The 72,089-nt window shown below is 39.6% G+C and overlaps 2 protein-coding genes across 2 annotated transcripts; both read left to right on the forward strand.

Moving 5' to 3' along the window:
• Nucleotides 1–19,464: 19,464 nt before the first annotated feature.
• On the forward strand, nt 19,465–27,612 carry kcna2b (potassium voltage-gated channel, shaker-related subfamily, member 2b). The gene has a single exon (XM_077204709.1). The coding sequence runs from the start codon at nt 19,560–19,562 to the stop codon at nt 21,045–21,047; it is 1,488 nt and encodes a 495-aa protein (XP_077060824.1). The 5' UTR covers nt 19,465–19,559; the 3' UTR covers nt 21,048–27,612.
• A 9,348-nt stretch (nt 27,613–36,960) lies between these two features.
• On the forward strand, nt 36,961–58,345 carry kcna10a (potassium voltage-gated channel, shaker-related subfamily, member 10a). Its single transcript, XM_077204608.1, has 3 exons — nt 36,961–37,235; nt 39,040–39,139; nt 56,411–58,345. Exon 3 carries the CDS (start codon nt 56,549–56,551, stop codon nt 58,238–58,240), a length of 1,692 nt encoding a protein of 563 aa, XP_077060723.1. The 5' UTR covers nt 36,961–37,235; nt 39,040–39,139; nt 56,411–56,548; the 3' UTR covers nt 58,241–58,345.
• The last annotated feature ends 13,744 nt before the right edge of the window (nt 58,346–72,089 follow it).

A 72,089-nucleotide genomic window follows, 5' to 3' on the forward strand; every position in this document is an offset into this window, starting at 1 on the left:
ATTCTGGGATTTGATGCTCAAGAAAATGTATTATTATTAATGTTGAAAACAGTTGTGATGCTTTCATATTTTTGTGGAAAACATGATGCATTTTTTGAGGATTCTTATTTGAGGTAAAAAAAACCCTATTTGTTACATGATAAATGTGCCCTTGCATATATATTTTATACTATTTTTAATAAAAAAAAGGCTTTTTAACTTTATTTGATCAAATATAAGGTTTTATATAATATGTGACAACTTTATACCCATATGTGACCCTGGACCACAAAATCAGTCACATGGGTCAATTTTTTGAAATTGAGATTTATACATCATCTGAAAGCTGAATAAATAAGCTTTCCATTGATGTATGGTTTGTTAGGATAGGATGCAAATATTTGGGAGAGATACAACTATTTTAAAATCTGGAATCTAACAGGGCAAAAAAAATTCTAAACATCTTCATGGAACATGATCTTTACTTAATATCCTAATGTTCCCTTTCGTAGTCACTCCGAGTTACGTCGGATGACGACGAATGGGGGTTTCGCTTAGAACACCTATAGACTTCGAGTATTACAAAACGAGCCAATGGCGATGAAATGCCATGGGTCTGCGGAATTTGCATAGCGTAACTCCGCCCCACCGCGTGGGAATAAAGGAGGACGCCGGCAACATGCAGGTATGTTTTCGCTTCGGAGCCAAGAATATTTCTTCACTCCACAATCATCTCTGACTTCACTCTACGAGACGAGACTGTCTGGTGTGTTTGGGCTTTGATCATGCATCTCTCTGGGAACGTGATCATCGCGTCATATATAGGTCGAGACTCGGTGAACTCGCAAGAGTGAGAGTCCCCTCATCCACTACCCGATCTTCGGCTGGTGGACAGGGTGACCTGAGGGTGTTGGTCTGGAACAAGGCGCCGACTCTGTGTCCACGCCCCAGCCCCCCCTCTTTAATGACGGTGCCCGCTAGCGAACTGATGATTCCACGAGTCTACCCTCGGGTGGCCCGTGTGTTTTCATTTGAAGCTACAGAGGATGATGCTGTGTCTGTAGCAGCATCACTAGGTGGGCTTGATTCTTCTGGAAATGACAACTCTTCACAGCTGCCACCCTCTGGTGTGCATACGGCTGTGTCTGAGTCTGATCCAGAGATGATGGCCATGCTTTCCCGGGACGATTGGTTTTTGGGTGAGGCCGCCACGCGTCCACGGAAAACCCCAATATCTTTCCTCCCGGACGTGCATGATGAGTTCACGGGTCCTCTCGTTGGTCTCATCCGCCTTTCCTACCCTCAGGGGCCGCTGCCCATGGGTACACTGGGGTTCCCCCGGTTGAACGCTCTGTTGCCATGCTACTGTGTCCTCAGAGTGCTTCCCGGCGCAATCCTAAGCACCCGTCCAAAGCCTGTAGTTCTTTTCGTCACAGTAATCTGTGGCGAAATCCTATAGTGCCACAGGACAGGCAGCTGCCTCACTGCATCCCATGACCGTTCTGCTGGTCTACCTGACCCAGACGCTCATGGACATGCAGGAGGGCGGGACTGACCCGAGGCTCTTCAGTGAGCTGCGCGCCGCCACTGACCTTGCTCTCCGAGCGACGAAAGTGGCCGTACGCTCTCTGAGTCAGGTGATGTTCACCAGTTTGGGGCTGACCAGTCTGATGACAGTCTGATGACAGTTCTCAACCGCCCGTGAGCAGATTGAGGTTATTCTGCCCGACGGCCCCGCCGTCCGCTCAGATCCCTCAGTCTGCCCACCGCCGAAGGCTCCCTCCCACGGTTCCAACCCCGCCCGTTCACCCGGGCCTGGCTCTGGAAGACCGTAGGGGGATGCCACAGCCCTCTCCAGCCCCGCACCCCGCTAAACGCCGGGTTAAGCGGCACTTTTGAGATGGGCTGCTCAGAGATGAGACTCAGTTCTTTCCAGGAGTTGGTAGCAGGGCCACTCCTTTCCCCGGTGGAGGGCTGGGGAAGAATCCTTATTCAGAAAGAACTGACTCTCTCCTCTCTGAGCATACAGAGTTCTCGGACGACACAGAGCGCCGCCCACAAGCCACAAGGTGGTTGACACGGCGTGCCGTCCACGGACCGTTTCGCCCCTGTCCCCCTCTGTCGCCAGACCCCTGACAGAGCAGGCCCCCGTTGAACGCTGGTCCTTCCCTGGCCTCCTCTGTCAGGGTGCGGTTATGACCTTGCCCCCACACCGGGCCGCTATGCCGTCCTCGTCTGGGCTGGTCATTCCGCTTCGCTGCACCACCGGGGGGACGTCTGTGGTTCTTCACTCCGCTGGCACAGTTGGGAGCCTGCACTAGAGCTTCCCTATCTGTTCCGCTGGGTCGTGCGAACCATCGGCTCGGCTATAAGATTCAGTTCGCACGGTCTCCTCCCTGCTTCACGGGAGTCCGCTCCACTTTGGTCGGTGGCTATGCCCCTATCATGAGAGCGGAGGTTGCTCCCTACTGGCGAAGGGTGCGATTGAGACTGTCCCTCCAGCCGAGATGAGGTCCGGGTTTACAGCCCCTACCTCATTGTCCCGGAGAAGTCTGGTGGGTTATGGCCAATCCTGGACCTATGCATCTGAACCGCTCCCTTCACAGGCTGCCGTTCAAGATGCTCCTGGCCAAACGCATTTCTGGATGTGTGCGGCCATAGGATTGGTTTGCAGCGATCGACCTGAAGGACGCCTACTCTTATGTCTCCGTTCTCCTTCGACTCAGATCGTACCTACGTTCTGCTGTCAGGGCGCGCGCATATCAGTACGCTGTTCTCCCATTCAGGCTAGCCCTGTCTCCTCGCGCCTTCACAAGGTTGTTGAGGCAGCCCTTGTTCCTCCATGGGAACACGGGGTTCGCATCCTGAACTATCTCGGTGACTGGCTGTCTTAAGCTCACTCCTGAGACCAGGTTTGCGAATACAGGGACCCAGTGCTCCGGCACCTAGCTCGTCTGGGCCTTCGGGTCAACTGGGAAAGGAGTAAACTTTGCCCCGTGCAGAGGAGCTCTTTTCTCGGTATGGACTTGGTCGCCTTCTCCACTCAGCCATTAAACAAGAGTGCGGTCCCACTGAAATTGTTTCAGAGGCTCCTGGGGCATATGGCATCTGCAGCCGCGGCAACTCCGCTCGGATTGCTTCATATGAGACCGCTTCAGCTGTGGCTTCGCGATCGAGTCCCGAGGTGAGCATGGCATCATGGCACGCTCCGAGTTACAGTAACTCCGACCTGCCGTCAGACCTTCACCCCGTGGTGGAACCTCAGTTTTCTACAGGCCGGTGTTCCCCTAGAACGAGTTTCCAGGCATGTTGTTGTCTCCACAGATGCCTCTTCCACGGGCTGAGGCGCCATGTGCAACGGACATGCTGCCGCTGGCTCCTGGACAGGAGCCCAGCGCCTTCTGCATGTCAATTGCCTCGAGTTGCTGGCAGTACGCCTTGCCCTGCACCGTTTTCGCACGTTGCTCAAGGGTCAACACGTACTAGTCCGTTCAGACAATACCGCGACTGTAGCGTACATCAACCGTCAGGGTGGTCTACGCTCCCGCCTTATGTCGCAACTCGCACGCCACCTCCTCTTATGGAGTCAGAAGCACCTGAGGTCCCTTCGTGCTATCTACATTCCGGGAGATCGGAACTTTGCAGCCGACGAGCTGTCACGGTTTCGGCCCATCTCCGGCGAATGGCGACTCCATCCCCAGTCGGTTCAGCTGATTTGGGACCAGTTCGGGGACGCACAGATAGATCTGTTTGCCTCTCACGACTCGACCCATTGCGCCCTGTTCTATTCCCTGACCGAGGGCTCCCTCGGCACGGATGCACTGGCGCACAGCTGGCCGCGGTGCCTACGCAAATATGCGTTTCCCCCAGTGAGCCTTCTCGCACAGACCTTGTGCAAGATCAAGGAGAACGAGGAGCAACTCATTCTGGTTGCGTCGTATTGGCCCACCCGGACCTGGTTCTCCGAACTGGTACTCCTCGCGACAGCACCTCCTTGGCCAATTCCTTTGAGGAAGGATCTCCTTTCTCAGAGACAGGGCACCCTTTGGCACCCTCGACCCGATCTCTGGAGGCTCCACGTGTGGCTCCTGGACGGGACGAGGCAGGTTTGAGTACCCTGCCACCAGCGGTGGCGGCTACTATCACTTCCGCTAGAGCATCGTCCACGAGACATGTCTATGCGTTGAAGTGGAATCTCTTCGTCAACTGGTGCTCTTCTCGTCGAGAAGACCCCAGGAGATGCTCGATCTCTGTTGTGCTTTCCTTCCTGCAAGATGGGTTGGAGCGAAGGCTGTCTCCCTCCACCCTGAAGGTGTATGTGGCCGCTATCGCCGCATATCACGAAGCAGTTCAAGGTATGTCTCTGGGGAAGCACGACCTGATCGTCAGGTTCCTGAGAGGAGCGCGGATCCTCCTCGCCCTCCTCTCGTTCCCTCTTGGGACCTCTCAGTGGTCTTAAATGCCCTGCAGAGGGTTCCCTTTGAGCCTCTGCATTCAGTTGAGCTTAAGTTTCTGTCTATGAAGACAGCGCTCCTGGTTGCTTTGGCCTCTATTAAGAGGGTAGTTGACGAAGCGTGCCTGGAATTCGGGCCCGGTCACTCTCACGTGATCCTGAGACCCCGGCCTGGATATGTGCCCAAGGTTCCCGCCACTCCCTTCCGGGACCAGGTGGTGAACCTGCAAGCGCTGCCCCGGGAGGAGGCAGACCCAGCCTTGGCACTGCTCTGTCCAGTACGCGCTCTCCGTGCTTACGTAGACAGAACGCAGTGTTTCAGGACCTCAGACCAGCTCTTTGTCTGTTATGGTGGGAGACTGAAGGGAAAGGCTCTCTCAAAGCAGAGGTTGTCTCACTGGATAGTGGACGCCATTGCTTTGGCTTACCAACAGCAAGGCCGACCGTGCCCCCTTGGTGTGACAGCCCACTCCACCCGGAGTGTGGCTTCCTCTTGGGCTCTAGCGCATGGCGCCTCGCTGGCAGACATTTGTAGAGCTGCAGGCTGGGCGACACCCAACACATTCGCCAGATTCTATAATCTCCGAGTGGAGCCTGTGTCCTCTCGTGTACTCTCTTCAGTTAGCTAGTACTGGACCCGCTCAGGTGTCTTCGCTTGCTCGCCATTCCACTCCACGGTCTGGATACGTGCGATTATTCCTCAGGTGAGCCTTCCTCTCTGAAGCCCTGAGTTCCTCCAGCACTGTTGACGCTGGCGCCAGTGTCTATTGCCTGGGCGTCGGCTAGGAGCCTCCTTGAGCATATGTCTTTCCCTTGGCAAGCCACCTTGCCCTCCTGGAGTTGAAAGTTGCCACCCCTCGGGCTGGTCACTCCAGCGTTCCTCCATATGAAGCCCTCCGGCCATATGTGTTCTTAAGTCCTCCCTATGGGTAGGCATGCTGCGGCATATCTCCTCTGAGATATGCTTCCCAGTGTACTTTGGTATTCCTGTGTTAAGTAGGACTCCTTCGTCCGTGCCAGTATCACGACAGGGGGCTCAGACTTTCGCAGGGCACTGGAAGACAGCTGTGAAGGTGGCGTGATTTCACGGGGACCCCCATTCGTCATCATCCGACGTAACTCGGAGTGACTACGAAAGGGAACGTCTCGGTTACGTATGTAACCCTCGTTCCCTGAGTAGGGAACGGAGACGTTACGTCTCCCTGCCACTTCCGCTGTACCGTAGGGCAGACGCCTGAGTTCAGTCTCGGCTCCTCAGCGAAGACATACCTGCATGTTGCCGGCGTCCTCCTTTATACCCACGCGGTGGGGCGGAGATACGCTATGCAAATTCCGCAGACCCATGGCAATTCATCGCCATTGGCTCGTTTTGTAATACTCGAAGTCGATAGGTGTTCTAAGCGAAACCCCCATTCGTCGTCATCCGACGTAACGTCTCCGTTCCCTACTCAGGGAACAAGGGTTACATACGTAACCGAGACGATTTTTGCCATAAAAGAAAAATCGATAATTTGACCCATACAATGTATCGTTGGCTATTACCACAAATATACCCGTGCTAATTGTGACTGGTTTTGTGATCCAGGGTCACAGTCTGTCTGACAACATGTTCCACGATCAATATTTCATGTCCAAGACAAAGAAATGTACTTTTAAAAACAAATCAATAGTAAAAAAAAAAAAAAAAAAGACAACAAGCCATGTTCTTAAACTCTGATTATTGACAATTATCATATTGCCTATTGTACGTGGCATCCTGCCATAATTATAGTATCATAAAACTAGTGCTGTCAAACGATTAAAATATTTAATCGCGATTAATCGCATTAATGCCATAGTTAACTCGCGATTAATCGCACATTTTTATCTATTCTAAATGTCCCTTGATTTCTATTTGTCTCATTATTTTTTCTAATTTTAATGCTCTTATCAACATGGAAAAGTGGATCAGCAGTAAGTTTGTTCTTAGCTGTGGTATCCATGTGTTTCTGTCTGAAGTCATCCATTGTAGAGCTTAGATCGGGCCCAAAAAATCAAGCCCGACCCGAGCCCGTGCGCATTGTGTCCGAGCCCGGCCCGGCCCGACACATAAACTGTAATTATGAGCCCGAGCCCGATTTAAACCCGTCCATTTTTTTAATGCATCTTCCATAATATATACACTTTGTTTGTTATAATTTGAGGATTTGCCAGCATACAGAATTCAGCACTGAACAAAAAGTCTGCTTTGAGCAGTGAGGGGAGTCTATTTTAAATGCTTCTGATTGGCCATTGCGTTCAAGAAATCAACACATATGTCTGTGATTGGCTACATCCCTCAACGCTGCAAACATGTTATAAAAAGAAACTCTGGCCTGTAAATCGTTTCTATTTTGTTTTAGTTGTTCTTGTTGCTTTTCTGCAACATATGAATAAAAATGTATTAGTTTTTATGTTTTATTCATAGATATTTCTAGTTTGCGGGAGTCCCGCGAATCGTTTTATGCTCCCGTATCCGCACACAGAGTGAGTGCATTACCGCTCGTGCCCGCCTTCGCACTCGGCCATCAAATCTAGTCCCGCGCCGCACTCTATTGCGTTGAGAGTGCACGTCTCTAGATCGGCGTATCGCGCTCGCGCCATCCACTCAAAACGTAACGTTAGCCTACTAATCTTTGGACGGCGCGCAAGCCCAAACAAGTACGTGCGGCGTGCCTGTTGTTTTGTTTCCGGTCTAGCTATCCGGTGTGATGTTGTAGTTTTTCTAACGTTACTAGTTGTTGCAACAGCATGTGAAAAAAATACAAGTTTGCTAGGCCAAAAAGAGCGTTAATCTCGCGATAAAAAAATTGACGCCGTTAAAATGTGTTTGCGTTAACGCCGTTAATAACGCGTTTAACGCACAGCACTACATAAAACCAATGAATAACATATGAAGTTGTAAACCTTGAAAGAATTAAGACTGTCAAGTGAATGCAATGGAAACTCTTTTGTTTGCCTGATTGTTTTGGAGGAAGGGGTTACATTTCAAATGCTTTCCTTCTAATGGCATGTTTCCTGAGATAATTAGTAGACCAACAGGGAGGTCTGCAGACGGCCCTATAGAGTGTGTTAAGATGTATGTGCGGAAAAGAGAAACTGCTGGGTCCATGTCGGCTAAATCTTCTGTTACGAACTGCTTCGAGACACAAAGGTTGAGGATACAAATGCAGTTTTATTGAAAGGTTAAATCACAATCATAGTCGAAAACAGGCAAAGGTCATAACACCGGGTAATCAATCCAAACAAAAACAAACACAAGGCAGGGAACATGGGCAAAAGAGTAATCCACGGAACAGGCAAGAAATCCAAAAACCAAAAGACATGAAACCAGGGAGAATGCTCAGAGATGCAATATAACATACAAGACTTAGCAGGGAATGAGTGTGAGCACCAGGCTTATATGGGGTGAGCTAAACAAGATAATGCCATACAGGTGAATGTGATCAGTGATGAGACGGGGAAGTGAGTTATGGGAAATGTAGTTTGTGAGGAAATGACAATAGTCTAATGTGGAGAGCCCTCTGGTGGCTCTCAAGGGCACTCCAGCTGGTGAACGTTACATAGCCCCACCTCAAAGGAGTGGCTTCCATGCACTCCTAAAATTGTCCAGCAGGGATGTGGAGCGGAGGCTGACCCGGGGGTGGGATGGAGGGCCTGGAGACTGAGGCGGAGCAGGCTGAGCAAGCAGCAATCTTGTCCGAAGACACAGTCGTGACGGCTGCCATGACGAGACGAGACTCTGGAAGGGCCGCCGTGACGGCACGAGACTCTGGTAGGGTTGCCGTGACGGGACGAGACGAGAATCTGGTAGGGCTGCCATGATGGAACAAGACGAGACTCTGGAAGGGCGGCTGTGTCGGGACAAGACGAGACTCTGGAAGGGCAGCCGTGAGGGGACGAGACGAGACTCTGGAAGGGTGGCCGTGATGGGATGAGACGAGACTCTGGAAGGGCAGCCGTGAAGGGACGAGACGAGACTCTGGAAGAGCGGCCGTGACGGGACGAGACGAGACTCTGGAAGGGCGGCCGTGACGGGACGAGACTCTGGAAGGGCTGTCGTGACGGGACGAGACTCTGGAAGGGCTGCCGTGACGGGAAAAGACTCTGGAAGGGCTGCTGTGACGGGATGAGACGAGACTCTGGAAGGGCGTCTTGGCCGAGGGGTCACGGGATGGAGTTGATGTGTGTGCTGCCCACACACAATATAGCCATGGCCATGATCAGGGCTGTATCACTCGGAGCAGACTCCGGCTCGACGGGCACGACGTGTAGAAGCTCCGGCTCGACGGGCACGACGTGAAGAAGCTCAGGCTTGGCGGGAAGGACGTGAAGAAGCTCAGGCTTGGCAGGCAGGACGTGAAGAAGCTCAGGCTCGGCAGGCATGACGTGAAGCAACTCAGGCTAAGAGGATACTATGGGCTTGCGAGGGTCATCATCCGTAAAGCCCACAGTAAATGACGAGCCGCTCAACAAAAGGGCAAAGTCAATATATTGAACTAGAGTCCAATGAGGGGTTTTGTCAGACATGAGGTAATTAATAAGCTCATCAAGTCCATAACAAAACATGTCCTTTAAAACAGCAACATTAAAGTCCACCCCATGGCAAAGCTCACAAAACTCTTCAATTGGACGGTTACCTTGGCGGAGGCGGAAGAGACAAACTGCTGGGTTCATGTCGGCTAAGTCTTCTGTTACGAACTGCTCCGAGACACGAAGGTTGAGGATCCAAATGCAGTTTTATTGAAAGGGTAATCCACAATCGTAGTCGAAAACAGGCAAAGGTCATAAACACCGGGTAATCGGTCCAAACAATAACAAACACAACAAGGCAGGGAACATGGGCAAAAGAGTAATCCACGGAACAGGCAAGAAATCCAAAAACCAAGAGACATGAAACCAGGGAGAATGCTTAGAGATGCAGTGTAATATACAGGACTTAGCAGGGAATGTGTGAAAGTGAAAACCAGTGATTTTCACGCACAACCATTTCTAGGGTTTACAATGAATGGTGTGAAAAGGGAAAAACATCCAGTATACAGCAGTCCTGTGGGCAAAAATGCCTTGTTGATGCTAGAGGTCAGAGGAGAATGGGCCGACTGATTCAAGCTGATAGAAGAGCATCTTTGACTGAAATAACCACTCGTTACAACCGAGGTATGCAGCAAAGCATTGTGAAGCCACAACACGCACAACCTTGAGGCGGATGGGCTACAGCAGCAGAAGACCCCACCGGGTACCACTCATCTCCACTACAAATAGGAAAAAGAGGATACAATTTGCAAGAGCTCACCAAAATTGGACAGTTGAAGACTAGAAAAATGTTGCCTGGTCTGATGAGTCTCCATTTCTGTTGAGACATTCAGATGGTAGAGTCAAAATTTGGCGTAAACAGAATGAAAACATGGATCCATCATGCCTTGTTACCACTGTGCAGGCTGCTGGTTATGGTGTAATGGTGTGGGGGAGGTTTTCTTGGCGCACTTTGGGCCCCTAAGTGCCAATTGGGCATCGTTTAAATGCCACGGCCTACCTGAGCATGTCCATCCCTTTATGGCCACCATGTACCCATCCTCTGATGGCTACTTCCAGCAGGATAATGCACCATGTCACAAAGCTCCAATCATTTCAAATTGGTTTCTTGAACATGACAATGAGTTCACTGTACTAAAATGGCCCCCACAGTCACCAGATCTCAACCCAATAGAGCATCTTTGGGATGTGGTGGAACGGGAGCTTCTTGCCCTGGATGTGCATCCCACAAATTCCAAGATGCTATCCTATCAATATGGGCCAACATTTCTAAAGAATGCTTTCAGCACCTTCTTGAATCAATGCCACATAGAATTAAGGCAGTTCTGAAGGCAAAAGAGGGTAAAACACAGTATTAGTATGGTGTTCCTAATAATCCTTTAGGTGAGTGTATAACTATAGCTGTGTGGAGATGTAAGGCCATGGACAGGGAGACATGAATCATTGGATCAAACACAGTTATCTAGTTTCTCCAAAAAAAAAAAAAAAAAAATATATATATATATATATATAGCTTTAAAGGGACCATGAGTTCATTTCAGAAAGGGAATCCACTGAGAATTAGCATTAGCTGTTTTGTTTAGAGAATCTGTTTGGGTTGAACTTAAATATAATACTGAAATCATCATACCCCCTCTGTAGACATTACTTTCTGTTTCTGGTCATCTTGGGAACTACACTTCACAAGCTTAAGTCCTACAGATCCATTTGTCATAATGATGCTCTCAGATTAAGGCTGAAGAGGACTTGAGGAGTTGCTTTCATTCTTCTTCTCCATTCTGGTTTCAAAGTGGAAAAGGAGGTAAAATGTAGTCTGGCTATCACCAAACCAAGCTCAATCATTTAAGATTGAACATTAGTCTGCGGAGTTTGCTCTGTATTTTCTACTGCACAAGAGGCATGATCAACAGGTGACTCTGGTTCAAATGACTCTGAACGCAATTGGATAGTCCTATAATCAATCAGACCAACGATCCGGGTGACATACTTTGCATTTGCAAATCGACGCGAAAACTCCAGGCAGGAAACGTGTCAACAAACGTGTTGGTTTGTAGCATTGATCAGTGGATTTTTGCAGGTTGTGCAAAAAAACCATGAAAGTGGTATTTACACCCACTCGAGCGATTTGTTTGCTAAACTAAAGAAGCCATTGAGCATAGTCGAGAGGTTAAAACGAATTGGATTGACGGTCGCTTCTCTATTGTCACCGCGTTAAACCCGCCAATAGCGCGCCAGGTGGATAAGCCAGTGTGTGATTGGTCCCCGCAGATTTGTAACGGAAGCAGGAAAGAAAAATGTACAGGTTTCCAGCCTGAGCTGGGCTTACCCAGTCTAGGTAAAATGGGTATGATTGTTAGAAAATGTATAAATGGAGAACATAAACAAATGGTTCAAGACAAAAGATGTCTAAACTACTTCCAAGTCTTCTTAAGACTTGCTTAAATGTGTCTGGTTTAGGGCCAAAATGCAAAACCTTTTAATGACGCACAACTTTGAGTAAGCAGCATAGATAGTGATATATTTAAGGCGAAGTTTTCTGTGAATACTACCTCCATCTGTTCCTCAAACAAAGCTAAAGTAAAAGTAGGGCTTCAGAAATGGTTGTACGGGGGGTTTCAATCCGTTTGGAGCTTCCCTTTGTGAAAAAGAAATAGGCTACACTTTGACATACTTTTAAAAAGAGTTCTTATTACAGAAATATTATACTTAAGTGTGAACTGAATGTATACCCTGACAGCAACATATTGTCGGCCCTAATCCGGGCCACATCTGGTACATGTGGGATCTGGGCCGAGACTATGTTGCTAATGTTTTCAGACACTTAAATGTTTGTTATTTACAAATAAATTAACATGTATTATAGTTTAAATGTATATTAAATGTGGTTAGTTGAGCATAAGGGGCCATCCACACTGAGCGTGTTTCCTCGGTTAAGACCCAGCTCACAGGAAACGTTCTCAGAGTGTTCTGGCAAGGTTCTCTCAAAGTTATAAACAAATGTTCTTCCGGTAATGATAATAGAACAGTTGTTCAAAGTTATCTGATCTTTAAAAATTTTCTCAAAATGTTAGCACAAAAGAGTTATTTATACACACAAAAAAATTTTCCCCTGAAACATTTTAGTTGGATGTTTGTTTAATATTTTTTAAACGCTGTTTTTAGAACGTTCACAAGCATTCAAAAGTAACGTTCTTATAATGTTTGCAAAATGATAAAATGGACTATTCCCTTAACGTTCAAACAATCAAAAAAAATGCTTTTTAAAGGGGTCATTGGATGCAAAATTCACTTTTATATGGTGTTTGCATATAAATGTGTCTTTGCAGTGTGTGGACACAACCACCATACAATGAAAAAAATTCATTCAATCCTTTTTTTTAATCCTCAAAAAGCCTAAACAGTCTCAATAATCAAGCGTTCTGATTTTCTGAGCAATATGATGTCATATAGCTCATGCTCCACCTACGACCACTGACGGATTGTCCCGTATAAGCATATTTCCTGTATTAACATATTTCCGCCCTCAGCCATTTGTATACTGTCTTCTAAGGCAGCACTTTACCTGTCTTGTGTGGACACTCCCCAGGGAAGAGAGGGATGCGGTCAGCAGTTGCTCATTATCATTTAAAGAGAAATGCACCGAAAAGGGTCACTGTGACCAGAGCTGTTTTTGAGGAGGTAAAAATGGTGTTGTTTTACACAACCATTGAGGAATGTTATCCAAATGTGGCAGCTCTATGATTTGATAGGGGGAGTGTAAACTGAAACACAAATTTACACCTCTAAAATGCTCGACTACGCCACCCCAGAGGCAACATTACCAGGGAATCGCCTTTCAGAATGATTTAAAGCACACAAGTTCGGTTACGGCTGAGTCAAGATCAGAAACAGAGGTGTAGTACAAAAATATAATTTTATTAACAACCATTAAACAGCATGTACCAATAATCAAGTAAAAAAAAAGATATCACAGACACACTGCTACACCTGCTCCAGGGATGAGAACCACTGCCTATCCTCAAGACACCACGGCAACCACACGTGCACTCACACTGCACCTCAAATGTGAACCACCGCACACGGAAGAGGAAACCGCCACCAAACAGAGAGGAAGGCTCATCCACACACGCACACGGGTCTGGGTCCCCGACCCCCCTGGAGAGAGAGCGAAAATTCCAATTAAACATACACTTATTCTCCTAAAACTTGGTACTCAAAAGAAAAGAACATGCAATCATAAACAACATACACAAAACCTTAACAAACAAAATTAAATAATAAATGCACAACTAAGTAAATTCACAAACTGGGTCGAAGAGAGATTGCTTAATGACTGAGTTTAAAGTACTGGGTAAGCAATTAACCAGATCACAAAAAAACTCAACTATCCCACAAGGAAATAATAATAAAAAAAATACACAGACGTATTGACCAAAAGAAGATATTGACCAAAAGAAGATACAAAAAAAAAGAAAATACACAAAGCCGAGCCAACCAGGCTCAGGATGTTAAATAAACAAATTCACAGAGACGTAACTAGCACAAATAAAGAAAAATAATTCGCCAGAATGAATCAACCATTTAAATTATACCAGGTCTCATTCACAGATATCATAAAGAAACAGAATAAAGAAATAAACCAATTAAAGGGAAACATTAAAACACAAAAGCACTTTCCATCTCGACATTGGCTAGTGAATGGCTAATGATGGTCAAACCGTTTCGAGGAATTGTGGAGGAAGAGAGAGCGAGTTACGTTGCCGAATCTGCGACACACCAGGCGGGCACTCCGGCAGACGTTTAGAGTGTCCAGCTTCGGAACTCAAACATAATATCGGCAAAACGCCACGCAACAGCACGTGAGCACTGATCACCGGCAAGGTGCAGTCGATCCGACGGTCTATACTGCAGCGCCCTGCTGAGGGAGATTCAGCACGCTTCAAGCGTCGTCATGCGAGGATTTATCCGCCCAAATCCCAACCATACGAACAGCAACAAAGAAAGCAGCACCAGCAAAAGGGAACAGCCAACAGAAAGCCCACTGCAACGTCCCGCACTCTGTCATATCACGGAAAGATAAGGAAAAGATTAATTACCCCACCCCATAACACGAGTAATAATAAACCAACCTACCGGTTTGAACTTGCGGCACTAAAACATCCTATTGCAACGCACGTCGCTATAATGTATCACCGGAGTCCTCAGTCCACACTCTAGGGAAAGGAGCCAGATACGTAAATAAAAACTTTACTTAAGATCAACACGTAGAAGTACAGCCACAACTTCAGCTCCTTACCAGACAGACAATTCCGTGACACACCGGAAATGGATAACGTCATTCGTGACGATGGGACGCACATCCCAAAGACACTACCGCGCCGCTTTTATAGTCTACTAAATCATGCGAAATAAACCCGCCCCGTCATTATGCCAACGGCAATTACAAACAACTACGACACAAAGTATGTTACAAACTTTACATTAAGACCCTAAAGAATAATCCCAACTTGTGGAAAATGGGAAAAATGGACTCGTACGCGAGTCTAGTTCCAGTGGAAGAGTAAGAGTAACTCTGACCTCTGATTAAAAGTAAAACTTTTAATTTGACTTTCTTTAGCAGTCTAAATGGAGGTTGTCTCACCTTTCAACCTTGTCAAACCCATTAGTCAGCACAAACACTAATCTCCTCATCTCCTTCTCCAAACATCTACCCATAATACCCACTTTCATCAAATCATCATCACATCAGTCCAGCGGTATCAATAAGGCTACATATTTGGCTCAGTTCATCAGATGGTGTTTATTTAGCTGGTTTAGTAAACATCCAGTGTCAGTGTGCAGTGTCACTCTCTCTGTGTGTGCATGCAGGTACACACACTTCATCCTCTCTCTCTCTCTCTCTCTCTCTGGTACAAACAGAGCAACAGTCTCCTGAGAGACTTCAGCACCTCCCTAATGCACCCACTGCAACTTCACGCTTCCTATTCCTCATTTCACATTATAAATGAACAGACATATTCAGGTCTTCCAGCCGCCAGGCCCATGTAAGGATTATTACAGGTTTCTGGCAAGTCTGAAATGTAGTAAATGTGTAAAGTGTAAATGTGTGAGTGTAAATGCATATGCCATATTCAATTACCATTCAATGGTTTACATCAGTACTTGAAATCCAGTCTTTACAGCTGACAGACAGTGAAAAACAGAAGCAGCAGAGATAGATGGACTCATTTGTGACTTTAACATGAGGGGAAAAGTGCTGTTAATTTTGCTTTGGACATCATTATTCATATGTTAAAATTTGAAGAGAAATAGTTCAGTCATGAAACTCCTCCGAGCAGCTGATTGGTTCTCATAAAGCCGGCTGCTTTGGTCAATCGATCTGGGGTGTGTTTCCTGTACAACGACATAACGCGAATGCTAAACTACCATAGTACGATGCATCGTTGAAGAAATCAATTCACAACTGTTTACTGAAACCGTATTGTCGCAAATTTGTCATTCAACAATGTTGGTTAATGATGTCACGTTGGTTAATGAGTGCTTTATTAGTTGTTGTTTTTTCTGCTATAAATACAGCATCTGAGGATTAATTCTCAGTTATTTTGCTTTATTTCCAGATTCAATCATAGACTCATTATTACGTACTAGAGCATGTACGCACAAGGGCACTCTTCAAAAACTGTGCTTTAAATCACCTGACAAACTAAAAGAAGTAAATGACATTGGTATAAATACAAGATATGTCAGCTTGCTTATTTTGCATAAGATAAGGATTAATTAAGTCCACATGTCATGTGAACAAGAAACTGTTTCTAACCACAGGGCGAGAGCTGTCATTCAGACCACACAACTTTGCGATGCTGTTTGCGGATGTTTGTTGGAACTATGGATTTGGGAAACAATGATTTGTTGAACTATGCTGATAATGATGGAACTTGCGACCATACATGGATAACAATGCTTTTGGGAAACGCACCTGTTTGTTCTATCTACGTAACCTATTTGTTTCCCGCCCCAAACTGGTTCAACTCAGTGCAGCGCTGCAAGGGGATTTTCCTAGCCCTCCACCTTCCCCAGCACCACCTGTCTAGATCTTATAGGGTATTCTCCATACTTTCCTTGCAGAGGCTCGCATTCTTTACACTCTGTTTATGATGTATTTCAAACAAAGCAATAGATATTATACATTTACTTAACATTGGAAAAAAATATCAATTAAAAAATTTAATTGATATTATTAAATTGAATAAAGTATGTTTTGTGTTTATTTTATAGTATTTTAGAAAATTATATAAAATACAGTATAAAATTATGTGATATTTATTATATACAATTATATTAAATATTAAAAGGCGATGTGTAATATGACAACTTTATATTGTAAAATAATAATAATAATAATTAATATTATTATAGTTTTAAATATTATAGATGACAATACATATTCCAAAAAATAAATAAAACCATGAATAAATCTTTTTTTTTTAAATATAGTGATATAAATAAATAAAAATGTGATTTATTCTGACAAAACTCATACTGATCCCTGCGTCTGTCTTGTGGTGTAGTAGTGAGGTACCAGCAGCAGCAGCTGTATTAGCGCAGAGAAGGCGCGTCCCCTTTAATTTGCCCACGCTGTATAGCAGTAAGGAGTGGTGGTGATCAGCACAGCTCACTGACTGTAGTCCCTTTTGTATGCGCAGCGGTGCCCAACTGCAGCCAAAACTGCTCGCTCTAACAATAATTATGAGTAAAAGACGAAAAGTTGGACTTTGACATGAAATGTCTCGCTCGCGCCCCGCCGCTCCCTAAAATGAACGAGGAGAACACAAGTAAGCGCACGGGGAATCTATGTGCATATTTCGATGGATATTTTGCATCTTGAAAACAACTCGGGAAGGTTGACTTTTTAAAAATGTTTTAAATGCATGCTTTAACGCATCAATGCCTTGAGTGAAACGAAATGCGTGAATGCCTTTAGCACGGTAATGCATGGGCATGCTTTGATCATCGGAACCTATTGCTGAAGCATGTCACTGCAGACACCTCGCGCTTGCTTAAAAGGGTTAAAACACTGATCACAGCCGGTGTGATGTGTTTTTCATGGGTGCATGAGCCTGGAATCTGAATATGTGTCCTTTAATTAAAAAAAAAAATGTTGTTTTGGGGCAATTGGATAACACCTTAAAAAGGGACGCTGTCTTTGCGCAACGGAAAACCCCTAACCAAACAGCCAAATTATGACTGAGAACATCTAAAACGTGATGCTCTATGGATTTCTGCCCTTAAGATGAGCACGTTTGCTCAACAACAAGATTTTGGCCATCAGGCGCGAGTGGCCACACGTATTCAGGCAATTCTCCTCAGTCTCTTGTGTTAAATGTTACTATCGTGTGTAATGTGAGCATGTTTGAGGCGACGCCCAACGCAAACAGCTCCCCTGTTTCTTTGCAGATCTCTGAATTGAGTCGAGACAACACTGAGGACGCAGGGGGTGTCAGATTTAGCTGACCTTAGCATCTTTGGACCGTTTCAATGGGAAGCTCTTTGCCATTAACACCTTGAGGGAGTCCCCTTCACTTTGCCTCCGTTCGTTGCTTTGAGACAGACTGCTGTATGTTTCCCGTTTGTCCTGAAGGCGCGTACGGGTGGATATATTCGCGTTCAGCGCAGCGTATCTGGCGCAGCGGGCGGGAGGAAGACCATGATCATTGCAGTACCTGTAATGAATGGCTGCTGAAAGACACCACTGACCCTGGCAACGAGACGTTTTTATTAGTTCTGCTGGTGTCATGTAAACATAATCATTTAGCAAATGATTTCTCCGGCGCTTTGGGGACTCTTGATGCTTGCAGGTAAGCTTGCGTAACCTCTCGTTTGCTTATTGCAGTTATAGCCAGCTGTCTGTGGATCTGGAGCTGACTTCAAGTGTTTTATTTTTATTTGAATAACACTGAAGCTATAGGAAAATGTTTAATTAGACACACACACACACACACACACACACACACACACACACACACACACACACACACACACACACACACACACACACACACACACACAATACAATTAATGAAGGCAATGCATTATGTTTTCCTATTAACAAAATTAATAGGAAAACAATATTAGAAAAATATACACTGGATTGCTGGTTTTAGCCGCCCAGCTTGGTCAAGTAAGCCTATATTTTATTCAGATGCTTAGACTGAGAAACCAGCTGGCCTAGCTGCTAAACCAGCTTAAAACAGCTAAGACCAGCCTAGACTAGCAAACTGTCTGATGCTGGTTGGAGCAGAAGGGACTACTGATCCAATACTGATCAGAATTTGTTAATATTTCTATTATGTAAGCATCATGTTCTCATAATAACCTGATATCAACCACATACACAATATACTGGTTTCTATATCCACCTGGAATGCTTGTATCCAAATCATAATTTTGATCATCTAGAAACCTTACCTGAATATCCACAATAATTTAACATTAATTTATGCCTGCATATTCTAAGCAATTCTTGATGATATTATATAAAAAGTCATGCTTTTGAAGAAACACTTTTTTTGGGCAATGTGATCTTCCTAATTCATCGCACAATCTATAGAATTGCTAAAACAATATATAATATTTCTGGAAAAACAATTGCGGTAAAAGTATATTTCATTTAAAGTCTTATTTTATGATAATTTGCTCATACAGGAATACTGCAATAGCTATGAAGCATGTAAATGTATTCATTTCCGAATACAGGCTTAAAAAGTAGGCTTATATCGTAGGCTTAAGTACGCTTAATCGGAAAATGAAGTCCAAGTAAACATGGTCATATGGTTGATATGATATTGTGTTTAAAAAAAAAAAATCTTAACATATTGAACAAATGTAGACAGTGTTGCATTTCTTCAACTTTTCTAACTCAAGTAGTCTTGCTGTCTTGGTGAAATGCATTTGGGGAGGTTTTGGAATATCCAATTATGATTTAAGTGCACTCAGGCTGTTATTAGGTTTACAGTGCATAATTGAATCCTAAGAGGAATGATACAGTCTTTCCATGGCAAGTATTGATCTACTTGGCAGATAAAAGCAAATACAATGTGTAAAGTGGTCAGGCTACTTATCCATATGATTGATGGATGTTTTTAGATGCCCTGGTTTTCTAGAGCCATACATGTATTTTCCTGAGTAGTCATGCTTTGGGCTCTTGTGCAGTGCTTTGATCTCTCTTCACTTTCATTTCAGATTTGATGGTGTATGAATAACTTGCTAATTTAGTTTAAAAAAAAAAACTTTCTGCATTGTCTCAGAAAAATGAGGAATCCAAATAATCCCACAGCAGAGTACAATAAATACATATTAAGCATTCTTGCAGTGAGCATGTTTTGAAGAATGCTTGTGTGGCTCAAGTAATCTTCTTTTCTGCTTTATGTTTCTTCCAGTGTTTCCTGGATTCTAATGGAAGAGGGAGGTGTTGACGAGTGAAAAGAAGCCCCAAATTTCCCTGCTCCTTTCCCACAAACTTTTAGAGGCAACACCGTCGCACCCTGACCACAAACTGCAGGTTGTATTTATTCACAGCATGACTGTTGCGACGGGCGACCCAGTTGATGAAGCCGCAGCTCACCCGGGTCAGCCACAGGACACATACGACCCAGAACCAGACCATGAGTGCTGTGAAAGGGTCGTCATTAACATATCTGGCCTGCGCTTTGAGACGCAGCTCAAAACTCTGTCTCAGTTCCCAGAGACATTGCTTGGGGATCCCAAAAAGAGAATGCGCTATTTTGACCCTCTGAGGAATGAGTACTTTTTTGACAGAAATCGCCCAAGTTTTGATGCCATTCTCTATTACTACCAGTCAGGAGGCAGGTTGCGAAGGCCTGTCAATGTGACATTGGATATTTTTTCTGAGGAGATACGTTTTTATGAGCTTGGGGAAGAAGCCATTGAGATGTTCAGGGAGGATGAAGGATTTATTAAGGAAGAGGAGAAACTCCTGCCAGAAAATGAGTTTCAGAGGCAGGTATGGCTGCTCTTTGAGTATCCTGAAAGTTCAGGGCCTGCCCGGATTATTGCCATCATTTCAGTCATGGTCATTCTCATATCTATAGTTAGTTTCTGCCTGGAGACACTTCCGATTTTTCGCAATGACGAAATGGAGATGCGCAAACCATACGCAACCAACTCCAACTCAACAATTATCTACACCTCCGACTACTTTACTGACCCTTTCTTCATCTTGGAGACTCTTTGCATCATATGGTTCTCCTTTGAGTTCCTGGTACGCTTCTTTGCGTGTCCCAGCAAAGCAGGCTTCTTTGTCAATATAATGAACATCATTGATATTGTGGCTATAATACCTTACTTTATCACGTTGGGTACGGAGCTAGCAGAGAAGCCAGAGGATGGTCAGCAAGGACAGCAAGCCATGTCACTTGCCATTTTGAGGGTCATCAGATTAGTACGAGTCTTTAGGATCTTCAAACTTTCTCGGCACTCGAAAGGGCTGCAGATTCTCGGCCAAACACTCAAGGCCAGCATGAGGGAGCTTGGGCTGCTTATCTTCTTTCTCTTCATCGGAGTCATCCTGTTTTCGAGCGCTGTCTACTTTGCAGAAGCGGATGAGCCTGACTCACAGTTTATAAGCATCCCCGATGCCTTCTGGTGGGCAGTGGTTTCAATGACAACAGTAGGGTATGGTGACATGGTTCCAACTACCATTGGAGGCAAAATTGTGGGATCCCTGTGCGCTATCGCTGGTGTGCTGACCATTGCCTTGCCCGTGCCTGTCATAGTCTCAAACTTCAACTACTTCTACCATCGAGAGACAGAAGGCGAGGAACAGGCCCAGTACCTTAACGTGACCAGCGTCCCCAAGATAGATTCATCAGAGGACCTGAAAAAGAGCCGCAGCGGGTCAACCATTAGCAAGTCTGACTACATGGAAATTCAAGAGGCTGTTAACAACAGCAATGAGGACTTTCGAGAGGAGAACATCAAGACTGGAAACTGCACACTAACCAACACAAACTATGTTAACATCACCAAAATGCTTACAGATGTATAACCGTTTTGAACTGCCTTTGACGAAGAAGGTGAGATAAAGAAGGGGTGTGCAAACCCCAGTTTTGAAGGCTTCAGATGCCTCTTGGAAGAGTTTCAAGACGGGAGATTTGAAATGTGTCCATTTGAGTGAAGGATCAGTGAAGAAGACCTATCCATCATTCCATCTCCATTCCCTCTCGCAAGTTGTGGGAAACTTGATGGTTGGGGACGTTGTTTTGCATTCTTGTGTTCAGTGTCTGCATGGAGTTTGTCTATTCTGTGTGACAGTGCTAGTAGTTGGTCTGCTTGCAACAGTAGCCAATCGTAGCCTAACCAATTGATACAAGCGTAGCATAGAGGGACCAATTCCTGACTCCCATTTCCCCATTCACTGCCAACCCGAGGACCCCTTGAGTCTTTTTTGAGTGTATTTGTTCCTGGGAAGAATGAGAATTTTGTCACTCCAAATTGATTAGGGGCATATAAAAACATGGAAGGAGATAACATATTCGTGAAGAATCTCCATGGAGGATGTATTTCTCTGTGAATGCACAAACGCTGCCTCTCCTGCCAGCCGCAACAGTGTACCATGTACCATGCGGTACCTAAAACATATTACATTCCATCTTGTGACGAAGAAATACATGCATGACCAATCCGAGGGGGCCTGGAGGACCGGTTCTGTGGCCCCCTTTCTATCTGTATGACCTTTTTTCCCTCTTTCGCTGCCAGCATATTAGGATCTCAGTGTGTCCCTTGTTAGAGTAAACAGACCTGAAAGTGGAGTGGAGATTGTTTTGAAGTTGCCCCTTTTTCCATCGTCTTCATTCCACTATATGCATGAGCATCTGCCCTCCATTACATCATTTCCTTCTGTCACTTACTTTTCCCAGCATTGTAAACTTCCAAGCATTCCATGTGTATGATAAATGTCTTTTGTAATGAAGATCTACCCTTACAAGCGCCTGATGGGGGGTTGCAGGAGTGTAGACATTTAACTTGTGACATTGCAGCCAACAACAGCTAAACACTAGCTCACTTAGTCAGGTCACCAAAGATGAAGTTCACTGCCGCTATTTATTGCATTTTTATGTTGTTTTTACATTTTAGTGCCATTTCATGGTGCATCCTGCTCATAATATGATGCTGGAGAATTTCGATAAAACTTGGATGAAAATGATGCTTCCTTGAATAGCTTTTGTAAGAGATAGTATTTAGGAAATATTCTACTACCTTTGTGGTGCATGTTTGGTACACATTCCTTGTAGCATGCATGTAGTACAAATGATACTTACAAAACTAGAAATAAGTATTCATATCTTTATCAATATAAATATTTTTCTCTGTGAGATTAACATTATGTGCAATATTATAAATGCTTGTTTTTTTTTAAGGTTGCAAGATTTTGCAAATAGTTTTCTATGTTAGTAGGCTAATACATTAGTTGGAGTGTAATAGGCCAATTTCACTTTCACTTTCATGTATATTTTTTTAAATATTATCTTTAAATCAACAAATAAATTACATATATATATATATATATATATATATATATATATATATATATATATATATATATGTAATTTATTTGTTGATTTGAAAATATATAATTTTGTTTTACACTAATGACTTGCTATAATTTAATTTATTTATTTAAATAAATGGGTAGTTAAGTTTTTGTTAAACTATTTCATGGGGTCTTTAAAGTGGCAAATAAAAGCAGAAAACTTTGTTTTGAAAAAAAAGGTGGCGCAGGACCTTTTGTAGTTGAGAAGTAGAAAAGCTCTATTGTAAATAAACAGTACATGTATACCCTACAGCCCCGGTTAAACTCGTTCAACTGCCCAAGATTTCCCTCAGATTTAAATTCACTCCATTGCCTAACTACTTGGCAGATCTCCCTGCCAGTTTGCCGTTATGCTGGCCTTATGAGATGTAGACATCAAATTGAAGCTACACGAATTCTCTTTGAAACTTGGGGCCAGATTTACTAAACATAGCAAATTAGAGTGAGAGCGCAATTCCAAAAAAGCAGCAATGGGAGTGGAAATGTCAGTGCATGATCTACTGACGATGTGCCAATTAAAGAGGACAGATGCAGTCGGATCATTTTCATTATGACCAACACAATCTACCAAGAGCAGCGCAAATTAGCGTCTGGTATAAGACGTGATTTTTTTGGGTGGCAAATAATGGCGCAAATACCAGTAAATTGACTAGCACAAACCTTAGTAAATAACCTTGCACGATTCATTTAAATACTCTATAAATAGTTAAATACTAAATAAATTTTGCATCTGAAAGGGAAACTCATACAAATGCATATGCAATAAGGTCAGCTGGAAAAATAACCTTGTCCGCACATTTTTGACTGTGTGTCTTTAGTAAATCCCGACAGAGGGTTTGCGCTGGCGCAAGCTCCTAGTAAATCTGACTCAGCTTCTTAGTGAGGCATTACTGCCATATCCAAGAACGTGGTGCACCATTCACTCCACTATTTCCAAATACAGGACATCCTAACCAAATAACACTTTTCTTCCCCTGCCGAGAGCTTCAGTGAGTAAGGGATGTTTGAACCCATGCTAAGCCGCTTTCACCAGTTTTAGCAAAGTTTTTAGCGGTTAAAACAGAGATTGCTATAAGCGTATTGCAGAAGTGTCTCACAGACTTGGAAAAGTGAGCGACATATTGCGGCCATTACTTTTAGGTTCAGCCTTAATGGATGTGCTGCATTTCTTTAGCTGCTTTTCCACCGTCAGGCCGAACGACTCTAAGAATGGAAAGGAATGATCGCAGTTATATTTACACTTGAGCCTGGTTTAGCATGGCACGATTACAAACCATTCTCAGCCTGGAATTATCGGCACGATTGACTGAACCACGCTTAACCGCGCTAGTAGAATGTGTTTAGTGGTGTCGCCACTCATGATTGGTCACTTGTCTGTTGTCTGACTGCCAGTTTCTTTGAGCGTGGTAAACACAAATTAATAATACAATTAAAAGAAATACCTGATCATCCACCATAACGTGATCACAATTTAAATCTCATATTGTCTCTAAACTCTTGCCTTACACTGGCACATTTGTATTACATTCCAAAGAGATCCGTTATTAGCCCCACAGTGGAAAATGAAACATATCTGTACAGGCTGGGCCGGATCAGAAAGGAATGAAAAGGTTAAGCAACGAGAACAGTTTGGCTCAACGGTGTAAAAGTGCCTTTTGTTTCTAGAAAAGACATTACACATTGAATTTGTGTCCGGAATATGACAACATCCTTGTTACAAATCTGCGGAGCCCCTAAAAGGATATTGTGAAGGAAAAAGTGGAAATTTAAACCATATCCGTACTGGCTGGGCCGGATCGGCACGGAATGAAACGGTTAAGCAAAGAGAACGGTCTTCCCCGATGCTCACAAAAATGTTAAGTTCTTTCTTTGTGAGCGAACGCTAAGTTTTTCGGGGAAAGAAAAAAATTTGTAAGAATGCAAAAGCTTTGAAAAATATTTTTTTTCAACCCATCTCATTTTGATTTCTACCTCCATGTTCCTTCAGGAGCTTTTTACAAATCACTTAGTCAACATGAAACTGTCCAAAAACCGTTTTACTTGTGGAATGTGATTTTCCTCTGCGAAATTCAATATTTGACTAGAAATAATTGTGGGGGTTGAAATCAATTGATTAGAGCAAGTAAGCAAGTAAGAAATCCATCTGATTTGTGACACACACACCAAAAAAAAAAAAGGTTATGTGGACTTATTAGACACTTATTGTAGTTTTAAGATATTTATTCATACATAAAATTATTGCCTCCATTACATTATCAACTTTGCATAGTTCAGAATCAAATCAATTTTTTTGTCCTCCTCTCATATCTACCTTCAATGATACCGCTGGGTCTTGTTTTATTGACTTCAATGAGGATGCTTGTTCATCACCTTTTTTATTGTTGTTTTTTTCATGTGTGTTGTTGAATCCATGCAGAAACCCATTTATAATGTTTGTCCATGCAAAGAATGGTATGCAGTAATTGGACAAGCCCGTTTACACTGCCAGGGCTACAAATCATCCCATCCATTTAGACAAAGGAATCCTCAAGGTGTTGTCTCAATTTTAGTAAGCATTTGATAGAAAAATGCGTTTTACTGATGCTCTCAAAGTATCATATTTAATAGCATCTCCATAGCTGCCTCGTTCTGTCTGAAATTGTGAATATATTGTTTTTTTTAATATATTCACTCTGACATTTGGTCTGTACATTTGTAATACTCTTGAGATTTCGAATAATTTTAAAGCCTATATACAAAACAGTGTCCGCTGCTTTCTTTGTTGTCTTAACAAAGGCTATAGCTTTATACAACACCTCCGCCATGTGATGCAGTTTCTTAATAGTGGGAAGTTCACAGCTGCAATTATATCCTTTAAAACCTAATCCAAATGTATTGTAGTATAAGTATACTTCATATACGTTAAGCACAAACACTTGGGAAAAAAATGAACCTCTAACTGTAATTATTATAGACGCTTTGCCTATTGATTACTGTAGTATATAAATGTATCAGCAATCAAATCAAGCCTTTATATCTAATCAATATTCAACTGAATGTCTTTACAGGCTTTTCTGTTCACACTCAGGCATGTTTTATGGAGAAGAAAAACATATGCCCTCATTTGTACATGCAATATGGATATACAGTGTATATATATAGATATGGATGGGTGGATGAATGAACAAACAGATAGATGAACAGACCAAGATTAAGAGGATAGCTGACCAGATGTGGTTCAGAGAAAGAGCATAACGGAGGTCTTTTGAGATGGATGGAGTTGGGAGCCATGAGCTAGCATCTCAACTCGTTTTGAAGTGAAAGCTGGGCCTTGTTCACACAGTGTATTAATCCGGGACTGACTGTATACGTTATAATGTTGCAAGTGATTAGATCGGTTTGTTAACATAGTGTAATCAATACCCAGTATAGGGTATCAACGTTGATCACTATCATAATGACTTTAGCATTAGCATGATGCTAAGCTACTGCATCTGAAACACATAGGATGTATTTTACTCATTCAGTGCACTCTTTCACATTTAACATATTGTCAATGCCACATAGTTCACTACATGTTAAAAAGTGAGCGAAAATGGGCGCCTTGTCTTAGAACACAACTAGAGACATTGTGAATTGTCTGTGACATCCTATAGCTACACGTTATAAGCCCTGAACAAAACGCTAAAGTCCGATCCGACCATTCATACCCTTGTGAAAACAAGTGTTATTAATTGTATTGAATGTGCACTTGTAGTGTAGTTCAACTCTTAAAAGTATATTTTTACAAAACTACATTTGCAGTTGTAGTATCTGCACTTATAATAATACCTGAACCTGCATATACTATTAATATTATTAATATCTGCACTTGCACTTAAGATTAATTAAATTGACTTTCACCCCTGTTTCGTAACACTTAAGTACACTTTTAAAAAGCGCACTTTGTAATAAAGTACAAATTAAAAGTTTTACTTTAAAGTACATTCAAAATAATTATATTTTAATAATCTTTTGCCGTGCTTTAAGGAAGTGCACTTATTTTGATGTGTTGACTAACATACTAAACCACATGTAAAGTACTTGATTATTAACTAGTAATAGCACTAAATTGCAGTTTCATCATTACAAAAAATATGAAAATACATGGCACAAGTTTTAATAGAAATTACGTTAAAGTAATATTTAAGTATTCTTACCATGTTTCAAAGACAGAGAAGTAATTGTGAAAATACACATAAAGATTGAATAAAGACACATAAAGAGAAATTTAAACTACAATACATTTTAATTTAATTATAAATAAGGTGTAATTAAGTTTCCAAGTTAAGTTCACACTTAAGGATATTCTTTTAAAGTAGGCTATATTATTTCTCCATTAAGTACTATTTTTATAAGTATGCTTAAATGTACTTCTTTTTCACAGGAGTAGCGAAATACATTTCCAGATTTCAGACCACCTGTGAATCTGGTTTGGGTTAAGTTTCCACATCGGATATACTAAAAAAAATCGAATTTCTGCTGCCTGTGTGAACAAGGCCTTATGGCAAACATTTGACTGCTTGTAAAAGCTCATGTAATCTTTCTGTGTAACAGCTCACCTCTCTCCACCCTCTGTGGAGATACTCTTGATGTCAACAGGTTGACGGATAATGAACTGTGCACATCAGTGGATGAGCTGAGGTTTTAGGTGTTGGTCTGCATGTGTCTATGTGTATATGTGACATTGTCCCCACATTGTCATAGGAGGCCTAATCTTTCATTTCGTGTACAGAGCCTTTGTTTTCTAGGATAAAGAAGAAAAAACAAACTTGAACTTAACACAATAACACAATAAAGAGAAGAGATGGAAGACTCAATACATTCTCTGGATGTGATAAATATCATGCACTTTACAAGGACAACTGGACACTAATGCTGAACCTAAAAGACAATCTTGGAAAGAAAACAAGAGATGCGTCTTTTCCTTCCAAACGATTATAACTGTAAAGAGATCTATATATAATGATTATGAGGATGAAAATAAATCATGATAAGCGGACAATGACTGATTATTTCTGTCTCTTCAAATCTGGGAAGATGGTGATGTTGTTTGGTTTATTCATGATATCTTTGGTGGCTGCTGGCTGTTCATTGTTTTTTTTAACCTTCTCTTACTGTACCTAATTGTCATATTATACAATATTTGAAATGGTGCCTAAAGTGGAAGTAATATATGTTTTTAAAGAGTTTTCAGATGGTTGCTAAACAATATAAACGATATAACATTATTCACGCCAAGAACGATATAAAGACTAAAACAATAACTATATTACTTTATACTTTAAATCCTTGAGTCATTAAAGCAGGATGGATTCTGATTGGCTGTCAATGTTTTTATCGTTCATCAGCTGTAAAAAAAAAAAAAAATCTTCTGAAAGCGATTTCAAAGATATTGTTTCTCTGTGCCGTTATAGTTGGTGCGGTCTCTGCTATTCTTTGATATTTAGAACGATTTTTAGAACTATATAGTTATAGTTATACTTATCATCATTGGTGTGAAGGGTCTTAAGACAGTTTTAAAAAGCCAGTGTTCTCTTTGCTGATTATCTTTCTGTTACTTTTAAGCACTAGTGTGCAGAAATAGGTGCCTAAATGCATTGTGTTGTGCTCCTAAGTGTAGCAAAATGCACTCTGTGTTGCACTGAGAAACCAAAGTCGTCTATTTATAATCCACTCCTTATGGGCCGATAGATAAACTGTGGGAGAGCGAACATTTCCAGCTTCCTGTGACAGGCTAAGATCTCACCTTCCACCAGCCATTTGTCCCATCTGTTCTAGTTTAGCTCATCTGGTCCAAAGCTGCCCAACACTATTACCACCCCACTGTCACAACCTTAGGTGTTTACCTCTGCTTTAGATGCCTCCGTTCTCTTTGTTTGTAAGGAGGGCCGACAGACTGTCTGAGAAGAGATAGCATGGAGTAGACAGGAGTCCTGGCAGCGGATGGCTATTGATCCAAAGAACGCCAACTGAGGCTCAACAGAATCTGAAAGGACAGCAGGGAGAATCTGAACTGTCTCTTTCAGAGCCAAATAAAAAAAGAAATAGTGATAAAAAATGGCGCTAAAATATATTGGTTATATTAAAGTCATTTGTTTGAAAGATTATGATGCTTCAATACCTAGAGTACAGTTTGAATGGATGTTGACAACAAAATAAATGGGAAGTGATTTCACCTTTTAATTTGTTTCTTCTTTACAAAGTTTTACTTTGTGGTTAGTTGAATTTATTCACATTTAGCATTGTTTTTCTCCTCTGTCCTATCAAAACAGTCCTGCAACCCATTTTTTAAAATCTAAATATTCACCTTACTGAAACATTACTATAAAACTTACATCTAAAACATGATTGATTGATAAAAATGATCTTCAAAACAAATAGAGATGTTGATCCAGAAACTGGAATTTCTTCTCTGTTGAAGAAAATACGGTTAGATTCCCTTGTGAAAAAAGAAGTGTGCTTAATTGTGAATGTGCACTTGTAGTGTACTTGAGATCTTAAAAGTATATTTAAAAAAATACTTGCAGATAATATAATATTAAACAAGAAATAAAAGATTACTTAAGTGTACTTAATATACATTTTAAACTATAATACATTTAAGCTAATTGCAGTTAACATGAAATTAAGTATCCAAAAACATTACATTCAGTCAGTGCACACTTAAGTATATTCACTTAAGTATATACTCTTTTAAAAGTGTGCACTTCTTTTTCGCAAGGCTTCCAATGTCAGACTATATAACATATAGCATATCAATGACCTACAAATAGGCCATATTTTAAATGCATATTTACCACTTTCATATTCAGATTTAAGTTGCAACTCATAAGCTAATACAGTACCATCTAATTCACAGTTCACAGTTGTACCATAGACTGACTGCTGTTTTGTAACTACTTGCATTTGGCCAGGGAAAGTAGGACAGGGAACTTCTGGGAAGAGTCCATTGGGATATCTAGACTTACAGCTAGATTAATATACAGTATGACGGAGGGAAGCAGATCCGGGTGCTAGTGGTGAGAGCAGGTAGTTTCCTGACGCCTTGCTATAATAGCAATTTATCATCTCATGTTCCTTATTAGTGGAGCAAAGAAACCTAGAACCGTACAGAAGGGTTGACTGATGTGACGGACTGAAAAGTGGGTTAGTTTTTATATATGAAAGAGATGATTTTGCTATAGCTGATTACAGTCAGTGTTGTTTATGTTAACTAAAACGTAAACTGTTAAAAATGTTTAAATCATATAAGATTAAAAACATACTGTAAACTGTAAAAAATAGAAATGTTAAATAAAATATGTTTAAGTACAAAAATTACTAAACCCTTTTAAGAGACATTGCCAAATGACACTTTTAAACGCAAGTATTGGGTTTCAACTTACGCACATTTTTAATGATACAAATGTTAAAATGGGTGAAACCTGTTTTGTTTTCAGACAGTTAAAATAACTTTTTAAAAAATCCATTACAAATTGTCATGGTCACCAGCTAGTCACCACCTCCTCACTACATTTCCCATCATCCTCCCCGGCCCTCCCCTCAATGCACTTCCCAATCACAGAGATCACTGTCACAGAGGTCACCTGTCACCAATCTTCACTGATCATCATCCAGCACTATATAACTCTTCTCACTGCAGTTCACCATTGTCCGGTCTTGTCATTCCCTCAAAGAACACTTACCCGAATCCTTCTTTGCCGACTCCTTACCTGACTCCTTACCCGACTCCTTACCCGATTCCTTACGGGACTCCTTACCCGTCTCCTAACCTGACTCCTTACCCGACTCCTTACCCGTCTCCTTACCTGACTCCTTACCCAACTCCTTACCCAACTCCTTACCCGACTCCTTATCCGACTCCTTACCCATCTCCTTACCTGACTCCTTACCCGACTCCTTACCCGACTCCTTACCTGACTCCTTACCCGAATCCTTACCCGATTCCTTACCCGACTCCTTACCCGACTCCTTACCCGACTCCTTAGCTGACTCATTACACGACTCCTTACCCGACTCCTTACCCGACTCCTTACCTGACTCCTTAGCTGACTCCTTACCCGACTCCTTACCCGTCTCATTACCTGACTCCTTACCCGACTCCTTACCCGTCTCCTTACCTGACTCCTTACCCGACTCCTCATCCGACTCCTTACCCGACTCCTTACCCGATTCCTTACCCCACTCCTTACCCGAATCCTTACCCAACTCCTTAGCTGACTCCTTAGCTGACTCATTACGCGAGTCCTTACCCGACTCCTTACCTGAATCCTTAGCTGACTCCTTACCCGACTCCTTACCTGACTCCTAACCCGACTCCTTACCTGACTCCTTACCTGACACCTTAGCCGACTCCTTACCTGACTCCTTACCCGACTCCTTACCTGACTCCTTACCCGACTCCTTACCTGACTCCTTACCCGATTCCTTACCCCACTCCTTACCCGACTCCTTAACCAACTCCTTACCCGACTCCTTAGCTGACTCCTTACCCGACTCCTTACCTGACTCCTTACCCGATTCCTTACCCGACTCCTTACCCAACTCCTTATCTGCCTCCTTAGCTGACACTTACCTGACTCTTTAGCCGACTCATTATCCGACTCCTTAGCTGACTCCTTACCCGACTCCTTACCTGACTGCTTACCCGACTCCTCATCCGACTCCTTACCTGACTGCTTACCCGACTCCTTACCCGACTCCTTATCCGACTCCTTACCCGACTCCTTACCTGACTCCTTACCCCACTCCTTACCTGTCTCCTTACCTGACTCCTTACCCGACTCCTTAGCTGACTCCTTACCCGACTTCTTACCCGACTCCTTACCTGTCTCCTTACCTGACTCCTTACCCGACTCCTTAGCTGACTCCTTACCCGACTTCTTACCCGACTCCTTACCCGACTCCTTACCCGATTCCTTAGCTGACTCCTTACCCGAATCCTTAGCCGACTCCTTACCCGACTGAACGATTTGTCTTCAGTCATCTGCTTCCTTCATCCGCATTCAATCATCTGCCTTGATCTTCATGTCAGAACCTGCAACAGAGAAGACCATTACTCATCCAGATATTCATCCTGAACACTATATTCATCAGTTACTCACCTGCTTCCATCGTTGCGATCACATACTTCTGCAAATAAACCTGTTGATTACTTTACCTGTGGGAATCCTTCTGTTCCATGAGACAAATGTGACTCACTCTGACATGGTTTAGGCAAGGTTACTTGGCTCAGACTAAAATGTATGTTTGAGCTGTTTTAACTGAAAGCAACTTGCACATCTTAAAATATGTCAGTGCCATTGCTTTTTCTCATGATGCACACCAGTAATGTTTTTTCTACAACGTATGTTAATAAAATCTACTTAAATGTCCAAATTGAACTAAGGCCTAATCCTGCCTGAATCTAAGCCCTGTCTGTGAAACCAGACCTTTAAATAGTTTTATGTAAGAGTGAAAGAACGTGCGCTTTGAACGTGCGTCCAGTTTAAACAGCTTGTTTGCATCTCTGCACAGACTTCACAAGGATCTCGGCATCAGAAACAAGTGAATGGTTTATTTGAATGGCGTCAGAGGATTATGTTTGTTCAGAGCTTTTGACTATAGATTGTTTATTAAACGAGACAGTGTAATGGAGAGTTCTGTATTGATGAAGTCCACTGTATTGGATTTGAAATCAGCTACATCGCAAACCTTAAGTAGATCAGTTCATAATGCTTAAATTATGGTTTTAGATGGATAATGTTTTCAAAACACTTACTCTCGTGCAATAGCAAGTGTACGTTGATCCTGTTTCCTATGCAATGAATGACATGAATGAACATATTACAAATTTTCTTTTTTACGTATATATATATTGTGCAAAAAATACTTTATTAACATTATGTTAACCTCAAGGAACATATTAAAATGATAAAATAAATCCATGACTCCTTTAATGATAACTTATAAACATTTTAAGAGAGACCTAATGTGATCTACATCTGTTAATCTATGATACAGTTATGATTCTGTTGGTGCTAACAGCCCTCGTCATTTCAACGTTATTTATTTATTTTTTTAAATAATTGTGTTCAACATTGGAATCCCTGGTGAAAAACTGATTCTGCAAATCAGAGAATCAATCAGAGAGTAGCTACAAGCAAACAAACTCTTTAGTGCAGGTCCACTCCCATGAAGCACTGCGAATAACATAAAAGTCAGCTGTTGTCCTCCAAACAAATGTGTGCGTGCTGTCTTGGTTATTCCTCCACATTAGAGGACCAGCAGTACTGGAGACATAAAACCTGCATGTGACCTTAAGTGATCCGTTATCACAGACCATAATGCATTTGCTCAAGACTATTCTATGTCTTGTACTGTTGAGGAAGTGCAGAGACCACAATGGGTCGATATAGCATTGGATGGTAATGGATAAAAGCTCTGGCCTCACTCTCCTTTCACCTCCAGTCAAGTCACCTTTATTTCTATAGCACTTTATACAATACAGATTGTTTCAAAACAGGTGTACAGTGATACAGGAAAATGATGTATTCCAGCTGTTGTTTAGCTGAAGTCAGTTCCGTGTTTATCTCATATATAAAGCAGAAAACAGTAATGTCATCGTCCAGCTCAGTTCAGCGTCAGTACAGTCAGATCAATAATATTGTTGAATATTAAGTGTCCCCAATGTAAGACTTGGTAAGACACAAAGCTGAGATCAAACACCCTGCAATAAAACAGTACAACTCACTAATCTGGAGGACAGATCTCAGAGAAAGAGCATAGGACACCGTCTGGCCTAAATTCATCTCTTCATCCATCTATTCATCCCTCCTCTACCGACTCCTCCTTTCCCCCTGATTCAAGTCACTGAAAGTTCACTGAGAATGTCTATATAACACATATGATGTATCTTGTGAATCTATTGTTTTTCCCTCCATGTTTGGTATAATTTTTAATGCGATTGATAAAATGGTCTCAATTTCACTGCAGTCACTTATTACGAGAAAGATTGAAAAACAGGTTCTTGAGTTTATGCAGCCAAACAATAATTTAACGGATGTGAATAATAGAAATGAGATAATGTGTTATATGTTTGCCAGGTAAAAGAGATGTGTTTTTATAGATTTAAAGTGACAGTGTGTGTCTGCTTCCCGAACACTAGGAAAACTATTCCAAAGTTTAGGTGATAAATAGGAAAAGGATCTACCGCCTGCAGTTGATGTTGATAATCTACGTATTATCAACTGGTCAGAATTTTGAGACCGCAATAGATGTAAAGGGCATTAAGAGCTCACTCACGTACGGGGGAGCTAAACGTTTCAGTGCTTTGTAAGTCATTAGCAAGATTTTTAAATGTATGCAGTGTTTAATAGGGAGCCAGTGCAGTGCTGACAGAACCGGATGTAGTCAGCACAGCAGAAGACAAAATGATAATTGACATGAAAAATGACATGAAGGTATAGAATGAAAGAAAAAAAACTGTTTAGAAGTTGAAATACAATTACATTTATATTATTTGTATATAAGTTTTTCACATTTATCTTTAATTGAGTTTTTTTTTTTTTTAGATAAGATGAACATAATTTCCAGTTATCTCCAAAATGTACTGTAAGCATTCAGTATAAATGTAATGTATTTTTTAATTTTAACCAGATTTCATTTACTTTTAGTAATATTTCCTGGCCTCATGAATATTTAACATAATTTATTATGTTTAATATAATCTTTATTTTATTTTTGTTTTGAACTGATGAAACCTGTCATGACAAATTATGATTCTGACGTTAACCAACTGATATAAAAGTTTGGAGTCTGTAAATTGTTTCATGTTTAATGTAAAGCCTCTTATCAATATGCATTTATTTGATAAAAAACCGTAATATTGTGAAACATTATTACATTTCAAAGAACTGTTTTCTATTGTAGCCTGTGTGAATAAAATGTATTTATTCCTGTGATCAAAGCTGAATTTTACTCCACATGATCCTTCAGAAATCATTCTAATATGCGGATTTGATGCTCAAAAACATCAATGTTTAAAATAGTTGTGCTGCCTAATATATTTGTAATAATATATATTCGCCATTTATTTCAATATCTTTTGTAATATTATAAAATATCATTTATAGCTTTGGATCAATTTAATCACCCTTCCTGAATTGATTTATTCAAAAGACAAGTCTTACAGACACCAAACATTTGAACATCGCTGTATGTATATCATTCAGACATTTTTCGAAACAAACTTTTGTGAAGCACAAGTTAGCAGACAGCAGACCGAAGTAGAGAGCGCTTCAGTCAGAATGGAAATTGCTTGCATAAAATAGTCTTTGACTGCTAATGGTCACTCAACACAACATCATCCACTTCAACTCTAATATCCATCTTAGAGCTCATTGAGGAGGAGAGGCGAGAGAAACGCAGAACACACCTCTTAATGAATCAAATTAGACATGATGGATTGTGTTGCTCCTTTGTGAAAGAATGGACGAGCCTGCTTTGAGGAGATAAACTGTATCAATATCCTTTCAGACAAATGCCGAGGCTTAGAAAGGTGGAGGCGAAGAACATGGTTTGAGTCATTTCAAAAAAATATTTCATGTCGTACAGGTTTGGTTTGCTAAGTTTTCCATCTTTTAGTATCATCACACCCTGAAAACTGGCAAATACAGGCTGAATAAGAGAGAAAAATAGAGAGCAAGTCATCACAGAAGAGAGTATGCTGCTGTAAAATATTCATGGGGGTGGGATATTTTAAGACCCCTCCTGTCTGCTGGGATGAGATGAGAATACATAAAATGACTTTGTGCCGTCATATTCTCTGTCATACGCTGTAAATCAAGACCTCCTCTTGAAATGAGCCATACCAAACATTTGCTGCATGTGAAATTCTGTTTATTCTGTGTAAACCCCATTGATACTGAGTGACATTACAGCACGCCTCAACTGCTGCGACCACTGCCAGAATATTCGATACAACAATACTGTTATACTGTATATTTACATTTTTAATGGCTACACTCTTAGAAGATATTCTATATAGGACCTTAAAGGATTCTGTCAGGCACTTCATTTATAGAACATTTTAGGGGTTCCCATCATGGATTTAGTTTTAATGAATTCATTTTGATTTATTTTTAATAAACAGTAAACATACTTTATCTATAGAAATAAAATAGAATAAGCCATTAAATGTAAAAGTATTATTCAATCATTTAAGACATTTCTCCTTATATAGATCCTTTTTGGCATAAAGCGTTCTTTAAAATTGATTCAAGAACCCAAGGGTTTTATATGGGCCCATTGAACCTTTTTTTCTTTTTCTTTTTCTAAGAGTGTACGTAAATGCAGAAGAGATAAAGCTCCTTTGGACTTTCAAAATGATGTTAGCTGTACCACATTATTTCTCAATACTTAAAAAGGAATATTTCTTTGAAATATTTATGTGAAAAGGCACATTTAAAGAGGTCCAATGCCCTTTTACAAAGTCTTAATTTTCTTGATATATATATATATATATATATATATATATATATATATATATATATATATATATATATATATATATATATATATTCTTACCACTTAGAATATCTCAGTTCAACACAGTCACCCCTATTAATCTGACACTGACCATGGAAAACACTCAAGAGCTGGGTCTAAACCTCTTTAATAATAAGGTACGAAGGGATTTTCGCGTCAGACTTATTGATCCTCTTGTGTAAAATGCGGCCCTAAACCAACATTTCATCTTAACATGAGTTCATTCACTTTGAAAAATATTAGGGTGTCATGGCATTAAGAATCATATAGCCCAATTTATGTCCCTAGTCTTTGTGTAGTGTGCTCAGGGTGAAATTATGTGCACGTCAAATGCAGGATTTCATAATCAGACAACAGCATTTAGTTGTAGCTGCCGCATCTCTCAGTGGCCGGCAGGGGGCGTGGGGTCCATAGATATCCTAGGTCCATTTTCCTCCAAGCAAAGAGGAAACGTGAGTCTGAGGAGAATCAAAAACTACATGTAAATGATTTGCTACTTTTTTTCTTACATGAAGGGAAAAACAACACACTTGCTTTTATTATCAAGGAGACAGCTAAAGTTGTCACATTTTTTATTCTAGTAAATATTTCTCAGGGTAGGTTTAAATTTTTTTTTTTTTTTTAAAAGAAGACAATTTATAGACAGACATTTCCACAAAATACAGTTAATTTAACACGTTGACATTTTACAGCGTTCAGCGTTGACGTTCACAGCAATAGGGATAAGCTTTTCGTCATTATTATTTAAATAATAGATCAGCTTACACATTTTGTACTACAGCACATCTGTCAGTGTCTGATTTGTCCTGCCCCTGTTATTCCCACACACATATAAATTAAACACGGATGTTCTGCTGGAATCCAGGATGAAAACAAACTTCACCAACAATGCTGGAAACTCCTTTTACAGGTTTTACATTCTAATGACTGTGCAAGATAACTGCTACCTGCTATTTGTGCTGATTTTACGACAACTTTCTCGATCTTGTTTTGTCGAATTTTTCATTGTTTACGCGCGTCTCGAGCTCTGCTGCGCGTTACCGTGTAGTTGCAAAGGCGCGCGCTGGCAGGAACACATCACTGCACCTCTCACAGGTAATGTCAACATTTACACCTGAACAAAACCTTTCAGATTCAAGACAGATTTCACCTAGCTGTAGAATAGCTGAATTTATCCTGTATGAATTCGCCGCAGAGGTGTGTGAAGAACAGTAGGCCTATAATTGCTAACTGGGAACGTTCTCAGAAATTTAGTTAGAATGTTCGTTCAAAGTTATCTGATCTTAACGTTCTCAAGTGTTTATTTATTTATTCTCAGGTATTTATTCATCGTTTTTTATGTTTTAGTTGGACAGTTCAAACCAAGTAGTCTAGAGTTTGAGTGCATCTTTAAACAATATCATTATATGATTATTGGGTAAAACTTTACAATAAGATTCATTAGTTAACATTAGTTAATGTATTAACTAACAAATCAATACAATTGTAACTGTATTAGTTAACCTTTGTTAACATTAGTTAATACAAATACAGCGGTTCATTGTTTGTTTACAGTGCATTAACTAATGTTAACAAATACATCCTTTGATTTTAATAATGTAGTAAATGTTGAAATTAATATGAACTAACATTAATAAATGCTGTAGAAGTATTGTCGATTCTTGGTTCATCTTAACTAAGGTAGTTAACGTATAATGAACCTTATTGTAAAGTGTTACCAATTATTGTATGTATTGACTTGTAGCATCTTCGCAGATGATTTGCTTTAAATTGAAAACCATCTTCCCAATACATTGTCACTCCATAGGCTATAGTTTTATGACTTCTTTTTACCTGTGGAACACAAAGTTATCAAAATGTAAAAGATTATCTTTTCCATAAAATACATGATATGCGCTTGCTGTCAAGTTCAACTTTGCTTAATTTATTAAACACACACACACACACACACACACACACACACACACACACACACACACACACACACACACACACACACACACACACACACACACACATTGTATTTTCATGTTTTATGGGGACTTTCCATAGACATAATGATTTTTATACTGTATAAACTGTTCTATCATAGGAAACTTTCGGTAACACTTTGTTTTACAGTGTCCGTGTTACATGTACTTACCATAGTAATAAGAGTAAATGATGCATAATTGCATGCAATTAACCCTCAACCAAAACCTAATCCTACTCCTAACCTTATAATAAGTACATGTTGTTAATTATTATTACTCAGTACTTAAATGTATAATTACACTGTAACAATGACAGCATTGTCATTTAAATATTTAAAATAAAGTGTATAAATAAAGTAAAAAATTAGACCTTCCCCGACTACCTAATTGTCTGTGAAAGACTTATTTTTAGGTGAAAGACTCTGCACGTTTCAAAAGGATGTGACGTTTACGTACACTCCCAAGAACCTCTCTTCCGTTCAATTACACATGAAACAAATGCAAATTTCAGGATAATGCAGAAAGAGCCATTCTGTTCTGTAATGTCAATGTGCCATGCAAAGAAAAGGGATTAATTCAAACTAGTCTCACATGGCCAGATCTAGTGTGTATAATCTATAGCAGGGGTGCCCAATCCTGTTGGAGCTGAATTGTGAAGGTAGGTAGATCTTCAGAAACAGCATTGGGCACCCTTGATCTATAATCTCAAATATATATTATAATCAAATGATCATAACAGTGTAATTTCATCTGTTGACATGATGCCGGTGAATTGCAGAGCTTGTGCAAACATATCCACATCGTTATGATCAGATGCTTTCTCAATTGCTGTTTTCTCACCGCTGTCCTTTTTGTAGTGTGTTTGTTTTGTTATTGAGAGGAAAGCACAGAGCACATATTTACATTCATCTAAACTTCTCTTTCAGAAGTGTGGACGCCGTCATGATGATTGTTAACAGTATATTGCTGCAAAGGTATTTCCAACTTCGTTTTACTTCTAAGCAAAGAACGGAAAAGAACTTCGGCGTGAGTATATCGGGCCTTGAATCACTGTCAAGCAAATGCTATTCTGTTATGACAACTCTTGGGAGATTGGTATGGTATTAGAGATTGTTATGGAACTGGATATGGTAATGTATTTGGTCTTACAGATCTATACAGGTGGAGCTGGGGAAGGTGTAGGGTTTCTGAAAGTGTGTTAAATACCGCTACCAGTAAACACCCCGATATTTGTTTGAATGTTGAGCCGCAGCTCATTGGACGCTGATGCAACAGCAACCAATCAGCTGTGCCATGTAGATAATGATGTGATCGCTACCAAATGAGTCAAAGACTTATCAGCATGCACCATCTGTCTCATGCCAGAACTAGGTCATAAGTTGCTTCCTGCAGTCCATTTAACAGCCACCGGTAACACTAATAACACAGGTTTCTGAATTCTGCTGTACAGCTCCTTTAAAAATAATTATTTCTTTAAAATACTTCTGGAATAAGGCTATTGAACATTTGAGATACAAAGATGATTTACTAACAGCTTGCTCCATCACAAACCCTCTTTTGGAGTTAAAAAAACTACTGTCAGGATTTACTAAAGACATGCGGTGAAAAAAATAGCTAGGAAAAGTAAGAAGGTAATATGATGCCATGAATTGCATGTGAGGGTAAGATTTGTGAAAGAATACATAAAATTGCAAGCGTAAATTAAATTTGCATGCGCAAGAGAAGATTTGTAAAGGTGTAAGAAAAAAATATTTGCAGAATTTTACTGTTATTCGTAAGTGTGATTTCTTTATTGTTGTCAAGCTGCAGCCAAATAAATGTGATTTGTATTCTTCTGACTTTCATTTTTCCGCGCTTACAGTTTTGGCACGTTTTTTTCCGCACAAATATGGCCAAAAGCATTGCTGGCCTGTGAACAGAAATTTGCAAGCGAAAAACAACAGTTAGGAACTGCAAAACAGATTGATTGTGTAAAATCAACCTTTGTGTAAAATAATTAACTGTTGCAAATGTCTAAATGACTTGTTGTGTGCATGGGGCAAAAAAGTTCCCGAAATAACCCTATTTTACGTCTTTCTTTTTGCTGCGCTTACAGTTTTGGGACTAAACATTACATTTACATTTACATTTAGCTGACGCTTTTATCCAAAGCGACTTACAATTGCTATATTTCAGAGGTCGCACGCCTCTGGAGCAACTAGGGGTTAAGTGTCTTGCTCAGGGACACATGTCTCGCAGTGGATTCGAACCCGGGTTCTCTCACACCAAAGGCATGTGTCTTATCCACTGCCATCACCACCCATATGATTCTCTTACTCACTGAGTTTTGCAATTGCGAAGAGGAGGGCGGGTCCACCTTCATCATGTAGCCAATCAAATGAGCTTCTCCCTGACTCTCGATTTACTCTTATCTGATTGGTTCAATAAACACGCCAGTCGCCAGAACACATCTTTATCTTCTTTTGGCTCAGCATCGTTCTCGTTGCCGAAATGGTACTTTTAATGCACACATACTGTACATGTTAAATAAATACATAAATCATGGTTACTTAATAAGCTGGGCACCATTAGGCTGACTAAGGCTGGCTGACATTCATACTGAATTTCGAGCTGGTGTTAACTTTATTGGATTGAAATTTTATATATTATATAATATGTTACACCACTGAGCTGATGTTAAACTTTACAATTAAAACATTTAATACCCATTCTTTATGTAATAATACCATTCTGAAACAGTTTTTGTCACATCATGTCTCTGTTCATCGTATTTAACACTCAGTTATATAATTTGAAATATCTTGGTCGCACTGTCAATATTGATTCTGATTACTTTTGTGTGACTGACCAAGCTATTATATGTAGCTAGTATGAATAACAAAATGCTTTCTCTGTGTCCAAATTTAACTGTAATGAAAAACTGATACTAAGGCGATTTCGACTTTACAAATCTTCTCTTGTGCATGCAAATTTAATTTATGCTTGTAATTTTGTGCACACTTTCACAAATCTTACCCTGCGCTTGCGAATGTTTATTGCATCATATTACCTTCATAGAAAAGGCGTGGACATGGTTATTTTTGTAGCTGACATTATTGCATATGCATTTCCCTTTCAGACGCAACAGTTATGGGAGGAGAGTATTTAAATAAATCACAGTGATTTACCAAGGTTAGACCAAGTAGATCAAGCACAGAACTTTCCACTCCCATAGGCTGTTTTTAATGGGATTGCGTTCTCACGCTAAATTTGCCTATTTTTTTTTTCCTTTTTCTTTTTAATAGAAATATGAATTCCTAAGCTTTAATGAAATAGTAACAATATGTAATAATATGTATAATTTTAAGTTTTTAATGTATAAAAAGGAGAAGAAAAGCAAAAACTATTCTATGTGTATGAAATATAATATATACATATAATGTCATGCAATTTTTGGACAACAGATACCGTTCAGCATGGAGTGTATGATTAGGGGTGGATGTTGTTGGCACAGGTTGGGCAGAGAGTGCCGGTGAGAGGAGAGCTCATCCTCCTGCCCTCCTGATCACAGTGAAGGACCTTCAGCATCAGTCGTAGGCGTTGACCATCAGAGACACTAATGCCCTTGTTAAGCAGTGCACAGATGGGTGCGCAGCAGGAGCTGGGTATTTTTAGTGTACATTTTGGAAGGGTTTCCCTGCAAACTCCTTAGCTGATGATTTTGTGACCTTTGAAGGTCACTTTACAGACTCTTCCAACAGACATAGATGTAAAGACTTTGTACTGTATAATATCCCAGCATAGTTTGCAATGGCGTGTCTTAAATTTGCTCATGCTGTTAATAATTGGCTCTGCGATTTGAATATTTAAACAGTTAAAGTGTACAAAATCTGTAAAGGCAATAGATGATGTTGGCATGCAAACATGTTTGATTTATCAAGCTGTGCCAGTTGGCAGTGCCAATCCCTTAACCTCCATCTTATTTATTTTCTCTGCTCAGTGCAATAAGCCCTTCGTCATGATGTACAAAACTAAAAATGTAAGTTAACTTTTGCAAGAAAAGAAAAAAATACTGTACAGTGTACAGTTAATCAGACTTGTTTACTCTGCTCTTGGGATTTTCAGACCTTGTATGCGTGTTTATGTGCTTGAAGTGGTGGCGGAAAAGTAACATCTGTGTGGCCGGGCTCAGCACTTATCTAATGTTTAGTTGGGGCTTGTTTGTAGATGTGGTTTGGCAACTAAATCAGGCTAGAACAGCTGCCACACAAGGGCAGATCATGACCCCACCAGCGCTCACAGACACCAGACATTCACAGAGCTCCAAGCTGGGTCAGTCGTGAGATGGCAAAAAAGTTCCCTCTGGCTTTGATTTTTAGCAGCTAAATGAGAACATGATGAGCTCAAAGAAGGCAAGAAATATATTGTATACCTGATTTACTCCAAACCCAAAGCTGTAAATATTCTGTGTCTACACAGGCCAGTTAACACTATGCTAAGTGCACTAGACTAAACTGCTAGCTTGCTAAGGGAAGGCTTTCTGAAAACAAAGAAAAGGAAATGTTTAGTTTGGCCATTTATAGATTATGTAACACCAACCTTATTTTCCAGCACTAAAGTAATTTCCTGTGAATGGTTGACCTTAGTGGTTACAGATAAATAACTGTAAGTGCAGTAAACGGTAAAACTATCTGTGCTTCCAACCAGTGTGTTTATGTTCATATGTACTGTATTAACATTTCATTGACAAAAAATGCGTTAGAACACGTTCATCTCGAAGACGAGTTGGTTCAGAATCAGCTACATATAGCAGGTCGGCTGACTCGATTTCCTTCTCATTCATTCCTGGAGCGTCACAGCGCATTTCCCTGTTGAAGCCCAGCGTCCATTGACTTCAATGGGCCTTTGAACAGCTTTTTTTTCAGTGCTTCGAAACTTGACGGTCATTGGATAAATCTTCGGTTATGTCCCGCCCACGGACGCTCAGCTTCTCTGGGGTGATGGAGGAGTGGGCGGGGCTGGACTCCGGGCTTCTGCGTGATGATTGGAGGATCTGTCGAAAGACTGCGTCTCCTTTTGATTGACAGTGATTTTGTACTATAAGACATCGCTGACGCTGAAGCTATTCGAGCTCAGTCCCATCGCCGATTTTACAAGTGTAGTCGAAAGACAAACTGCTGCGACCTATTTCTTGGTATTTGCTTGGCGAAATTGCTAGCCAATTTTCATCATACATTTCACACAATTATACACCACATTCCTAGTTTCAGTTTAACCTAATTCCCACATTTCCTCCGTTGAGTTTAATATTTTTTTTTTAGATTGTTTGTTCATTCAATTATTCATACAGCTTCCCCTCTTTGAAAGTCCAGCAGCTGCCAATGGTTCACAATAATAATTTAATCCTATACTTCTGGGGGCCCTAAGCAAAATTTTGTGATGGGGCCCCTGTCAGTGCATTCATAAAAAATAAAAAAAATACCCCCAATATCTTAATCTGTTCTTTCAGAGCAGTTTCAACATCAACAAACAACAGTGAGTTCAAGCAGTCAGTACAATAGAAAATTAAATTACAAACAATGGGACACATACAAAAGAAAAAAAAAAGATACAAATGAAATAAATTTAGTCTACAACTAAAATTGAATGAAGTAATCAAATGTAATATAAAACACCGTATTAATTGTATATAGCCTACAATCATTCTTATTAAAGTTACTAAAGTTATTCAGTGAAGAAGATCGGTGAATGATTCTATTGATTACTTTCCCAACTGTTTATGTTCCAGTTTGATACATGCTCTTAATCACTGATTCGAAACCAGTTTGCAAAGGTTTGGAAGCTTCACAAAGCATGTTTCGAAAGCGCCCATCACTACTTTAAGGTCAGAGTCCTCTTGGGAATGTACTTGGGCAGCTATTTTCAGTTATGTGAATACAGCTTCTATCCAGTTGAATGAGAAAATTCTGGAATCTTAGAAACTCCTATTTCAATGTAGAACCATTCAAATTTTTGTCTAGACTAGGAATAGAAGTAGCTACAGTTTGTTCAGTGGATTGTACTCTAGTTTAATGACATGGCAGTTGTTTGGCTGACAAAACATCATTCCAAAACACTTAAGTAGACAAAAACTCCATAAAACAGTTTGTACATTTTTAAAATGACATGTGATCTTTATACAGCACGTAAATCCGTCCCTCACAGCCTCGTTTTCATCTGCATAACATTCAATATGGTGTCTACCCTGACTAAGTGGTTTTGTTTAGAATTTCACAGTTGCTCATGGTGTTTTGTAAGGTTTTATGTAACTAATAGTGATAGGAGAAACATAGCTTTTTGCAACTGTGAATCATTCTCGAAACACCACAGGCTGGTGACACCAGCTGTGACACAGTGTAAAACTGACCCGAGGTCAGTTAAAGCCATTAGACACTCATGTTCATGGGTTCACCAGATCAACATGTACCTGTGTTTTGAAATTCAGGGATTTTAAAATGTTTCGACAGCAAGGTATGAAAAAGTATGATGTGATGATGACTCGTTTGCTGAAATCACATGACATTGATACAATGATAGGGTTTGATTAGTAACAAACCAGTGGTTCGATCACTAGTAACTAATATTTTTTTTGTTTGGTTGTCGGTCTCTGTCAAATGGGACTTTTACGGTTCTTTCCATGTTTATAAACCCATATGGCTGCTGATGGCCAGTGGATTTATCTCTGTTTGCTACTCTGTGCACACTAGACTGGATGACCCAAAGGGACAGGCTTTTAATTTAGACTCTGGCATCTCTATGTCTGAGGGTTTTCTTCGTCTCTGCAAATCTCAGAAGCTGTGCCAAGGAGAATCCCCAAGCTCCACGGGCCAAAATGCACAGAATGCCTAAGAGGGAGAGCATCCTTTCCTGTCATATCCATACATGCATTCACTGAGTTTTTAGACTGCAATTGAATAAAAAATGATGTTGTTTTTTACAGTAAAAAAAAAAAAAATTATGCATTCTTTAGGAAGTAAAAATAGTTTTCTTTCAGCAGCCCAGTAAGCTGAAATTTCTTCCCATGGATTGAACTATAAACATCTATCTATCTATCTATCTATCTATCTATCTATCTATCTATCTATCTATCTATCTATCTATCTATCTATCTATCTATCTATCTATCTATCTATCTATCTATCTATCTATCTATCTATCTATCTATCTATCTATCTGTCTGTCTGTCTGTCTATCTATCTATCTATCTATCTATCTGTCTGTCTGTCTGTCTGTCTATCTATCTGTCTATCTATCTGTCTGTCTGTCTGTCTGTCTGTCTGTTTGTCTATCTATCCATTTTGTCTAACTACCTATTCATCTATCTCTCCGTCTATCCATCTATCTATCTCTGTCTGTACTATATCTATCTGTTTGTTTGTCTGTTTGTCTATCTATCTATCTATCTATCTATCTATCTATCTATCTATCTATCTATCTATCTATCTATCTATTCATCTCTCCATCTATCTCTCCGTCTATCTATCTCTGTCTGTCTGTACGTCTTTCTATCTATCTATTCTATATATCAATCAATCGATCATCTGACATTTCTATATATCTGTCTGTCTGTATCTATCTAGCTATCTGTCAATCAATCAATCAATCAATCAATCAATCAATCAATCACTCACTCAATCAATCCTGTCTGTCAGTCCGTCTGTCTGTCTGTCTATATATATCCGTCTATCTATCTACAGTATATATCTACAGTATCTATCTACCGTATACATCTTCGATCCATCCATCCGTATGTCTGTCTCACACACACACACACACACACACACACACACACACACACACACACACACACACACACACACACACACACACACACACACACACACACACACACACACACACACACACACACACATATTTACACTGTGCGTTTATCTTGAGCAGAAATCCATCCATCCATCCAAGGCCGGTAACCTTTAAGGTTTTATCAACTCAACATGTGTCAAAATGTATTTATGTATTTTTCCTAGTTTTAATTAATATTAATCGATATATAAAGCCAGTCATTAAAGCTTTCAGATTCACATTCCTTGAGGACGGTTGAACCTTCCTCTCATTTTAAGTATTAGCAACTTTATTTGGTCGCTATTCTGATGTACTTCCAGTGACAGGGCATTAAATGGTGCTTTTAGGATTTTTTTTCTTTTTTATAGGCACAGACATATAATGTCCCGATGTGGGCTTTTCCTGCAGTAAATTCCTTTTAGGTCATAATGGACACTTCCTATTTAAGGAAAATCCTGCTCCATAACTGCTGCTTTCTTTTAACACATGCACGACATCTTATGGGCCTTTCTTATGATGGACTAGTCATCTATTGTGAAGAAGCTTCTGGATCCTGATGATGGATTGATGTTTTGGACTTGTGCCCATTATAATTGAGCCTGCAGCCATGTGGCGCTAATGTTTAGTTGAGCGAGGTGATCCCAAGCTTATATCACTGATCTGCCTCTGCCACATTAATCCTCTTAATATAACCATCCCGATTCCCAACCAAGGCCAAAATCACCTGCTGTGGATTGGGGTAGCCCAATGCAATCACAATGCACTTTTTCTTTTTTTTGCCCCACTTAATTTTAAATAATGGCTCAATGTCGACCGAAAGAAAATGTAGACTCGTATGTCTGTTTTTTTAGGGGGGGGGGGAGGGGGGGGGGGGGGGGGGTTACGCTATATGTTATGGATTTCTTAATTTATTATTAATAAATAAATATTAATTTATTTTTTCCAACATACAGTATAGCATCAGCAAATATAATGTTCTGTTCAAAATTATATACGTTGTGCATTTTAAGTAGAATATTTTAAAGAATGCAAAATTAATGTTTTGATTATTAAGCTGTTGGAATCATTCATGAGCTGTACCTCATGGAATGGTTATAATCACTTTGAGAATTCCCCACTTAAGTCTTCAATCTATTAATAACACAGCCAAAATTGTTCAAAGGACAAATGGCGTTATTTAGGATTTACATGCTTAGCCTTTAATGGTTTTTGACTTTCATATTAATTTCCTTTTGAGCGACAGATTGATTAAGGAATTGTAAGCATGCTTGTTATGGAAACATTCTGCTTGTGATGTGCAGTTAAAACCTTTAAAGGGGTCATGTATTGAGAAATATAATTTTCATTGATCTTTTGATGTATAAGAGTTCATCATACTATAAAAATATCCTGATAGTTTTAAAACTCAAAACTTCCTCGTTAGTCCTAAAACAGCTTTTATTGAAACCAAACTCTGTGGACAGATGAAATGACTTTGGGATTTGGGGATTTTGTCACACTATTACATCACGGTTCTGCAGAAAAAGATCAACGCCTAGTTCTACATCATTGCCTCTTAAACCCCGCCCACCGATTCACACATGTCATGTAATAGTAAATAAGAGAGATGCAAAAACAGGATTACTCCAGTAACAAAAAGATAGAGACACCTCAGAGGTTTACAGTTACTCTCAGTATAGTCTGTCTTAGTTTCCTTTTCAAGGACTTTTAGTTTGCTCATCGTTTGTTTCCTGTTTTCTTTTGTTCCCGCCAGTCATTGTCTCCTTGGTTACTCATTAATTAGATCCCACCTGTTAGTATTCATTTCATCATTTATATTTAAGCCCTTCAGTTCCCTCTGTTCCTTTGTCCAATCTTGTTGTATTTGTGCATAGCACGTTGGATTACCTGAGTCACTTTGATGAATAAACTGCAATTTGAATTACGTCATCTTCTTCATCCTGGGGCAAAACGTTTCTGAAAAAGTGAGTAACAGTGTTTTTACCATGTATCACTATTTATTTTTCTTTTATAGATAGAGTATTTACACTGTAGTGCCACAGTCTGATGGTTGAATGTTGCAGAACTGAATGGAACTGAATAAAGCAAGGGTGTAGTTGGATTCAAGCTATCTTAATTCAATTTAGGCATTAAAAAAAATTATATGAAAAACATTTAATTACGTAATTTTGGTGATCAAAGATCAAAGGGAAACTATTATTGACTACAGGGGGACTTTAAAACACGACACTGCAAATTACAATGTATCCTTTTTTCATTTTATCGAAAAGGATGAACATAGCCTGTAAGAACGACACTGCATCAAAGCGATGGTAAATTCATTCATTCATTAATTCAATACACCGTTACTCATCCTTTGTCAATTATTATGGCGGTAACTCCAAGTACTTAATTGTTTTAATATGCAAAACTGTTACCCAATTGTAATAGGGGGTGTTTACTTACAAGTCTTGAATGCGGCAAGCCTATCAAATCAGTGTTCGAATGAGAGGGTCAAAAAGGATAGAAAATAGCGTATTCTAAACTAGGATGTTTTTTGAAGAAAAGTGGAACTCAGAGAACATTGCAAAAAAAAAAGCTCTTTAAGCTTAGTGGTTTTTAATTCATTGGAGAGAAATGAGGACCTGTTTAACAACCTGTCACATGGAGATGGGCCGTCTTTGACTGCATTTTAAAGGACCTGGTTTAAAACGGTAATAGAAGTCACTTTTTGATGTATTGACCAGACAGAGAGAAATTGATGAGAGCATTCAGTGTTTGGACTGCTGCCCACAAGTCATTAATCATGTCACATTACGGCGGCGCTGGTCAGTGTATAATTAATCTCTCTTAACAAGAACAGACCAGACATGGATAGTCACAGCATGGTGCTTTTATCTGATAATCTATTATGGATTATCATTTTCATAGGTTTTCGCTTATGAAAGTATAGGTGTAATAAATATAGTCAATATAAACTTAATAGCGTTATTTAATTTGAATACTTACACTTGAAAGGCATTTTAAAGAAGTGTTTTGAGTGGTTGCTAGGGTTTTGCTAAGCAGTTGCTAAAGTGTTCTGAGGGGTTGCTTGGTGGATGCCTGGGCATTCTGAATGGTTGCTGAGAGGTTGCTAGATAGTTGCTCAGTTGTTCTGAAGCAGTTGCTAGGTAAATGCTAGTCTCATGTAGCCAGACCTTCAGACTGACGGCAGAAGGTCTGGACTCTATCGCAGCTTTCTTTTACTCAAGGACCGCCCGAGAGGACGTTTGATCGACATGTAACGCAACCAATCACAGTTTGTTTTGTTCCGGATCATGTTTAGGGGACGAGAAAATGTAAAGTCGACGTCCCTACGATTACAGACCTCTGTACATTATTCATTCAAGAATGTTGTGCAAGTTTACTGCAACAATGTAGCCAAGAACTTCACATACTTTTAAAATCCAGCGTTTAGTTGATCCTGGTAAGTGCTCATTGTCACAGTTTTAAACACGATGGTTTTCTTTTTCCATGAGGGGGTTTGGCATCACAACGGCTTTGTTTCCGGGCGGACTGTTAAAGAACACGACACACATCTCCCGGACATCCTGTAGAATTCAACCCATCAAATGATGAACCAGATTAAGTGTTTCCAGTTAAGTGTGCCATATCCATCAGGCGTTCAGCCAACGGTCCGTGGGCATGACGTCTACCGGTAAATGCTAGGATTTTCTTAGTGGTTGCTGAGTGGTTATTAATGTTTTATAAGTGGGTCCTGAGTCAGTGCTGTGATAGATAGATAGATAGATAGATAGATAGATAGATAGATAGATAGATAGATAGATAGATAGATAGATAGATAGATAGATAGATAGATGTTTATAGTTCAATCCATGGGAAGAAATTGGATGGATGGATGGATGGATGGATGGATGGATGGATGGATGGATAGATAGATAGATAGATCAGCGTAGACAGACAAACAGCAGCAGTTTTCACAACAGAAAAAAAGAACAGTGACATCTGATTTTAGCCACATATCAATTAATAAAATCTGCAGATAAATTGATAGTAATCGTCTGTCATTTCAGTGACCTCCACCTTTCTGTGGATGATGGAGCTGATCTGTAAGTGTGGAGGGTGGATCGGCGAGCCGGTGAGGTGATCTTTAAATAAGCAGGCTCAGGACTGATGTGATATGTAACTGATCGCTCTGGCAGGTTTTGATGCTGAATGATGTAAGGCACTGGTCAGGTATATTCAGCCTTGGTTGATCTACGCTCATCAAATGTGTCTTGGCTGCCACCGGTTCGGCGTTTCAACATGTCGTGATGAATATAAAATCTATCGTATGACAGTTAACAGCTGTTTTACAAGGGCGATCAGACATCTCTCCCTGTTAAAGGTGAGAAGGTCAGCCTCTGAGGAGAGGTTGGTTACAGCAGTGCCTATATGGACCTCTTTTAAAGTTTGATCCTTTAAAATCTAACTTTAGTTTACTGGTGTGTAATAGCTAATTCTTCTCTCTTGTATTTTTGGTTGTTGTTGTTTTTTTACTTTTTTTGTGTGTGTGTCTGGGTATGTATCGAAACAAATGTTTGTGTTAGTGTGTTTGCTGGTGTGTCTGTGTGCGTAGTTGTTTGCGTAGTGTCAGCTCTAGTTTCTCACCAGCATAAGGTTACTCAGTGCTGACTTTAATTGATTAAGCCACTCTGAACCCAATTGTTGAACAAGCAACAAGCAGAAACAACAGCCGGGACAGGAGACCCCTCTCTCACGAGAGGTAGGCGTGTGTGTGTGTGTGTGTGTGTGTGTGTGTGTGTGTGTGTGTGTGTGTTTGTGTGTGTGTGTGTGTGTGTGTGTGTGTGTGTGTGTGTGTTCAGTTAAAAAATGAGTATTTGGCAACATCTGTTCAGACACCCTGACACCCTAAATGTTCATTAGAGTAATTTTTTTCTGAATTATCTGTAATTTCAATGTTTTGTAAATGTAAATGTTGCTTTTAATATCTCCCATGCTTTACTATCATACATTTCGAATTGTGAACAATTCATTTGTCAGATTACTGTTTAGATTATACTGTTTAGAACTAAAATAGGCTTGTATATATACAAAATGCAAAATAGTTTGAATTAATATTTATTAATATACAGTCAAATATTACCTAGATATGTTGCCTGAGATTCACTGATATAATATTCAATTTGATGATAAGAGTTATTGTAAAAGTTCTCAAGAGTGTTAAAATGTCCAGCTATAGAACTGGAGCTAGAACTATGATCTCAAACTATATTGAAATGTTTTTCAATTTGAAAAGATCCTTATAAAGAAACCTACAGTGATAAATGGTTATTTAAATGAAGAGGGTTCTTTGCTAAACTTAAGATGCTGAAAAATAATATTTTTTTAGTGTATAGGGATACATTACAGAATATGACGAAACTAAAATCTATAATAGAATAGAATAGAATAGGGTAATATTTATTTGAATTTACTTCCATGACTTTAACATCATGTGAAACATAAAAAAGAAAGAAAAATTAAAACATAAAATGAAATAGCCTAACTAGAATAGCTGATTATGAAAGATTTGATTGTATGTGTCCGTTGTGATTTATCTGCCAGCAGTGGTGGTGTTGAGTGACCTTGAACTGTAAATATCATTATCCAGCTGTACAGCGCTGATCAGCATCAGACACTTCTCTTAATAACATTTTCTCTTCTGCTTTAGTCTTCGTGTGCTTTTTTTTTTTCAAAATATATGTAAGTATGTCCTGCTACATCAGTGTTTCTTCATGGTTGTAATTTATTTCCCTCGTAAAGCTATACAGCTATTTAAAGTTATTTAATCTTATTAGACCTGTTTTAGCTTTTTTACACTGGTTACCTGATCATTTAAGATTTTATTGTTGACATACAAAGCAATAAATGGTTTGGCGCCTATGTATTTGAGCTTTTGAGACCTTATATGTCTTAGATCTTCATTTAACAAATTTCTGGCTGTTCCCAGAACCACATATAAGACTAAGGGAGACGGAGCATTTGCAGTAACGGCTTCAAAGTTATGGAATAGTTTGCCAGTGGATATTAGATTGCTGAATGTGTGTCTGTTTTTAAACGTCGTTCAAAAACGTATATGTATAGACGTGCTTTTAGTAGTTTTGTGTGTTCTGGCCTTTGGGTATTTTACAGTATATTTGTATTACATTTTGTTTGTTCATATATTGTGTATAGCTCTTCATGAATGTATTCTTAATGATTGTGTTCTTATATTGTGTAGAGCACTTTGTGTGTTGCAGCATTAAAAGTGCTATATAAATAAAATGTTACTTTGTATAATGACAGCCTCTCTCTCTCTCTCTCTCTCTCTCTCTCTCTCTCTCTCTCTCTCTCTCTCTCTCTCTCTCTCTCTCTCTCTCTCTCTCTCTCTCTCTCTTTCTCCGTGACGCACATGTTCTCTGTTTTCTGGTCAGTGGCAGCTGAGCAGGATGACTCATTTTTGGCATCTTTAATTAAACATCTGTCTGTGCCGCTCAAACCATGCTCCTATTGAGATTTAGCCTGTTAATGCAGGACATTTAGAAATCTATAATACCTGTACATGCACGAAATTCAAATCTAACTACACTTTATTTTGATTACCCACTTTAGACATTCTACTGACTGTAAGTGATTTTGCAACTACATGCCAACTTATTCTACTAACCCTAGTCCTAACAGTCTTCTGATACTCTTATGAGAGTTAGTTGACATGTAGTTGCAAAATCAATTTTAGTTGGTAGAATGTCTAAACTGGACCATCAAAATAAAGTGTAACCTAAAACTAACTCCTGTTACACTTTATTTCAGGGTGTCCTTGTTTCAGTGTAATTATACATTAAACTACTGAGAAATATAAATGAACTACTTGTACTTACTATAGGGTTAGGGGTAGATTAGGTTTGGTCTAGGACTAGTTGTAATTATGCATTTATAGTCATTACTATAGTAACTAAATGTGACATGTGTAACAAGGACACTGCAAAACTCTTTATTTTGTTTGTTTATACCCATTGTTTTTAGCATTGCTCTGTGGTAGCTAATGTGTTAGAAGTGGGGATTTCTAGGATATTCAGGATGATTGTGGTTAACCAAGTTGTGTTCATCTCTGATGTTGTTGTCTCTAGATTGAACTCAGAACCCTCCCTTAATGTAAGTCAATGGTATTTTGCACCTGTTTTTTTCATTGTCCACCAGGCAAAAAAGTAACTCAGAAATGTAGTAGATTTGAGGTAACATTCACATCCGCAGTACAAACGTGTGGGACGAGTTGTATTAAATTAAAATGTCATTATCCGCGTTTCCATTACAGATTTGCGCAAAACATTTTGCGATATTTTCTAAATGCCAATAAAAAAAACTATTGCGAAATGACGGTGTTTCCATTAACCGATGTTATGCGACTACAACTTCATTTTTTCCTCTCACGATAAGTCATTCCATCAATTATGGCAATGGATGTTGGGAGGTTTACATATATCCCAGCCACCGCACTAGCCATTATTTTTAATGGAATGAGACGTAGGCGGGTTATCCATGCAAAAAAAGCACCTTATACTTAGGAGGGCCATGTATGAGGTGTATGAGGTGTTTCTCCCTCATATCTGCTTCAAGGTCTTGAAAAATTTTGCATTTCTTTGTTGTTTAGAATCTAGTATTCCAGTAATTCTTTTGTCTTTTATGATTTTAATCTTCAGTCCAAACATACCGTGTCATCTTTAAAAATAATCGACTTTTACGTTTGCCAGATGACCTTTAAATGTGAAAAAAGTTTCCATTGCAGTTTTGCGAAATATTCCTTTTTTGAATTGCCTGAAAAACCACCTCATGTGAGAATTTAAAACCTTTAGGTGTTTCCATTGGGTGTATTTCCAGTTCTCAGTTTCAATTTGCGCAATTTGAAGGGTAATGGAAATGCGGCTATTGGTTACCGGGTTTAAAACCACCAGAGAGAAATACTGGCTCTACACAGTCCTGTTATTAATGACTTGTACAGCTTGGCTGAAGGCACTGCAACATTTCCTCTGAACCCAATGCAGGTCAGTGGAATAGTAAGTGAATTAGATGAGGGGCGATTGTTTTCCCCATAGTCTTAGCCTTGACTGGGCCAACAGTTTCTCTTTCTCTCTCGGCTTCCTTCGCTCTGCTGCTATCTCTCGACTTCTCTTTCGGCGGCTCTCTTATTCTCCCACACCGCCTCACAGGCCAGGACTCTGGTGTCAAGTGTTTGACAGGGGTTACACATTAGCTGAGGTGATGTCCGGCCGGCTGTTGTGTCAGAGGTGTGTCACCATAGAAACGGGAAACATCACATTAAGAACAGCAGGGAACCCGTCCAAATGTCCGGTCACACGTACGAAACTCGAGTTTGTGACAGCGAGAGGATATGGGAATGCAAAGAAGCTTTGCAACCTTTAGCATTTGAGTGTTAACATGAATGGCTGACTAGGTCACATTTTACCCCAAAATCAAAGGGAAAAAAAGACTAAATTATTAAATATTTTGCATAAAGCCTGTTTTATGATATTTTCATGCACATACATTCATGATAATCAGTCTTTACAAATTCTCATTCATGTAATCTGTCCAGTTATTGTTAATGGTGTTATCCCTTAAATGCTCTTTTTTTAAATGCACTATGTATTATTGTTTAATAAAAACATTATTATTTATTTAAATTAAACAATACAACATATACTACCATAATGTATAAATACAGTTGGTTCCACTTTATATTAAGTGTCTTTAACTACTATATTTAAATTAATCATTTGATACAATGTACTTACAGTGTTGTGTGCATACATGTTTTTACATTGTAGTAAAAAAATACCTGCATGTAATTGTCAGTAATTACATTTACTGTATTCCACTGTTAACCTTTCCCTTACCTCTTAACCCACCCTTAAAGGCCCACTAAAGTACATTTAAACGCATAGCGTAATTCAATGTGTTGCTGTAATTTCCACTGAAACAGGAAGACAGGGCGGGGCATATCGAACAGCTCCTCCCCTTTTCTAAAATAGCCAATAGCGTTTAGGTTATATCACAACTCGGCCAGAGCAGTTGAGCTCGATAAAGCTGCAGTTTCCTTCTAATCTCTAACCGTTTCTCCTCCATATCGCTTTAAAATACAGCATTCTGTCCAGAATTCAAATGTGTCCGATAAATTTTCTGGCCTGCGCCGACTCACACATATGATTCGCTCTATCCTATCGTGTCTCTGGACCGGAGCTGCGGTGTGAGACTGACGTGAAACCAGACTTCATTCGTCCCAATGGAAAGCATATTTACATTTTCTGAATCGTTCCCTATCTCCTATATAGTGCATTATATGCCATTCACCGTGTAGAAAATGGTAAATGTGTGAACAAGTGACCGATTTCAGCCGCAGATTCAGCATCTATTTAGAATGTAGGAGGCGGAGCTTCAGAATCAAATGCTCAGAGCTTCATGTCATCAAAATCATTGATCCATATTGGCAGAAGTGAGAGACTAAGTTTGGATGATTATATCTCCTAAATGCGAAATTTGTCATTGTGTCGGAGCACACTATAGATAACAGTAAGACGAACATATTCATACTGAAAGCCAAAAAACATCAATTTTGAATTCATGGGGATTTTACACCTACCCATACCTCCCAACCTGTCCCTAAACTTGTCCCGTATCCCACCTCAATAGCAGCACAAGTGTTTTTCAATATAACACAATAAGTGTATTTTTAAGTACATAGCAGTTAAAGACACCTAATATAATGTGTGACCATACTTTTAAAATAGATTTCCATTACACGAGAGTAGATGTTAAAACTTCATGCTGATTTGTACTCGGCTTTCGCCAAGATAATCACCAACTAAGACGTAGCTTTACAGTAACCTATGCTTCTCCATCCATTCTTTCCATCTGGTGACGTGAATTTTCTGTCTGGTGTTAATACAGTGTATTGCGCGTCAGCACACACAACGGCTGCAACCACAGTGCGGTCCCCCCATAACAACCCTCTGGATTGAGCGGAGTAGGGAACATCTCTAGGGTATATAGTTAATTTAATATATCATTATTTCTTTTGCATTACAATAATTGTGAATTGGAGGAGGACATGTGTTTAATTCTCATAAAAATATTGCAACAATGAAAACATATATTAAGAGCTGAACATGTCAGTCCGAAAGAGGATGTTTAGTGTTTCCAACATGGATTGTGATAGACTTGTGAAATTTGCCATCACTCCCACATTTGCAGTGTAAAGTAGATTAACAGCGAAAACAAAAATAACCCAGCAACGACTGGCATTTTTGGAAGTGTTGTGATGCTGACACCTCCCAAAATATGTCACCTTCGCCAGCTGCTCTCCTCAAGGTTCATCTCAGAGCAGTTACCAAGAAACAATGTGCCTCTCAAACACCATTTATTGCTTTAGTCTGAGTTTTATTAGGCAAAAACACACTCTAACACTTCTTCTTTGTTTTGCAGGTCCCAGCACTGTTGATTCTTCCTCAGTTTGTTGATCTTCACCTCAAAATCAAATGAGGAAGAGCATTTGAAGTATTAAACCAGTGATTTTGTTCTAGTGAAGGAAGAATTGGGCTGTCGTGTGATATCTGGGGCCACATGACGGTCCAGGCTGGAAGGATGGAGGTTGCGCTAGTCGACTTTGACAGTATGGAAAATATTGACAACTGTATGGACAACTTCAATGACCCAGACTATCCCAATGAGATGACGGCTTTGACAGTAGAAATGCCAGACTTTGGGCCTGGCAGCACCTACTGCAATACTACAAAAGTGTCACCATATAAAGAGAAGACCCCACCAAATCTGGATGTACCGCAATCACCTGTCCTGCCCCCTCACACAAGGAGAGGACGCGCTAGCTGTGCTAGTCTAATTTCCAACTGGAAGTTACTTGTGAACAGTGAAGGAACACAAAGTGAGACAATCTTCAGTAGACTGGCCAAAGAATGCTACGAGGACTTGTTTGTTGATAAGCGAGGTCTTGATGAGGGTGATCAGAAGGTCATCATCAACATCGCCGGTCTTCGCTTCGAAACCCGCCTTAGGACCCTCAACCAGTTCCCTGAGACTCTTCTGGGGGACCCAATAAAAAGAATAGGCTATTTTGACCCAATGAGAAACGAGTACTTCTTTGACCGCAATCGTCCAAGCTTTGATGGGATCCTCTACTACTATCAGTCGGGGGGCAAGATTCGCCGGCCTGCGAATGTACCTTTAGATGTCTTCTCAGATGAGATCATCTTCTACGAGTTAGGACAGGAAGCCATGGACCAGTTCCGCGAGGAGGAAGGCTTTATCAAAGAAGTGGAGGTCCCGTTGCCGTCCAATGAGTTCCACAGGCAGTTCTGGTTGCTTTTTGAGTATCCCGAGAGCTCAAACGCAGCCCGAGGGGTTGCTCTCGTTTCCGTCTTCGTCATCGTCATCTCCATCATCATATTCTGCCTGGAGACTCTCCCAGAATTCCGTGAGGAGCTGGATATTTTTACAACTGCTGTTTTTTCCTTAAACCAAACGCATCCCTCAGGTTCTCCTCCAAGCGCCTCCCCCAAAACCATCACCAGCACATTCTCCGACCCCTTCTTCATCATTGAGACCGCTTGCATTATCTGGTTCTTCTTCGAGCTCCTGGTGCGTTTTCTGGCCTGCCCAAGCAAACGAGATTTTTTCAACAACATAATGAACATCATTGACATTGTCTCCATTATTCCCTATTTTGTCACTTTGATAACTGAGATTGTGACCACCACCCATAAGTCCAACACAGGGCAGAATATGTCCCTGGCCATCCTGCGAATCATTAGACTGGTGCGAGTCTTCAGGATCTTTAAGCTTTCCAGACACTCCAAAGGCCTGCAGATCCTGGGCCAGACACTCAAGGCCAGCATGAGGGAGCTTGGGCTGCTCATCTTCTTTCTCTTTATCGGCGTCATTCTCTTCTCCAGCGCCATCTATTTCGCTGAGGTGGACGACCCCAACACCCAGTTTGTTAGCATCCCTGATGGATTCTGGTGGGCTGTAGTTACCATGACCACTGTGGGTTATGGAGACATGTGTCCCATTACACTAGGTGGTAAGATTGTGGGCACTTTATGTGCCATTGCTGGGGTGTTGACCATCGCCCTGCCAGTGCCTGTAATAGTCTCAAATTTCAACTACTTTTACCATAGAGAGACAGAGCAGGAGGAGAAGCAGCCCATAGCTGAGACAACAGAAAAAGCTTCAAAGTCAGGGAACAATACAAAACATGGAAGTAGTTCCTCTCTGAACAAGGCAAATGGGAAGTACTAAGTATTAAAACCCATATTGAAACTTCATTTTCATGAGCATAAATCACATTAAACATCAGCAAGTCATATTTCACCCCAAAATCAAGAGATTATACACTGTCCAGCCCCCCACAAAAAAAAAAAAAAAAAGTAAAGTCGCTGTTTGGATTAAAATTGGCAAATGCTTAAGAGTCTATGACTGGATCATTATTGATTATTATGTTTCTAGCATGTTATATGTTTGGCAACAGTTCTTCTAACCCTAATTGACCCTTCGCTAAGCCCCGCCCTCCCTAGTTACTGTTGCTACGCCTGTCAAGCTTTCGTGTCTGGCACGTCTATTACAGTGTGTATGCACCCGGTGTCAGACATTCCCAATGAGATAATTAGTAATTTTTGGCGAACATGTGAAATATCTGAGAGAGCAAGACAAAGGGGACTGCAGTGTGCATTCGAGCGATATATCCACGAAATAATATGCAACCAATTAGCGAATAATTTCATTCAAATTGAAGCTAAAGCCTATAGTCCCAGCGCAAGCAGCCGCCGCCTCATACGCTGACCATTCAAATGGGAAACACACAGCTATTTTCGTGCATAGCAGGGTAAGTGAAATGTGAAAATAATCTAATAATTATATATCAAACAGTTTATCCATACATTTTGTGGAATAACACTAACACCGGGAGAGCCGCGATCAGATTGGGTGAAAGTTACTCAGTCAGGGGTAACGTTAGTAGGCCGTCGATTAACGAAATACTGAAATATATTTTAAAGTATGTCAGTGAGCCTCCGTCTTGTCTTTAATCGTCTTATTTTACGTTAAAATATATGCATTATGAACAAAGAACAGTCATTATTTCCAACTTCCAAGCAATATGTGTTTTTGTTAATCCTTCCTGTGGACATGTAGTTGTGAATGTGGTCTCCCACTGCTGATCCACGCACATCATTTCTCCTCTTGGCTTTTTTCCACTTTTTTCCAAAAATTCCACTCCCCCATCCAAACTTTTAGGATACCGGTATCAGATTTGCACAATCCATACGCACAACGCTTCGGCATGTTTCACTCGCTCGAAAGCTTGCCAGACCTCCCGCGCCTAGTTACGGTTGCTAAGACATGATTGGCCAGTTGCGGTTTTCGGGCGTGGCTTAGCGAAGGGTCAATTGATGGGGTGTATAGCTTTTACTTTCTTAAACAACCATGTAGGAATAAACATCATGGCCATATTCCAGGATGACAAGGTCAAGATTCTTCAGTCTCAGATTGTGAAAAAATGTTTGGAAGTTCACACATGAATTGGCACCTTATATTCATTGAAGGTCTTTGGGATGTGCTGGAGGAGACATTACAGAGTGCTGGACTCTTGCATTGTCAATACAAGATCTTGAACAAAAATTTACCACAAAATCATCACAACATTTATTTCCATCTAGAGGTGCAATCAATATTTGGTCAAAATCTTGTATGGACAATGCAAGAGTTAAGTATTTCTAAAACAAGTACTTCTAATATGTATAAATACTTTACCATTCAAATAATTCAATAATATTTTTTTCAGTAATACGTTTTTGTTCATACAGTAATGAGAATTGGGGAATAACTGTAATGCAAATGATTTGTAAAAAAAAAAAAAATGATGGTGCTAAAACATGCATAGTTTCCCTAAAGAAAAAAATATCCATATTTTTATATTTATTTTGTGGTGAAAAATGACCCAGTCAGGTTCTTTACAGGTTTTGTGAAATTCGGCCAATGAGTGTCATTTTTTAGTGTTTCGAGAGATTTTTTGGGCTGAAACAGATGATTATAAAAGTTGCCTAACTAATAACAGTTTCTCTGAAAACATAAGTAACAGAAATTAGATTTCCATCTGTGTTGCATAATCCTATTATTAAATAATAAAACAAACCATCTCATAATCTCATAAACCTATCACATCCTGTCCACTATGTGTGATTAAAAATGAGAGAATCACTCTAAAATTAAACAATAAATGCACTATCATCAAGTGCATTTGGGTGGCTTTCCACCAGCAAACTACTGTTTTGGGTAACTTGCAAAACAACGCCTTTAACATTTAACTCTAACACCTTTGTCATATTATTGTCTCTATGTATGTGTTTTCTAATATAATTCCAAGTAAGTAGTGTATATCTTAATTTTACTATGCTGTATTTGAAATGATAATCATGGTTTGTTGTGGCACTTTAGAGGAAGCTCAGCCAATGAAGAGGAGAAATGTATTTAGAGTTTTCCATTTACACTCCATATTTATTTCTATAAGCATTACAGTGCCTTTCACTCAAATGGGATGTACCAGGTTTTATATTGACTGGAACTGACATCTTATTAATACTATACTGACAACTTCATCTTATTAATGGTAAATGTTGACTTGAGTTGAAAGAAATGGACCTACGTATCAAGACTTCCAAGTCTTGTTCTCTCTGATTATCACTTTCTCTTAATCAACATTTGCCTAAAGAAAGGCAATTTTCGTTGATGGATAAAGACATTCACTCTTGGATCTTTTTGATTAATAATAAGTTAAAATACATAACGTTTTGTTGGAGAAAGAATCAGGGAGCTATGAGCCAAGGTCTCATTGTATTTTACAAGTTGTTTTTGATTTATGGGAATTTTGGTGAGAGTTTTCCCCAAGACTTACGGGATATACTGTAAACACATATTTTCATTGTGTTTTTGTTGTTAATAACTGCTGCTATTTTATACTTACCTAAATTTATGTTATTTTAGTGTGAAGGAGAAGTAGTGTGCTATTTCTGTTTGAATTATTAAGCAGATAATCTGACATTTATTTGCACATTTTGCCTCTATAATGATGGTTCTTTACAGAATAACTGAACACTGTGGTGGTGGCGCTACAGAATGAATTGAACATTGTAATGCATCCTTTTATTCTAGAATTAGAATACTAATGAGAACATTCAAAGCCTTCAAAAATATTAAAAACAAAACTTCAGGAACTTGAATATCATGTGCTTAGCCTGACAACTTATCATACTTGGTCGTACATTTATGACTGTAAATAAGTGACAACATAAAGCCATTTAATGTGTTAATAACTGTGTTATTACTGTATGTATTAAAATTCTACATTGTGTACTTGTTGAAGTCTTTGGTATGAAATGCAAATCTCAGTGATATGAATCACAGGTTGCTGATGCGATCACTTCAAATCTTGTTTCAACAATTATCATTAGATACTTGCATTTATCAGCTGAAATACTGAATTAGTTATGTTATGCCAATAGTAACTATAAGGCTAGAAATGTCATGTCCCTTTACTGTTATCAATGCAATAGACCAATCTTTTTTTCTCTCTTAGATTTTCTTTATTTTGTCAGGAAAGCAAAGACTTTGGTCACACTTTAGTTTAGGGTCCAAATCCTCACTATTAAATACACCTTTTGCCTCGATAAACTCCTAATTACTGCGTGTTAATAGTTAGTAAGGTAGTTGTTAAGTTTAGGTATTGGGTGATAAAGGGATGTAGAATATGATCATGCAGAATAAGGCATTATTATGTGCTTTATTAGTACTAATAAACAGCCAATATCCTAGTATATCCAATATCCTAGCATGCTAATAAGCAACTAATTGGACCCTAAACTAAAATGTAACCAAAACTTTGCCTATAAGCATTGAATTATTCAAATAGAATTTAAAGTAAAATATGGAGACTGTCCTACAATGTGTCTGTCCCCAACACAAACTGCAATATACAGAAACCTAATTAAAAGCAATAAACAGAATGCATTAAAACTATATAATTAAATACAATTAAAAGATATTGAATAAATGGACTCTATTATCACAAGTGACACAAACACACACACACACATACATACACACACACACACACACACACATATATATATATATATATATATATATATATATATATATATATATATATATATATATATACATATATTTCTACTCTATGAGAGCCTTTTATTCCTGTAACCTACATTCATGTATTTAACTCGCATCAGTGTTTTACCTTAGTCTAGTCAAAAAGTGTGCCAAGGAGTTATCTGGCGGTCAGATCTTTGAGGTCTTCCATCCCCTCTGGAAAGCCCTCTGCCTCATTCACTTACTTTGTGTTATATAAGATGGCCTCATTACCGGCAATAACAGGCTAGACTTTCACTGTAACATGAGCAGCTTCTCTTTTTCTCTTTCATTGGAGACAGATCATAGACATGCTTCCCTTTTCCTCTCACATTGTCGCATTGGCTGTATCTGAAATCACTCAATATACCCTCATTCTATGTAATGTATTACACCACTACTATAGTCCACTGTAGTCATGAATGAAAACAAGTGAGTGAATTCGGACACTGGGTGTGGCGGACGTGCTGTAGAATTATTCCGGCGGGACACTCGCAGTGCATCAGCGTCGGGGTGTTCAGCGGTGAGCCGTTCAGTGTAAATCGGTTGCTTTGAGGTGCATTATGGGATTGAATGAGTGTACTCAATGTCCACTATGAATTCCGACACCACTGCAAATGGCTTTTCCCTCTAATAGAGGACTATATAAGGGTTTAGGGGGCGGTTTCCAATTAGCCATTTTCTCAGGCCTTTTATTTTTTATGTGAAAAAAGATTTGGGCACATTGTAAATTTTTTAGTACAAATAACTTGAATGTTTAAGTCATTTCAACTTAAATTACATTAAACTGACTTAAAAAATGAGTTGAATCTTGCATAGATAATATTTTTTTTTTGAAAATTGCTTCCCCCCTCGAAAATGAGATGTTACATCTCAAGAGGCTATCCTTTCAATAAATTCAAAATTCAAAAAACTTATTTTGATGAGGTAAAGCAATTTTAAAACACATGTTGTCATAACGTATTGATCATACACTTGTTTTATAGTGCACAGACTTGCATGTAATGAGATGAGTATTTTACTTTAAGAATTTTTTTTTTACCTATGAAATAAATTATACCACAGTTTTCATACTTCCCTACTGCATTTTTTTTATTGAATGTGCATAGTGTTCTTCAAATCTTTAGTTATTCACTAATATAATATTGACTAATATTCTCAAAAAAGTACACTTATTTTGATGTGTTGACTAAGCACATGTAAAGTACTTGATTATAATTTAAATTTTATTTTTTAAATATACTAAATTCCTTCATTTCAAATATGTAATTAAAAATATATTTAAATACATAAAATACAAGTTTAAATAAAAATTACATTATAGTATACTTAAGTTTATCATACAGCAGAACACTTTAATATACCAAAAACAATATAAGTCCTACTTAGCACTCTTAAGCTCAATTAATTGCATTTAATAAAAATTTCAACAAAAATAAAATGTCATTAATTGTACATAACAAAGGAAACTGGGTGGGAATTTATTAAAGTGCTCATCCCCTTTTAATTATATTATTGTGTTCACATACTTGCTAAATGCTACAGCTAGTCAGAGGCATTCAGTATATAATGTGTAGTATATCTGCTAAAATATTATATTTTTCAACTCTTAGCTAACAGACATGAATTTTGATTTCATGAAAGTTAGTTGAAATGACTCAATTACCTCCCTTAAAAACCACAGACCGAAAGATGGCATAATAGCTTTGTCTCCTGTAGCAATCTGACAAAAGCCCCAGGAGTGATCACTTATACTGTAGGTAACTCTAGCTCAAACGCTGCTAACAGGTGAGAGACAACGAACAATGGGAACAGAGTTTGATGAATGGATGATATGTGACATGGTACTTTAGTAAAAAAAACAAAGCAAAAAAATACAGGAGAGGGAGGCAATGAGAGATACTGTCAATGCATTGCAGGTGTTATTTATGGACCTGAAAGCAGCTCTTGAAGGGTATGATAATAATTATGATAGCCAGATCTATTACAGGGTCTAACAAGGTCTTAGCAATGGTTTATGTGTGTGCGTGACTGTGTTTGCGGGGAGGTAGTTCTTGTTTTACATTTAACAGGATGCCATGACACCTGCCTGCTACATACGCACACACAAAATCGATGTAATATTTATGTATTGTAAACAGACCAAACTGAGTGAACCCACTTGCACAATACTGGTTTCCAACTTTAAAAAACTAATTTACATGGGTTTTAATGTTTCAAATGTGCTGTTTTACAGGATTGTAAAGTGACAGGGATCTGTGCTGTCTGAAGCAATTTAAAAAGGAAAAACAGTCGAATTATTTTAGGGTCATAATTACGTGGGGGCTTGGGGGGATTATTATTGAAATAAATCCATTTATTTCATTGATTGTTGCGTTAAATCTTACCCAAATACAATAGTGCTATTTTGTGATTGTTTATTGTGTAGCTAGACGAACAACACCAGAGAAGACGCGCTTGATTCCTGCCGGTTCCACAGTGAGAGCGGCGCGGCCAGAGTTTTGGCATATTAAATATATTACAAAAAGTTTTTCAGCGTGAGAAATACAATGTGTGGCGGGAGAGCGTGACAAAAGACCGAAATGAGTGACTGTCACGCTCAATGCATGACACTTGAGAGCCCTGCCTACAACAAGCACATATTTTTAAAATGCAAGGTAGTTTTATGGTATTTAAGGCAAGTGCATTCACCCAGATGTTGTTCATTTTGGATTCTTACGACAGCACACTGAAATCACATTGTGAAGAACACATGAACAACAACTAATATGTTATTTAAAGCTGCATTTGGTTTTCTTTTTTACTTTGCTCAACTTTTATTTGAAGACAACTGTTGGCATTCGCCTTGAACCTTTACTGACACCTGGTGGTGTGGATGCTGCGTCACACAAAAGCTCAATTTAGTTACTGATGCTATTGTAATAGGTGCAGTCAGACATGATTAGGCTACCCCATATGAGTCGAACAATAGGGGTGTTTGATGTTTCGTTAACACTTTATTTTACAGTGTACTTGTTAAGTTTGCATTTGCGTGTTACATGTAGTAATAACTATAAATTATACATCATTACATGCAACTAACCCTAAACCAACCCCTTGTCACTGTAACACCTGTCTTGGACTTTGTTTTGCCTTCTGTGTTTGTGCAACACGTGTTTTCTTGTTAATCAGTTTTACCTGTTACCTGTCATCATCCTCATCAGTCATCATCACTTACCGTGTGCACCTGTTGTCACTTAGTCTCCTCATTTGTCTGTGTATATAGTCTCCCTAGTTTCAGTTCTTCCTGGTCGGTTCTACGTCTTTACTGCTTGCTATCTTTTGTATGTGTCTTGTTTATAAATAATAAATAGACTTTGATCGTTATCTGTGTTCGACTTCCTGAACGTGCCTTACGCAGCCAAAGCATGACACCCCATTCCAAACTCTATAGTACATGTTAATTATTATTAATGTATAATTACACAGAAAAACGGACACCTTAAAATAAAGTGTAACCGATGCTACTTAGATAAGTCTTCATCTCATATAAATATGATTTCCAAAAGCGCTGTTAATTTATATGTAAAACTTTTAATTGAGGAAGAATTATTTATTGCACCTACCTTATAGCATATCATGTAAACATATTTATATATATATTATGTTTTTAACCACTACTGTTCAAAAGTTTGTAGTTAATAAGAATTGTTTTTTTTTTTCATTTTTTATTCAACAAGGATGCTAAAAATATATCAGAAGTGACAGGAACAACATTTATAATATTGCAAAATATTTTTATTTCAAATAAATGCTGCTCTTTTAAACATTCTTTTTATCAGAGGCTCATCATATTAGGATGATTTCTGAAGGATCATGTGACACTGAAGACGGGAGTAATGATGCTGAAAATTCAGCTTTGATCACAGGAATAAATGTTAAAATGTATTAACATAGAAAACAGTTATTTTAAATTGTAATAATATTTCACGGTATTGCTGTTGATACTGTGTTTTGTATCAAATAAATGCACCCATAACAAGCAGACAAGACTTTTCTAAAAATCCTACTGACCCCAATTTTTTTGTTACTATGATTGTGAAAATGAAATGCTCCATCTTTCATTGCTGAAGTAGGTAATTACATGTCTAGATGCTGAAGACTAGTTTTATGACCTTTTTAATCTCTGGCTCCTTAGATGGACTATCAAGACTGATCAGTTCAATTGAAAAGATTGATGTACACACTTGTGTGTTTGTGTGAGAGAGTTTAACCTCTACTACATTACACATGGAATGCAACTATTGAGTAGGCCATGTCTTCATTTATGTTTGTGTGTGTTTGTGTGTACACATGCAAGTCACACATAGGCCTACTTGTGAAGAACAGATGAACCATGTGGAAGCATGTGAAAAAATTTTCAGGTGTATTTTAACAACTAAACATCACCAGGTTATAGATGTTATAGCTGCTCCTCTAATGTATTGAGAGGTGACATTGTTTTTTCTTTCTGTCTCAGCTGCCTGGAGATTCATAGCAAATCAGGCAAACTCAGGCAAAGAGACTCAGGCAAGTCGACATAGTCCTAGTAAACGACAAGACCAGGAAATCTCTGTCTGTGTGGTGCTGGCATATAGAGCGGTAGATGAGGATGATGGCAGACAGGTGTGATGATTGAGAAGAGTGTGCAGGTGATGGCCAGGGAGGATTATGGGAAATGTAGTGCGCAGATGTGACAGGCATGTGGATAGGTGATCCTGACACCGGGTGTGTGTCCATTGATTGCAGTGTGTGTGTTCCTAATGTGTGTGAACTAACTTTGATGGATTAAATGCAGAGGACAAATTCCAAAGAATGGGTTACCATACTTCACTTACTAGTCTCTCAGACAGTGAAACCTGAAACCATTATGTGAAGTCAGCGATCTTCTCGGCTCTGACATCAGTGCTTATAAATGACCCGAACACTAGCAGGTTTCAGTTTGTGTCAGTAACCAGTACTGGTTAATGTTAAACACTTTTTTCTAGTCTCATACACCAAACTTTTGTTCACTTTTTATTCCCTTCACGCATGCTATACAAACAGAGGTATACTTTGAACATATTTATTTTAGATAAAACATTTTTTTTTTCTAGGTTAGATGTTCTAGATTAGATGCTATCAATTGTGCTAAAGTCATGTCAAGTCACATTTATTTATATAGCACTTTTATAGTACACCAGAGTATGATTATGATTCAGTAAGCATTATAGGTCAGAAGTCAGATTGGTTTGGAACGATAAGAATATTATCCAGTTCCATCTGGTTTAAGATCAGAGTCATCACACCGGGATGGAGACGGGTTTGTTGAGGATCCGTGCTGATGGCTGTCCTATCGATGAAGCCTTCGATGAGAGTCTAGTTGACACAATTTCGTCTGACACTTCAGGGATGCGTTGTGGTCGTGTCTAGGTGCAGATCCTCCTTCTGGTCTGGATACAGCCCGGATCCGGCTAACTACATCATGCGTTGTGGTCATGTCTAGGTGCAGGTCCTCCATCTCCATCATCGATGGAGGCGCGAAGAGATATAGAGCTGAGTATCATCGGCATAACAGTGAAAACTAATCCTACGCTTCGTGAAAACTAATCCTACGCTTCCTAATGATATCTCCCAAGGGTATCATGTACAGAGTGAACAGCAACGGTTCTAGGATTGAGCCTTGTGGTACTCCATACTGAACTTGTGATCAATAAGACATTTTTTCATTCAGAATCTTAATTTCTTCTTCTTTCTAAAGTGTATTTAGTTATGTACAACGAAAAAAAAGAATGGACAGATCCTTTACAAACTATGATTAATGTTTTATTTGAGATCCAGTATTTATGTGATGCCCATCTTTAATTTAGCTTTTGGATCTTTGGATCACTTCTAGTGGACCCAGTGTGTCCTGCATGCATAATGATGGAAAAATTATTTTTTCTATGTGTAATCTTAGATTTCCTTCTCTCTAAATAACAACAATGCTCAGGCTTTTTTCTGTCCTCAATAACAAAACCATTTCACATTATATTCTAAAATGTATTAAATTGCAAGTATTAATGTCAGCAGGATATTCATATAGCAGGCTATGTGCTGACATCAGTTTTGAGGTGAAGTTATTCTTCCCGTTGACCCTTCCTATTCTGGTTCCTCGTGTGTCCGGATGGGCTCTAAATATGTATGTCCCACACATGGAGGTGACTGCTATGAATTTCTGTCCCACAGCACAATTCTGTATTGCTTCTACTCACCACATCTATATGCCTTAAACACTTTTTTCTCAGCAGGGAAAGACTTTCTGCCTGAGCTTAATGCTTAGTTTGGAATGAATGCGTTTAATTTAGTTGGGAGATTTGGTGTTTTAATCCAGGTCTTGACAAAATTGAAGATTAAAGACGAACAAAAAGGTGATTTGGAAGCAAATTAATTTCAGTTCTTCAAAAACTCACTTCACTTCTATTTGAACACAGTCTGTCTGAACACTTTAACCTTCGTTTTTTAGATTATAGAATACTTTTTCTTGCTTAAAACTTTATCTTAATTTAGGATGAAGTTATTTCAATGGTCCACTTTAGACATTTTACTAACTATAAGTAGGCCTATCTTTGTAACTACATGTCAACTAACTCTCATTAGAGAGATCTACTCTCATCCGTAGACTGTCCGCTTAATATCTGCTAACTCTTTATTTTGATGCTCCTCCAAGAGATATTCTACTGACTATAAGTGACTTTGCAACTACATGTCAACTTATTATACTAACCCTACCCTAACAGTCTACAACAGTCTACAAATACTCTAATGAGAGCGTGTTGACATGTAGTTACAAAGTTACTTATAAAAATGTTCAAAACGGACCACAATAAAGTGTTACTGATAGGCTATGGTTCAACAAATTTCTTTTGAAGAAATTAATACTATTCTAAGAGTGAACACAAAGCTCCTCTCAGGGGAACTCAAAGTTTCTCATCCCATATTGTTGTCCACCACCATGTCCCTTTAGGTGCTCTATAATTTAGCACATTAGAATGATTTCTGAAGGATCATGTGACACTGAAGACTGGAGTAATGATGCCGACAATTCAGCTTTGATCACAGGAATAAATTACATTTTTAAATAGACATATTTATAATTTATAATATATATATATATATATATATATATATATATATATATGCAATCAGAACAATTCCATATTGTTATGTTACACTATACCGTTCAGAGGACACTAAATACAACAATGAACTAAACAAGAAACGGGTGAGCACAATCAATTAACAAATCAGAAACCATGGAAACAAACTAGCAGAGGAAACTTAGAGGCCGTTTACACAATATCGTTTTCTACTAAAATCTGAAAAAAAAATGTAACGACAGAGGCGTTTTGGGAGCCTGAAAACGCAAACTTTTAAAATGGGTTTCAAAGTGCAGGTTTTTGAAAACAATACCGTTATCGTCTCTGAAACTACAAAAACGTAAATTTGTGAAAACTGTGACTACATGTGCATGTGTATTACATGTTCAGTCTCTAAGTGCCTAGTTCTTCTTTACAAAGTGACATCACCAATTATTGGCCTGTAATGAATAATACAACATTTTTTGTCCTTTTCGCAGATCGGTTAAGGAAAAACTTTTCAGTTTTTAGTACATTGTTGTCGTGTAAATGTCACCGGGGTAACGAAGGCAGGCGGAACCTTTAACCACGGCCGTGTTTCCGAGGGGAGGGATTTCCGGTGTGGGACACGGAAGACTCCAGTTCCGGAAACTCCGGGCAGAGACGGAGAATTATTAATGAGAGATTCGAAACAGGTGCGGGAGAGGACGAACGTGATAGCGATTGGGACACGTTGTCATTTGGGAAGGATAAAAGGATAAAAGGATATCTCATCTTCATCGAGGAAAAAAAGAAAAAGAAAGGAAAAGCTGCGGGTGTTCGGGCGAATCTGGATGTGGAGTGGAAAACCGTGGTGGACGAGAGATAAGTGCTGTTGATGTTTGGATTGTGACATGAGAAATCTTTTGGAAGATGTGATAAGAAGATAGGTTCTGTTGATGTTTGGATTGTGATATGAGAAATCTGTTGGAGGATGTGATGAGACTTCATGATGTCTTTTTGGAGGAAGTTTGAACGTCCCACACTCATCGGAAGAAGTCAAAGAGATTGTAGTGATGTGCAGTGGACTAGATCCCGCGTCTACGCCCTAGTTTGTGAGTAACGATACTTTGCAGTGTTGTTCATCAATATAATCATGTGTGCGGATTTGTGTGAGTTGCAGTGGAACACGAGTGGAAGTGTAATGCAGTGACATTGGGGAAGCGGTCCTGGCTGTGGAGACATCGTCCGCATCTTGTCGGATTGAGGCCGATGGAAGAAGCCATCTAGTGGTGAAACTCTCCTTTTCTCCTCTTTAATTTCTACGTGGGATTGTGAAGGACCAGTTATACTATTGAATCCTCACCTTTTCTCTCTGTCTGCTTGAGTCCTGAGAAGAGAGCCAGCTTCGCTGTTGATTCCTTACTCTTCTCCGTTCATCCGAATCCTGTGAAGAGAGCCAGTTATACTGTTGTATATCCACCTTTGCTCTCTGTCTGCCTGAGTCCTGAGAAGAGCCAACTCCGCTGCTGACTCCTTACTCCTCTCCGTCTATCCGGACCCTGTGAAAAGAGCCAGCTATACTATTGAATCTTTACCTTTTCTCTCTGTCTGCCTGAGAAGAGAGCCAGCTTCGCTGTTGATTCCTTACTCCTCTCCGTCCATCCGAATCCTGTGAAGAGGGCCAGTTATACTGTTGCATCCTCACCTTTGCTCTCTGTCTGCCTGAGCCCAGAGAAGAGGGCCAACTCCGCTGCTGACCCCTTACTCTTCTCCGTCTATCCGGACCCTGTGAAGAGAGCCAGCTATACTGTTGAAACGCACCATTACTCTCTGCCTGCCTGAGCCCTGAGAGCCAGCTATACTGTTGAACCCACACCCTTGCTCTGTCTGCCTGAGCCCTGAGGAGAGAGCCAGCTATACTGTTGAATCCTCACCTTCTCTCAGCCTGCCGGAGTCTGTTTTAGCATAATTTATTCAATAAAGATCCTGTGTTTTTCTAAATTGCTGTTGCCTCTGTGTCCTCTGTGGTGTTGGCTCCTCGCGGTGGTACGTGAGTCGGGGGTGTGAACGGCCGGTCATCTGGCGTTCATCGCCCTCGACCCGTGACATAAACATACCCTAGGGGAACAAAGAACAAGTAGGTGGCGGGAATGCATGTAACGATGGTTTTCCAACTGCTATAAAACCCCAAAAGAAGAAGGAGAAGAAGAAGAAAGGAACAAAAGATACAGGAACTAAACATAGGAACAGAAATCAAAACTACAAACAGTACATCTGCAAATCCTTAATGTGAGTGCTGTTGGTTTAAAATCATTTAAAAGAGAGACATTTTAGTGAGGCATCCTTGCATAAAAAGCACAGACAGCCTCAGCAAGTCAGAAAACCCACAGAAAACCCCCTTCCCATTATCTTAAACAGAGACAGTGCGCATTTCAAAACAACTAAACTTGCCCATCTGAACACCTAATGCGGAGAGATGTTTGTCTTTATTCTTGTCTTCTCACAAATGAATTACAGTGTCATGTTGACTCAAGTGTCTTGTCTTTGCTCAGTGTGAAGTTTGTGCACAGAGCAAAGACAGAGGATTTTGACCTCTGTTATATCTGCTCCTCTAACCAGATACACCAAGCCAAAAATAGCCAATACCTTCCTTTGCAAGAAACCAAACCAGCTCAATGCACTGGTCTTCGCAGATACACGGAACTTTCCATCAAAGAGACTCGTTAAAGATGGAGTGAATTCATGAAAGTTTAACGAGTCAGGAGAAAATCCTCTGAACCATCCGAGCTGGCACTAAACCAGGCACTGAAAACAAGTCAAGTAAAATATATTTGCAAAAAAAGAACATTAAA

This window comes from Siphateles boraxobius, unplaced genomic scaffold, assembly GCF_051911475.1.
Source record: "Siphateles boraxobius isolate OS27281-9 unplaced genomic scaffold, OSU_SipBor_1 50, whole genome shotgun sequence".
NCBI lineage: Eukaryota > Metazoa > Chordata > Actinopteri > Cypriniformes > Leuciscidae > Siphateles > Siphateles boraxobius.

Bases quoted from the DNA above. Each gene is read 5' to 3' on its own strand.
- kcna2b (XM_077204709.1), top strand. From the start codon at position 19,560: ATGACTGTTGCGACGGGCGACCCAGTTGATGAAGCCGCAGCTCACCCG.
- kcna10a (XM_077204608.1), top strand. From the start codon at position 56,549: ATGACGGTCCAGGCTGGAAGGATGGAGGTTGCGCTAGTCGACTTTGAC.